This window comes from Martes martes, assembly GCF_963455335.1.
Source record: "Martes martes genome assembly, chromosome: X".
Classification (NCBI taxonomy): Eukaryota; Metazoa; Chordata; class Mammalia; order Carnivora; family Mustelidae; genus Martes; species Martes martes.
The window spans coordinates 101,365,560-101,437,648 of NC_137897.1; positions in this window are offsets into that span (position 1 = coordinate 101,365,560).

The following is a 72,089-nucleotide window of genomic DNA, read 5'->3' on the forward strand; positions in this document are numbered from 1 at the left end:
CTTCAGTGTTTGCTCTTAAGGCCTTCAACTAATTGAATGAACCCACACATATTATCAAGTATAATCTCTTTCACTTAAAGTCAACTAATTGCAGATGTTAACCACACCTAACAAATAGCTTCACAATAATACTTGGATTAGTGTTTGAGTAAATAACATTGGATAATATAGTTCAACCAAGCTGACATATGAAATTAACTGTCACAGAGACCATTCTAGGTCACTGGTTCTTAGCCTTGGCTTCACATTAGAATCAACTGAGGTTTTTTTCCTTTTAAACACTAAAGCCAAGCCTCACTTCTAAGAGGCTCCATAATTTTTAATAGTTCCCCACATGACTCCAGTGATCAGTGTAGTCAGGGTGGTCTCTGATACAGAGACCAATCCTCCTAATTTTAAAGATAAAGAAACTAGATCCAAAAAAAAAAAAAAAAGATTTCCCAGCATCCTTTAATACTCAGGGGCTAGATCTGCTAGATCTGGGATTCTTAAATTGTAACCCAGTATGTTGCTAATACCTACATTTTCATCTTCATCCCCTGACCGGGTGAATTTACAAATGGGTTCCATAATATAATATCTAGAATTTTGCTTGAAAATAATTTGGCGTTGAGGTGAGGAAGAATAGGTAGGGTGTTCCAGATAAAACAAGAGTGATCATGAGGTGTTGATTTTCAGAGGCAGATAAGGAATACATGGGGGTTCTGGTACTACTCCCAGTACGTTTGTATTAGTCTGAAATTGTCATTAATACTTTTTAAATCAAAAACAAAAAAATGAGATTCTAACTCTAAATCAAAGTATCAACTATAATTAACTGGCTTCCACTGGATCTGAAGAAGCTTTCCCTACTTTACAACCCTATAGCTAGAAGCATATAAGAATAGTCTGCCAGTCATGGTCACTTCCCTATAATAGTAATGAGTACTGATTCCTGAAATGTAAACAGTTTCTGAAATAATAAAAAAAAATTATCTCATGTTACTAACAAATGGAACACTGCCTGTTAAAGAGCCATAAATATTGGAAATTCAACTGCATAATACAGGCCTGACCTTAGTGAATTGCAAAACGCTGAGACTGAGGTGTCCAATATTAAGCATAAAAAGATTATTCTGCTATTGTTGGGGAGATTATTCTATAGATGTCACTTAGGCAGGATTTGTAAATAGTGTTCAAGTGTTCTGTAAACTTGCTGATTTTTTGCCTAGTTATTCTATCCTTTATTAAGAGTAGAATACTGAAGTCTCTGAAAATTTCTATTGAATTGTCTATTTCTCACTTTAATTCTTTCGGGTTTTGCTAGATGTATTTTGGAGCTCTGTTGTTAGGGGCATATATGTTTATAACTGCTAATGTCTTCCTGACAGATTGACCTTTTTATTGTCATCACATGCTCCTCTATCTCTAGTAATATTTTTTTTTTCTTTTCAGCGTAACAGAATTCATTGTTTTCACATCACACCCAGTGCTCCATGCAATACATGCCCTCCTTAATACCCACCACCTGGCTCCCCCAACCTCCCACCCCCCACCCCTTCAAAACCCTCAGATTGTTTTTCAGAGTCCATAGTCTCTCATCGTTCACCTCCCCTTCCAATTTCCCTCAACTCCCTTCTCCTCTCCATCTACCCTTGTCCTCCATATTATTTGTTATGCTCCACAAATAAGTGAAACCATATGATAATTGACTCTCTCTGTTTGACTTATTTCACTCAGCATAATCTCTTCCAGTCCCATCCATGTTGCTACAAAAGTTGGGTATTCACCCTTTCTGATGGAGGCATAATACTCCATAGTGTATATGGACCACATCTTCCTTATCCATTCATCCGTTGAAGGGCATCTTGGTTCTTTCCAGTTTGGCGACCATGGCCATTGCTGCTATAAACATTGGGGTATGGATGGCCCTTCTTTTCACTACATCTATATCTTTGGGGTAAATACCCAGTAGTGCAATTGCAGGGTCCTAGGGAAGCTCTATTTTTAATTTTTTGAGGAATCTCCACACTGTTCTCCAAAGTGGCTGCACCAACTTGCATTCCCACCAACAGTGTAAGAGGGTTCCCCTTTCTACACATCCTCTCCAACACATGTTGTTTCCTGTCTTGCTAATTTTGGCCATTCTAACTGGTGTAAGGTGGTATCTCAATCTAGTAATATTTTTTGTTTTAAACTCTATTTTCTGGTATAAGTAATGCCATCCCAGCCCTTTTATAATTTCTGTATTACTTTTTCCATTCTTTTATTTTCAACTTACGTGTGTCTTTGAATCTAAAGTATATCTCTTACAGACAGCATATAGATGGATCTTGTTGTTGTTGTTTTTTTAATCCAGTTTAACTGTCTTTGCCTTTTGGTTGAAATGTTTAATTCGTTTACATGCATTGTAATTAGACATAGGGTAGGATTCATGTCTACCATTTTGTTATTTGTTTTCTATTCGTTGTATCTTTTTTGTTTCTCTCTTACTCCCTCACTGCCTCTGTTTTAAGTGAATGTTTTATAATATACCATTCTTATCCTATAATGATTTCTAATTATATCTTTAGCTACTTTATTTGTGGTTGTCCTAGGGTTTATAATATACATCTTAGCATAGCAGAATCTACTTACATATTTATACTAACTTAATTCCAGTGAAATATAGAAAATTTGGTCCAATATAGCTCCCTTCTTTCTCCCCTCCTTTGTGCCATTACTGATGTATGTATTACATCTATATATGTTATAAACACAAAAATGCAGTGTAATGACTATTGAGTTATAAATCTTTACCTTTTAAAAGACTTAAAAGAATAAAGGAGAAAGAATACAATGTAAAAGTCTTTTATATTAACCTTGACATTTATCATTTCTGGCACTCTTCATTTCTTCCTATGAATTTGAGTCAATATCTGGTGTCATTTGCTTTCTCCAAGATAGATCTATTCCCTCTCCTCTCCTTTGTGGCATTATATATGTTGCATCTTTATATGTTATAACCTCAACAATTTTATAGTCTTTTATGTAATTATCTTCTAAATCAGTTAAGAGAAAACAGAGAACATATGCAGTTTTATACTTATGTACTTTGTTTCTTTGCATGTATTTTGAGTTTCACTTCTTTTCGCTTTTGGTCTCACTCCTTTTCAGTCTGAGGAATTTCCTTTAATATTTTTTGTAAGACCAATTTTCTAGCAACAGTCTTTTGTTTTTGTTTATATGGGAATCTCTTCATTCTGCCTTCATTTTTGAAAGATATTTTACTGGATATAGAGTTCTTCATTGACAATTATATTTCCTCTGAGTGCTTTGAAAATGTCATCCTACTGCTGTCTGTCCTATACTATTTCTGGTAAGATGTTGACCATTAATCTTATTTTGGTTGCCTTGTACATGGTATGTAATTTTTCTCTTGTTTTCAACATTTTTCTCTGTCTTTTTGGTTTTCAGCAGTTTAAATATGATGCTTCTGGCTGTGGCTCTCCTTATGTTTATCCTATTTGGGATTCAGTGATCAATTTTTTATTTCTTCACATTTTTTTTCTATCTTTCTTTCTCTCCTTCCTTTCTGGGACATATATATGCTGGTACATTTAATGGTGTCCCACAGGTTTCTGAGGCTCTGTTCATTTTTCTTTGTCATTTTTTTATCCTGTTCCTCAAACTTCCTGATCTCCATTAATCTATCCCCAAAGTGACTAATTTTTTATTCTAACCACTTCAAATATGCTATTGAGCCCCTCTAGCAAATTTTTCACTTTTGTTGCTAGATTTTACAATTCTAGAGTTTTTATTTAGTTCTTCATTATAATTTCTCTCTTGATTGATATTCTCTATTTGATGAATCATTATAATCATGTTTTTTTCTTAATTCTTTAAATATGGTTCCCTTTAATTCTTTTTTTTAAGATTTTATTTATTTATTTGACAGAGAGAGAGCTCACAAGTAGGCAGGGAGGCAGGCAGAGAGAGAGGAGGAAGCAGGCTCCCCGATGAACAGAAAGCCTGCTGCAGGGCTCTATCCCAGGACCCTGGGATCATGACCCGAGCCGAAGGCAGAGGCTTTAACCCACTGAGCTACCCAGGTGCCCCTCCCTTTAATTCTTTGAACATATTTATAATAGCTGTTTTCAGGTATCTGTCTGCTCAGTTGAACATTTGGGGCCCCTAAAGACAATTTTTATTGACTGCTTTTTCCCTGTGTATGAGTCACACTTTCCTATTTCTTTCATGTCTCATAAATTTTTGTTGAAAGAAATAACTTTTTTTAATTAGATATTATAGCAACTCTGAATTCTAATACTGCCCGAGATGGTCATTGTTGCTGGTTGGTTTTTTTGTTTGTTTCTTGATGTGCCTAGACTAATTCCTTGGAAAATTTCCCCTGCAGTATATGGCCTCTGATGTTTCTGCTGTTTTTCAGTTTCTTTTTTAAACCTGCCTTCCTAAGGGTTGTTATTAGATAAGCATAACTTAGTGAGCAGCCAATAACTGGTCAGAGGTTGTGCTTAAATACTTTTAACCAGTAATGTCAATTGTTGATGGATTTATGTTTAGCTTGGGGAGCACTTTCAAAATTCAAGCAGTTTGCAAGCCTACTTCTACAAGGCCTCACTTTTTTTTTAAATATTTTATTTATTTGACAGACAGAAATCACAAGTAGGCAGAGAGGCAGGCAGAGAGAGAGGAGGAAGCAGGCTCCCCGCAGAGCAGAGAGCCCAATGCGGGGCTGGATCCCAGGACACTGGGATCATGACCTGAGCCGAAGGCAGAGGCTTTAACCCACTGAGCCACCCAGGCACCCCAGGCCTCACATTTTTTAATTGTGATGTGTTAGTCACCATACAGTACATCATTAGTTTTTGATGTAGTGTTCCATAATTCATTGTTTGCATATAACACCCAGTGCTCCATGCAATCCATGCCCTCCTTAATCCCCATCACCAGGCTCACCCATCCCCCACCACCCTCCCTTCTAAAACTCTCCATTTGTTTCCCAAGGCCTTACATTTATCCAGGGATGAGTATCTTGCCAGGGACCCTTCTGGTCTCTCTGAAGTGGGCACAGCTTTGCATATGTGCACACAGCCTTGCAGACCACCAGAGGTAAGTGGGATTTTAGCAAGGACCCCTTTGGTTGTCTATTTGCTAAATCTTCCTGTTAAATTTCTGGCTGATGTTTTGCTGATTTTCCCCAAACAATATGATTTCTAAGGCTAACCACAACCTTCCCAATTCTTTGCCACTGGTATTGATATTGTCTTTGACAGTACCCCTGGACATGGATTTTTCCACACTATGCTCCAAAGTCAACTCCAAAAAAAGTCAGCTCCCTCTGACAGCATTCACTGTCTTTCCTGCCTTCTCAGGTAGAACTTCCCTTCCATGGAGCTGGAAGACGGTGGTAAGTCCAAGTTAAAACATCACAGATTCGCACTGTTCTTACCAAGATTCAGTGGATTTTCTTGAATAAATGCCTTTCAATGGGTATGGCTTTGGTCAATTTCCAGACTATTTTCATGGTTGTATAGACAACCTTGTTCAGCCTTTCATTCAAGGAACAGAATCATGAAGACAGATTAATCTAATTTAATCTTCAGAGAACTGGAGTAAATAGAACTCCATGGAATGCAGACCATATTCCTTAGAGGCCCATGGCATTTGACTATCTAGACTATGTTTCCCAGTGTGTGATCCCTGGACCAGTAGCATTATATACAGCCATGATGGCTTGTTAAAAACGCAGGCTCCTTGCTTCCACCTCAAATTCCATTGTCTGCATACTATAGATTGAGGAATAAAGACCTAAAGCATTAAGTCTTCAGGAGTCATGTTTAAAAATTCATGTTTTTTAAAAGTTTCATAAAAATTAGTCATTATTACTTCATCACAGACTGTATCACACTAATCATTCACAGATCAGGACCCCATACCTCTTAGCTTTTCTAGTCTTAACAAAAGCCCTGCTGGCCCAAAAGCAAGCTCACATGTAATTTTTGAAGAGGTTTTTAAAGAGGGAGATTTGACACCAAATTGCAACTACTGTTTACCTGTCGTCTTAGATTATGGGACAAGAAAAGGCTAGCTCTTATGAGGAATGCCACATGCCTCACTGCTAGAGAGGGCAGCCTCAGAGCATTGCAAGAAGGAAGGAGGAGGGATACAAAACTCTTGAATATGGAGGTTGTACTTGAGAACAGTCATGAAAACGTAGAGGAAAGGAAGGAGCAGGAGAGGCAAGACCTGAAGGGAAATGTAGAATCTCTGATTACAAATGGTATTTCAAAATTTAAATAGTAATAATAATGTTTCCTCATGTGTACGGCCTTTCCCAATTTTCAAAATTCCTTAACTTCCATTTTTTTTTGTTTCTTCTTCTCAAACATCCTGTGAGTTGGGCAGGGCAAAAGTCAGTGTCCTCGGTCTCTCTTATACTACCTTACAGTTTTGTTGTCAGTTCTCTCTATATATTTATGATGCCAGACTTCATGGGTTTAAATCTCTCCTCTGCCACTTAGTAGCTGTGTAACCTTGAACAAGTTACTTAGCTTCACTGTGCCTCAGTTTCTTTACCTAAAAAAATAATAATATAATAGTTATACATACTACATAATGTTTCTCTGAGTATAAAATAAGTTAATATTTTTTAAAGATTTTATTTATTTATTTGACAGACAGAAATCACAAGTAGGCAGAGAGGCAGGCAGAGAGAGAGGGGGAAGCATGCTCCCTGTTGAGCAGAGAAAGCCTGATGCGGGACTCAATCCCAGGACCCTGAGATCATGACCTGAGCCAAAAGCAGAGGCTTTAACCCACTGAGCCACCCAGGCGCCCCATAAGTTAATATTTTTAAAGTGCTTGAAAGAGGGCCTGGCACATAGTATCCACTATATACTTTTGTTAAATATACAAATTGCAAGCTGGGTAACACTGTGTGACGTTAGGCCTCAATGTCCTCATCTGGAAAATGGGGGTGATGGTATGTGTCCTACAAAATTGTGGTTAAATTTACTCTCATACTTTCACAGTGGAAGTGCAAATTGTAGTCAGCCTTTTGGAAAACAATTTGTCTCTATGCATACAAATCTTTAATTTTTAAAATTGAACAACTAAAGTTAAATAAATTTCTATAACTCTAGAAGTAACACAAAATTTGGTGGTGGAGGATTATTTTCCCATAAGTATAGTCATTGTGAATGAACTTATAATAACAGAAAGATGGAAGCAACAACAGAGTAAATCATAGTATATAATGAGTAAATTATAGTATATTCACTTGGTGCAATATTTTATGGGCAATAAAAATGATAGTAATAAATGTGGTACTAGTATATAGAAAAATGTTTATGCTATGACCAATAGTAAATTATATGTGTTGTTTGATTATAATTATGTTAGAAAATTATATTTCTGTTTTTTAAAAGATTATTAAAATTATAAGTGATTGAGATGACAAAATTGAAGTTTTATACTCTTGGGGTGCCTGTGTGGCTCAGTTGAGTGTCTGACTCTTCGTTTCAACCAGGTCATGATCTCAGGGTCATGAGATTGAGCCCCATGTAGGGCTCCATACTCAGCTGGGAGTACGCTGGAGATTCTTTTTCCTTCTCCCTCTAACCCTCTTCCTGCTCATGCTATCTCTTTAAATAAATCTTTGAAAAAAAATAAAGTTTGACTCTGTTTTCTAAACTATTTTTCTATTTTTAAAATGTATGTTTAAATAATACTAATCCCTACCCTGTCTACATAGCAGGCTTAGTGTGATTAAATGAGACCCTGACCTTTGTAAACTCTAATATAACAATTTAATGTAAGGTGTTATTATTTCATAGAGAGTTATATACAATCTGTACAGACCCACATATGTGCTAAATGGCACTTCCATGCAGTTCTTCCCACATTTTCACATGAGGACACACATAGAAAAAGAAAATGGCCCTGCCCATCTGAGGGTAAGGGGACCAGTATCTCTGCACATCAAATGGAAATCTCTGCTCTGTTAGCCCTACATTTTATGTTTTTATTATTAACATATAATGTATTATTTGTTTCAGGGGTACAGGTCTGTACACTTTCTTTACAAGAGGCAAAGAAATGTGGAATCCAAAAATCCAATACTTTGTGACCTTGGACATTTCACTTCACCTCTCATTTACTAATAGAGAGAGCAATATTCTTTTCTTTCCCTGCCCCAGAAGGCAAAGAGAGAATCAAGTAAGATGATGGTTGTGAAAGTGCTTTGATTGGAAATACAGAAGATAAAGACATGTGATAGACGCTATTATTCTTTCACATTTAAACCCCAGGAAGGCTCTTCAATGCTGGGGATACTAGAAGCCAGTGTGTCTTCAAATGATACACATATGCTACCCATTTATTCTGCAAGTGCTTACTGAGTGTTCCTTTCTTGCAAAATACTGTGCTAGGTGCTAATAACAAAAATTTTGTAAGGAAAAAAACCTGATTTTTTTCTCTGGACATAACAACAAGTAACCCCCAAAGCCAGTTTTAAACCCATTTCTTTTGTCAGTGACACTTTGTACTAGTAATCAAGTGAAAGCCAACCAGTGGTAGCCCCATGCCTGGGAACATCCACCAGTCAAGAGCAAATACACTCCAGTAACCACGTTACCATAGCTAAAGTTTGAAGTCCCTAAACACTTTTGCTTCTGGAATGCACCAATGCCTGAATTCCACATTTTCCAAAACCCTACATAAAGATAATCATCTTCTTTTCTCAGATAATCTACACCTTAAAAGTGAAGCTCTCCCTTGCTTAAACAAGCAATAAATTCCGCTTTCTGTTTCAGTCATTGTGTAGCATCCTTTAACAATCCTAAAAGATGTTATATAAATGAGACAAAGACAGCTTCTGTATATGAGTCCTATGTTGTTGACTTATTCATAACAGACTAGGATCTGTTAGCTCAAAAACCAATAAGTGCCAAACTCAAATCTTTACATTTCTAATTGTGGTTTTTTTTAAGATTTATTTAGGTATTTGAGAGAGAGAGAGAGAGAGAGAGTACATGTGTAAGCAGAGGGGCAGAGGCAGAGGGAAAGGGAGAGAGAGAATCTCAAGCAGATTCCCCTGAGCATAGAGTCCAAGGCAGGGCTTGATCCCTGAGATCACAAGCTGAGTCAAAACCAAGAGTCAGACACTTAACTGACCGAGCCACCCAAACACCACTTTACACACCGGGTTGTTTTAAATACAGCCCAAATAGGCAGATTTTTGCCATTTAGAGCCTACTGCTTCTATACCCACAAGTCACTGCTGCCCTTCAGAGCTCTCTAACCCAGAAGATCCCCATTATACTGTTGAGCAACATTACCTAGACATGTAAGCTCCCTCTCAATTCTCCTTTCCCTGGAAGTTTTTTGCTGTCCTTCCCTCCTTCCTTTCTGGGTAGTGGACCCTATATTGTAGCCTTTTAAAAGTTTCATGCCTTAAGGGACATTTTCACTACATTCAACCCATCCCCACCATGAAAACCTATCAACTTGGCAACCAAATAAATATTGTGTGTTACTGCCACCTTGTGGTCATATATTTTTTCCTTGATCATTCCCTATTTCTCCTCAAACTCACTACAAAGAGGAATGAGCCTGGCTTGACCTTCTTCTCTCCAGGAGTTCTCAGATTGATGAGGGGGTTAAGAAAAATCCATTCAGATAAGTGGCCAGTTGATGGATATAAACTGTAAGTGGTCAAATTTGGAAGGAGGGAAGAGGTCACTATGGGCAGCTTCCTGGAAAAATGTGGGAATTGAGCTGAATAGTAAGATGACTAGGCAGAGAAAAGGATATAGAAACAAAAAGATGAAACCAAGAGAAAACAAGTCAAACCCCTCAACGATAGTTTTTAAAATTCTAAATCTTTTTCTTAAGATCTAGTAGATGTGATGAGCATTGGGTGTTACATGCAACTGATGACTTACTGAACTCTACATCTGAAACTAATGAGGTACTATATGTTGGCTAATTGAATTTAAATAAAAAAGAATAAAGATCTAGTAGCATTAGGTATACTAACATAGGCCAAAAACTGAAAACTAGTTTCTACCAAGTGGATCTGTATCTAAGTAGCATTTCAAAGGTTTTTCCCCTTCCAGTGGTCACTAAGACCACGGCACATGAAAATGATTGCAAGCTAAGTAATGTGTGGGTCATAATGCAGGACGGCTTGATGACCCACCTGTCCCCAAGTCAAATAACTCCAGAAAGAAATAACCTTTATAAACACAGAGAAAAGATTACATCCCACCAGGGCTTTCCAAACACAAAAGAAATGCTCATAAATATTCTTTGATTTCTCTGGTAACAGCAGATGCTCACAGGAAAATAAAATCATCCTTACCCTGCTGTACTCAGTCTTCCAAAGGCATCCCACTGCCCTGATCAGGTTATCCTCCTTGAAACAAAGTAACTTTTAATAAAGTGGATCACTGGCAGGGAGAACCTGATATGATCACATACCTGTTATAATAGGATTTAATTCTGCTTCAGATGTGCTAGTTTTAATAAAAAAGGATTGAGCAAATCAAAAATAAATTACATTGAAAGGTCAGCCTTATTGCTTGTACAGTTATGTTAACTCCCCCACCGACACTTTTAGGGACTGTATTTATGAGACCTTTTGATTTGGGGAAGAGAGGTATAAAATACATCGACAATTCCTCCATTATTTGCAGCAGTATTTCATTTCCAAGTGTCAATTCCAAGCACTTAAGTATGGCATTCTTTAACAGGAGTAAATCTAAAAAGTATGAGTTGTTTACAGAATGCTGTTATTCAATATACTAATAAAACAAGCTTTTCTATCCAGTGGTAAGTTTGAAAAACCCTGTCAGAGTTTATGCAGCATATAATTCACTTTAGTGCATGTGGAGCATTTATTAAGAATGCATTGGCTCCTAATTTGAATGAATATATTCTGACACAGCATCTATTCTGCCAGAAGGGAAGGCTCCTTGATTTACTAACTAGGAATAGATGGACCAATGACCCACCCAAGATTATTTTCCTGATCTTTCTAGTGGGACACACAAATAGGAACACTGAATATGTTTCTTTGCTCAGCCTCAATTTAATAAATGCTACTATAAGCAATTCTAAATGTCCTTCCTTATTCCTAGGTCAGTTTCATGATCTGGCCATCACACATAACAGCATGTTGAGGGGGACTTCTATTATCGTCTCAAAATTGGTGACTATAGTCTAAAGCTGAGGGCAAGTAATAATAATAACAACAATAACCACTTGCATGACATTTATTACATACCAGGCACTATACCAAGTACTTTATAAATCTTAATCCAATCACTTCTCACAATAACCCTATAATGTAAACACCATTATTACCCCTATTTTAGATATGAGAAAACTGAAGCAGAGAAATTTTAAGTAAGCTGCTCAGTGACAGTTTGTAACTATAAGACCCAGGACTTGAACTCAGGGCCTCTAGCTCCAGACTTGAAGTGTCTTGTCACCTAGATTACCTCATGGTCTAAAGAGAGCCACCAACAGATGGGATCAGATATTTTCCCCAGGGCTAACTGGACATAGTGTCATCTACCATCCTCAACTACCCTCCACTTCCAATCTACTCCCCTGAGGCCTGGAGAGAAAGAGCAACTTATTAGAGTTTTCAGCCTGGTGGAAAAAAATAAAAGTTTCTTTTCTCCTTCCCATCAAAGTCAAGTAAAATAGGAAATAGTCTCCAAGAGAATCTCTCATAGATTTGGAGAGACTCTGTAAGAGTGGACTAGAATCTTGTTCTCAGGAGAATGCCTGAAGAGTGTAGACTCTGTATACTTACTCTCTTGTCTTTGGGTGGAACAAGGTGAAAATCCTTAAGGGAGTATAATATAGGTTCTCTACGGAAAGAGAGTGCTGGTGAATTGGAGGCTGGGGCCTGCTCTTTACCTGGAGATTTCTGAAGACAGGCAACTTGCTAGAGCAATACATTCCAACAGGATGTGAAATGATAGTAGCACAATGTAATCTGGAAGAGAGCAGAATGAAACTCCCACCACAGATCCTCAATGTCCTTGAAAGTCAAAGAAAAGGACCACAGCAATTCTGTGACTCCAGGTAAAAGAGCATGAAGTAGGAGAGCAGGAGGCTTAGTGCTATACAGGCAGATTCAGGGCCAATAGTCATGGCAACCCACCCAGCAAAGAGGTTAGGCACATGGACTTCTGGAAATGACTGCAAGAGACCAAGCTTCTCCTCTCTGAGAGAGTTCTCAGTAACAGGATGCTTCAGGAAAGCTAGCCATCACTCCCATGAAAGCTATATATACCACCTGGGCACACAGAGGATAACCACAGCAGCAGCAACTACCAGCAAGAGCTAGAAGCAAATCTAGCCAGCATGAGGCCAGAGGTATATCCCTACCCCTAACAGAGCTAGAAAACAATACAAGAGAAGGTAAATTACAAGGAGGGGAAAGAAAAAAGGAGAATTATACTTTGCCCCTGCATCTTCTCCTAGTTCTCTAATCCACTCATCTGGATAGCAATAGGGTAAGGAGCAAACTTTGAATCAGATATGAAATTGGAACTTTTTAATAGACTAAATTTGATCAGTTAAAAAGGACCAGAAAATTATGAATAAAAAGAACTAGACAAAGCAAAGCTGGAATTGATGTTCAGAACACATGAATGCTTTACATGTTAATACCCCTAGTAATTTCATATTCTTCAGTGAGCCAGTTATATCAGAATTTCAAATGGGGGATGGGAGTAGGTGCCTCTTCAGCAGGCTGCAGTAGTGTGAAAATTACTCTTCAGGCCCTTGACTTCAAAGATTATAGGTCTATATAAACATCCTGACCTTCCATGGTTCATTTTCAGCTTGTCATTCCTGGATTTATGAGCACCAGCTGTTGTCCAGACCACCAGCCTAGGACAGAATACAGTCACATAGAAAAAACAGTAACAAAATTCCCCTTCTCTGGCTTAGTTCCCACTTGCAAAATTGGAGGAATTCTAGCCCCACTGAAATTCCTCCTTCTGGCTCAAGTTAGCTACGGTGAGGGATAGAGGAGAAAGTATCCTTAGGGTGGTTTTTGGGTTTGGTTTTTGTTTTGGTTTTGGTTTTGGTTTGCAGCATCTGCCTTAGGCCTTACATCCACATGGTTCCTGGAGACCAGGTCCTGGAGGCAGGTCTCTGCATCTTACCACACTTTTACCATCCAAAGAATATACTACTATTGGCTGTCACAGCACGCCATCTCCATGATACTGTTAGTGTCATGACCACTACTGCAGCAGGCCTCTTCTGTATTGGCACTCTTAGTTTCATACAGAAATACCACACCAGAATGTGCTGGTACATTCCAGATACCACTTGGGAGCCCCTCTCCCTCAAACTCTGACATTTGTCCCAAAGGAATATGGCAACAGCCTATATGAATGTCAATCCACCACAATGCCCTTGATGATCTCTCTTCACACCCTAGCATTATCCCTAAACCAAGTTGTTATCCCTAAACCTAACTCAGTTACCAAGGTGAGCTCCAAATAATATTAGATATATATTGTGTAAGTGCTCTGTGACCAAGCACAGTGATAATTATATTACCACACTGTATTCTCAAAACTATTAGTTCCTGGTTAGGATTAATCTTATATGGAAAAGTAGAAATGAAAAGGAAGTAATAGCTATTTAAACAGCATGGGGCATAGTTTCCTCTCATGTTCAAGAAGGATTGGTATGATATCCCCACTATGTCAGAGATCTAGATTCCTATTCTGTTACTCCATCTTGATAATTTCAGCCTTGGATGGCTGCTAGGGTTTTAGCCATGATTGCTCCCATTCCATCCAGCAGAAAGTAGAAAAAGAATGGGAAAGGCATGCCCCTTCTTGTTAAAGAAATTTCCTACTAGTGGCACATACTGCCTATGCTTACAATCAATTGGCCAGAACATAGTCACATGGTTACACCCAGCTGCAAAAGTGGCTGGGAAATGTAGTTCTTAGTGGGTTTTTTTTTTTTTAAGAGGAGGGTGGGGAGAGTCAGAGAGAATCTTAAGCAGGCTCCACTGCCAACATGGAGCCCATTGTAGGCTCAATCTCAGCAGGCTTCACACCCAGCACAGAGCCTGATGTGGGACTCGATCTCACCATGCTGAGATCATGACCTGAGCCAAAACAAAGAGTCAGATGCTCAACCAAATGAGCCACCTATGTACCCCCATGTAGTTATTATTCTTGATGACTAGGTAGTCAGCTGAAGAATAGAGGTTCTATTGCTGATGAAGAAAGGAGAATATATTTGGGGGATAATGAGCAGTCACTACCACAGGGTGGTATATGATATGAGTATATTATATGAGTCTCCCACATATAATTGTACATTAGAAGATCTGAGACAGGGAGGAGCAAGATAGCAGAGGAGTAGAAGACCTAAATTTTATCAGGTCCCAGGAGTTCAGCTAGAGAGTTATCAAACCATTCTGAACACCTACAAACTCAACAGGAGATCAAAGAAAAGAAGAGCAGCAATTCTAGGAACAGAAAAGCAACCACTTTCTGGAAGGTAGGACATGCAGAGAAGTGAATCCAAGGTGATATACAGGAAGAGAGACTTCAGGGAGCGGGACCAGCTCCCAGAAAGTGGTGGAGCACCAGAGCACAAAATCAGAACATTTAAAAGTCTGCTTTGCTGAGGGACATCGCTCCAGAGACTAAACAGGGGCTGGAACCTTCACTGGGACAGTGGGGTCTCAGGTCCCTCAAGGTCACAGAAAAAACAGGGATGCCTGACTGTGGCAGAGCTCCCAGGCATCAGAGCAGGAAAGCCATCTTCAGAGACAGAGCCAAGGAGGGGACTCTCAGGTCAGTGTTGCCATAAATCATGATACCTGACAGAGTTGGGCCACTACTCTTCAAGCAGGGACCCCGCAAGTGGCAGATCCAGGGAGACTCACCTTCCCCTACCCTGGGGGGGTGTGGCACAGGTGTGCAGTGCAGGAATTTGCTGGGTTTGGAGACTCCAAATGGGGCTGGGCCATGTGTCAGAGATAGAAACGCTCAGTCACAGGCTGGGTGAGCATAGAGTGGAGCCAGAGACCAGGGAGACAGGAGTGATTTTCTCTCAGGGCTCAGTGAAGAGCAGGGCCTCAAGCTCGTGGCTACACCATGCTGGAGATTGGGAGGCCACCATCTTCATTACTGTCCCCCAAAGCTGTACAGAAAGGTTACAGGGGACAAAAGCTACAGAGAGCAAACCCAAGCAGATTACTTAACCTGGCCCCTGGGAAGGGCAGTGCAAGTCCGCCTCAGGCAAAGACATTTGAGAATCACTGCAGCAGGCCCCTGCCCAAGAAGATCAGGAAGAACATCTAACAAGTTCACTGATCAATGAGAACCGCAGAACTCCAGAGCTAGTGGAATACAGCACATAGAATTCATGGATTTTTTTTTTCCCTGTGATTCTTTAGCCTTTCAAAATTAAATTTCTTAAATTTTATTTTTTTCTTATTCTATTTAATTTTTCCTCTTCCTTATTTTAACCTTTTTAACTACTTTATCTTATCAGTACATTTTTTAAATTTTTTTATAATTTTCGTGTTATAGTCAGATTCTACACCTTCATTATATTTAACCTTACATTTCTATACATATAAGTTTATCTTTCTTTAAAATTTTGGTATACAGTTTCTTCTAACAGATCAAAATATAAGTTAAATATAGCATATGGCTTTGCTCTAGTATCCAGCCTGATCACATTCTCTTTTTTTTTCCTTTTTTAATCTTTTTTCAACTGACCTTATCTTATCAATTCCTTTTTCAGAATCTTTTTTAACTTTCATTTTTACAGTCATATTCCATCCCTTCATCATGTTTACCCTTACTTTTGTGTGTATACATACACAGACACAGACACAGACACACACACACACACACACACACACATATATATATATGAGTTTTTCTTTCTTTAAAATTTGGAGAGGCAGTTTCTTCTAACAGACAAAGTACACCCAAAATCAAGTGTGTGGCTCTGTTCTAACCAGTATATATATGCGTGTGTGTATGTATATATGTGTGTATGTATATATGTGTGTGTGTATATATATATATATATACACATATATATATATATATATATATATTCTCCCATTCATCTATTCTTATATGAATAAAATGACAAGGCAGAAAAACTCCCCTCAAAAAAAGAACAAGAGGCAGTACTGATAACTAGGGACCTAATCAATACAGACATTAGTAAGAGGTCAGAAACAGAGTTCAGAATGATGATTATCAAGATGTTAGTTGGGTTTGAAAAAAAGTATAGAAGATACAAGAGGATCCCTTTCTGGAGAAAGGAAAACACTTTCTGGAGAAATAAAAGAACTAAAATCTAACAAAGTGGAAATAAAAAAAAACTATTAAGGAGGTGCAGTAAAAAAAAATGGAGGTCCTTACTGCTAGAATAAATGAGGCAGAAGAGAGAATTAGTGATATTGAAGACCAAATGATGGAGAATAAATAAGGTGAAAAATAAGAGATAAACAACTACTGGGCCATGAAGGGAGAATTTGAGAGATAAGAGATACCATAACATGAAAAAATATTCGAATAATTGGGAGCCCAGAAGAAGAGAGAGAGGATCAGAAGGTATATTGGAGCAAATTATAGCAGAGAATTTCCCTAATTTGGTGAAGGGAACAAGCCTCAAAATCCAGGAGACACAAAGAACCCCCCTCAAAATCAATAAAAATAGGTCCACACCCTGTCATCTAATAGTAAAATTTACAAGCCTCAGTGACAGAGAGAAACTCCTAAAAGCAGCTTGGGACAAGAGTTCTCTAACATACAATGGTAGAAATATTAGATTGGCAGCAGATCTATCCACAGAGACCTGGCAGGCCAGAAAAAGGACTGGCATGATATATTTGGAACACTAAATGAGAAAAATATACAGCCAGGAATACTATATCCAGCTAGGCTGTCATTGAAAATAGAAGGAGAGATTAATAAAGCTTCCAGGACAAACAAAAATTAAAAGAACTTACAAATACCAAACTAGCCCTACAGGAAATATTGAAAGGGGTCCTCCAAGCAAAGAGACAGCCTAAAAGTAACATAGACCATAAAGGAACAGAGACAATATACAGTAACAGTCACCTTACGGGCAACACAATAGCACTAAATTCATCTTTCAGTAGTTACCCTGAATGTAAATGAGCTAAATGCCCCAATCAAAAGACACATGGTATCAGAATGGATTTTTAAAAAGACCCACTGATATGCCATCTGCAAGAGACTCATTTGAGACCCAAGGACACCTCCAGATTTAAGGTGAGGGGGTGGAAAACCATTTACCATGCTGATGAACATCAAAAGACAGCTGGGGGGGGGCAATCCTTTTAACAGATAAATTACATTTCAAGCCAAAGACTATAATAAGAGACGACGAAGGACATTACATCATACTTAAAGGGTCTAGCCAATAGGAAGATCTAACAATTTTAAATACTATGACCCTAACATGGGAGTAGCCAAATATATAAACCAATTAATAACAAAATTAAAGAAACACATCAACAATAATATAATAATAGTAGGGGACTTTAACAACCCCCTCATTGCAATAATAGTAGGGGACTTTAACACCACCCTCACTGAAATGGACAGATCATCTAAGCAAAAGATCAAGAAGGAAATAAAGGCTTTAAATGACACAGTGAACCAGATGGATATCACAGATATATTTAGAACATTCCATCCCAAAACAAAAGTTTACACATTCTTCTCTAGTGCACATGGAACATTCTCCAGAATAGATCATATCCTGGATCACAAATCAGGTCTCAACCAGTACCAAAAGATTGGGATAATTCCCTGAATATTTTCAGACCACAATGCTTTGAAACTGGAACTCAATGACAAAGAACTCAAATACATGGAGGCTAAAGAGCATCCTACTAAAGAATGAATGGGTCAACCAGGAAATTAAAGAAGAATTTTTAAAATCTCTGGAAACAAATGAAAATGAAAACACAACTGTTCAAAATCTGTGAGATTCAGCAAAGACGGTCCTGAGATGAAAGTATATAGCGATACAAGCCTTTCTCAAGAAACAAAAAAGGTCTCAAATACAAAACCTAACCCTACACCTAAAGGAGCTGGAGAAAGAAAGCAAAGAAAGCCTAAACCCAGCAGGAGAAGAGAAACAATAAAGATCAGAGCAGAAATCCATGAAATAGAAACCAAAAGGAGAGCAGAACAGATCAATGAAACTAGGAGCTGGTTCTTGGAAAGAATTAATAAGACTGATAAACCCCTGGCCAGACTTATCCAAAAGAAAAGAGAAAGGACTCTAATAAAATCATGAATGAAAGAGGAGAGATCACAACCAACACCAAAGAAATACAAACAATTATAAAAACATATTATGAGCAACTATGTGCCAGCAAATTAGACAATCTTGGGGAAAAAATGGATGCATTCCTAGAGTGGTATAAACTACCAAAACTTAACCAAAAAGAAATAGAAAACATGAACAGACCAATAACCAGTAAGGATATTGAAGCAGGAATCAAAAACCTCCCAACAAAAAAGAGCCCAGGGCCAGACGGCTTCCCAGGGGAATTCTACCAAACATTTAAAGTAGAACTAGTACCTATTCTCCTGAAACTGTTCCAGAAAATAAGAAATGGAAGGAAAACTTCCAAACTCATTTTATGAGGCCAGCATTACCTTGATCCCAAAACCAGACAAAGACCCCACCAAAAAGGAGAATTACAGACCAATATCCTTGATGAACACAGATGTGAAAATTCTCACCAAAATACTACCCAACAGGATCCAACAGTACATTAAAAGGATAATTCACCAAAACCAAGTGGGATTTATTCCTGGCCTGCAAGGTGGGTTCAACATCTGCAAATCAATCAATGTGATACATTACTGAAAGAAAGAACAAGAACCATATGATACTCTCAGTAGATGCTGAAAAAGCATTTGACAAAGTACAGCATCCTTTCCTGATCAAAATATTTCAAAGTGGAGGGATAGAGGGTACATAACTCAAAATCATCAAAGCCATCTATGAAAAACCCACAGTGAATAACATTCTCAGTGGAGAAAAAACTGAGAGCTTTCCCCTAAGGTCAGGAACACAGCAGGACTTTCCACTATCACCACTGCTATTCAACATAGTACTAGAAGTCCTAGCCTCAGCAATCAGACAACAAAAAGAAATAAAAGGCATCCAAATCAGTCAAGAAGAAGTCAAACTCTCACTCTTTGCAGATGGTATGATACTTTAGGTGGAAAACCCACAAGACTCCACTCCAAATCTGCTACAACTCATACAGGAAATCAGTAAAGTGTCAGGATATAAAATCAATGCACAGAAATCAGCTGTATTTGATATACCAACAGCAAGACAGAAGAAAGAGAAATTAAGGAGTTGATCCCATTTACAATTGCACCCAAAACCATAAGATACATAGGAATAAATCTAACCAAAGAGGCAAAGAATCTGTACTCAGGAAACTATAGAATACTCATGAAAGAAATTGAGGAAGACACAAAGAAATGGAAAAACGTTCCATGCTCATCAATTAGAAGAACAAATATTGTGAAAACATCTATGCTACCTAGAGCAATCTACACATTTAATGCAATCCCTATCAAAATACCATCAACTTTTTTCAAAGAAATGTAGAAAATAATCCTAAAATTTATATGGAACAAAAAGACACCCTGAATAGTCAGAGGAATGTTGAAAAAGAAAAGCAAAGCTGGTGGCATCACAATTCCGGACTTCAAGTTCTATTACAAAGCTGTAATCATCAAGACAATATGGTACTGGCACAAAAACAGACATATAGATCAATGGAACAGTATAGAGAGCCCTCAACTCTATGGTCAACTAATCCTTGACAAAGCAGGAAAGAATGTCCAATGGAAAAATGATAGTCTCTTCAAAAAATGGTGTTGGGGGGGCGCCTGGGTGGCTCAGTGTGTTAAGCCTCTGCCTTTGGCTCAAGTCATGATCTCAGGGTCCTGGGATCGAGCCCCACATCAGGCTCTCTGCTCAGTGGGGGCCCTGCCTCCCCCCTCTCTCTCTGCCTGCCTCTCTGCCTACTTGTGATCTCTGTCTCTCAAATAAATAAATAAAATCTTTCAAAAAATGATGTTGGGAAAATTGGACAGCCACATGCAGAAGAATGAAACTGGACCATTTCCTTACACCATGCATAAAAATAGACTCCAAATGGATGAAAGACCTAAATGTAAAACAGGAATCCATCAAAATCCTTGAAGAGATCACAGGCAACAACCTCTTCGACCTCAGCCACAGCAACTTCTTCCTAGACATACCACCAAAGAGAAGGGAAGCAAGGGCCAAAATGAACTATTGGGACTTCACCAAGATAAAAACTTCTGCACAGCAAAGGAAACAGTCAACAAACCAAAAGACAAGTGACAGAATGGGAGAAGAAATTTGCAAATGACATATCAGATAAAGGCTAGCATCCAAAATCTATCAAGAATTTATCAAACTTAACACCCAAAGAACAAATAATGCACTCAAGAAATGGGCAGAAGACATGAACAGACATTTCTGCAAAGAAGACATCCAAATGGCCAACAGACACTTGAAAAATTGCACAACATGGCTGGCTATCAGGGAACTACAAAACAAAACCACAGTGAGATACCACCTTACACCAGTCAGAATGGCTAAAATTACCAAATCAGAAAGTGACAGGTGTTGGCAAGGATGTGCAGAAAGGAGAACCCTCCTACACTGTTGGTGGGAATGCAAGCTGGTGCAGCCACTCTGTAAAACATTGTAGAAGTTCCTCAGAAAGTTGAAAATAGAGCTACCCTATGACCCAGCAAATCACACTACTGGGTATTTACCATAAAGATACAAATGTAGTGACCTGAAGGGACACGTGCACCTGAATGTTTATAGCAGCAATGTCCACAATAGCCAAACTATGGAAAGAACCTAGATGTGCAACAACAAATGAATGGATAAAGATGTGAGATTATATATATGTGTGTGTGTGTGTGTGTGTGTGTGTGTGTGTGTGTGTATGATATATATATATATATATATATATATATATATATATATATGAAATCTTGGGGTGCCTAGGTGGCTCAGTGGGTTAATCCTCCGCCTTCAGCTCAGGTCATGATCTCAGGGTCCTGGGATCAAGCCCTGCATCAGGCTCTCTGCTCGGCAGGGAGCCTGCTTCCCTTTCTCTCTCTCTGCCTGTCTCACTGCCTACTTGTGATCTCTGTCTGTCAAATAAATAAAATCTTTGGAAAAAAATGAAATCTTGCCATTTGCAATGACAAGGGTGGAACTAGAGGGTATTGTGTTGAGCGAAATAAGTCAATCAGGGAAAGACAACTATCATATGATCTCTGATATGAGGAATTTGAGAGGCAGTGTTGGTGTTAGTGGGGGGATGGGAGGGAAAAATGAAACAAGATGGGACCAGGAGGGAGACAAACCATAAGAGACTTAATCTCAGGAAACAAACTGAGGGCTGCTGGAAGGGTGTGGGGAGTGATAGGATGGCTGGGTGACGGAATTCGGGGAGGGTATGTGCTATGGTGAGTGCTATGAGTTGTGTAAGACTGATGATTCACAAATCTGTACTCCTGAAACAAATAATACATTATATGTTAATTTAAAAATAAGTAAAATAATAAAATAAAATAAAAAGAAGATCTGAGATAAAGATGGGAGATGAAATTCTAGCCAGTGCCCACTAGCCAAACCAGTGTTCCCTAGCTCAAGTTCTCTATTAGACCAAAAGATGGAGTGCCTTTTTGTATTCGGATGAACCATATAAAATTATCGTTTTTATAGACCACAATGATGGAATACAAGTAATTTTATATGGTTCAACCTAATAATTACAACATTACCTTTACTCAGCCTATTGGGGAAGGAGTAGGTCCCTTTATTGCTCAATGACTAAATATTAAATGTTTAGCAACCAGCTCTCTGAGGGGGAAAAAAGCCCTTATTTGTAGTATTTGCTGTTTTCCATGGTGAAAATATTCCTACTATTGCCTATCTCAAACCTTCAACTTGACATCATCGAACACAGAGTTGGAAAAATATATGCAATAGCACACTGTTACATAGTATTCCCACACACAAATATGAGTAAATAGTCTCAAGAAGTTAGATAAGCAAAATGTAATAAAACAATCAGGAAGTGATGACTTTTGTGTATTTGTTTTTAATATAATTTTAATCTATACAATTTAATTTTTAATAATGACTCTGCTTAAAAATTAGCTTACAAAATTCCTGAAAAGTTAAGTTAGCTCTTGTGAGCCAGAATGAGCTGGCTCTAGTGTACCCTTGGCTAAAGGCCATAGTCCAATAATCCAGTCATTTGACCTGCCCAGCAAACTCCTTGCTTCCTTCTCTAAACTAATACCTACCTACCCACCTGTCCACTCCTCCAGATGTATATGAGTTAACTGAATATGTATAGCTTAGGCTACACCCTGAGATTTCTGTCCACCTATCAGCACTTGTTTAACTTAGTCTATTTGTCTTTTCAGCCTGTACTACCCCTTGGGGTAATAAAATTTATATGTACTCCCCACTGGGTGAAGTCTACATTTCCTTAGTTTATTTGTTACAAAATGATCTCATTAGTCTTCTAACTTCAGAAAGGGCCCCTACCTGTCCTTTCTAGGATCCAACATAGACAACAGTTCCATTTTCTTTCTCCCCATCCTCCCACTCCCACTCTTGATAACAAAAATCTCTATCCTGTAAACCATCCTTTCTCTACATTGAGAAAATCTAATATTTTGTCCTTGTGGTCAAATGTATCCACCCACCCAACCATCCAGAAAATTTAACCCCATAGTCTCCTTGGCTTGTCTCTCCACCTTCATTATGGTTTACAGATTAAACAATTTAAAGTCCACATAAGTCTCACATAAGTCATGAATGAAGTCCATACAAACCCCTTTTCAGGGACTACAAATTTTATAACTCCCTACCTCACATTTGACATTTCAGCAACACTGAGAAGCCTGGAGTTTCTTACACTCTCCCAGGTGTTCCTTCCTTGTGCTGCTTCTTTTATCTCTGCCCGAAATGCTCTCTCCTCCTTTCCCTACCCCACATAATCAAGTTCACCTGTCAAATGCTTGTTCATCTCTTTTCATCTCCTCCAGGAAGTCTTCCCCAATACCTCAAGACAGAATTCATTAATTTCTCCACTGCACAATGTCTTTATTATACATAATCCTGCTGTTGTGTGATAAATAGGGTTGCCAAATTTAGCAAATAAAAATGAAGGACACCCAATTAAATTTAAATTTCAGATGAATAATAATTTCTAGTATAAGTATGTCCCATGTGACATTAAGAACATATTTATATTAGAAATTATTTATTGTTTATCTGAAACTCATACTTAATTGAGCATCCTGCATTTCATCTAGCAACTCTAATGACACCACACTAGCATTTTTTTCTGGCAGCCCATCTATGGGTTCCTTGAGGGCAGGAATTTTGGCTTGTTCACCTATATATCCCTAGCACCATGCAGTCCTTAGCACATGGTAAGAGCTCACTAAATGTTTTTGAAACTACATTTAGGTACTATCTTATACCATTGAACTAGTTTACATATAACAGCTTATTGAATCTCACAAAAATCCTGTAAGGTTAAAAAAAACAGATATTATTGTCTTCATTACACCAGTGTTGAAACTGGGGGCCAGAGAGAAGTGACTTACCCAAGACTGCCATGTGACCACTATGGAGCCAGAACTTAGACCAGGTCCTTCTGAGTCCCTAGTTCTTTCCGCCAAACCACATTGCTGTTTTTCTGTATGCAGCCACAGATTTTATGCAACTTTGCAATTTTCAGAACTATTTCTAAGCTTTAAATAAATGATCATACTTGCTTTGGTTTTAAATGATATTATGCTTCCATTGGTATAGCAGTGACTTTAATAAAGCTTGTGCTTGAAGTTGAGCCTAGTGAATTTTTAATTAGGTATCAATCAAGTGGAGGAATGGTTATAAAGCATCATTTTCCAGTAAAGTCAGCAAAATAGTAAATGATTTTATTGGTAAACCATGAACTCTTTTTTACATATTTATTATTATTACGTCAATATGGGTTTTCTCTATCTGCGTATGTATAGCAGTTGACAATATCAGCTGCATTATTAGTTTGGTTTCCTTTGCTTGGCTAGCTTTTCAGTTGTGGTAAAGTGAAGTCTGCATTTCCTGTCTCAGCACTTTTGAAGAAGTGGCAGTTACAGTAAAACTTATATTAACTTACACCCAAGTAATGAGCCCTCTGTTAATTGAAATTTTTCTGCACTTAGTGTTCATGGGGAAAAAAAGGAGGCAATTATGTGAAGATGGACTGACAGACATTTTTCCCTTAGAAACAAGTGACACTGGTCTATTCAGTCCAATTTTCTGTACTACCTATTTCCATCTTGAGTTCTATACAGTAATGAGTGATCAGCCCCTTGGCCTTTATAAAGGGCCCAGCTTTCTACAAGGTGTTGTGGGGTTCAAAAGAGGCAGAAAGAAAATAATATTCATTAAATGACTACTATAAACATCTCTGGGAAGATTTTCAAGAAATTGGTGGTTGTGGTTGTCTCCTGGGAGGGAAAGTGAGTGACTGACTGGGGGGCAGGGGTGAATATGAGGCTTATTTTGCACTATATTCCCTTGTGTACATTTTGAAATTTTTATCATGTACCTCTATTACCTAATCAAAGAAATTAAGCATTGTTTTAAATGGCTACCATATTCTTTACATGATCTAATAAATTCTAAGTGACATTTTTTAAGGATTTTATTTAGATCTTTATTTAGATTTATTTAGATTAGAGAGATAGATCACAAGTAGGCAGAGGGAGAGCAGGAAGCAGGCTCCCCGCCGAGCAGAGAGCCCAATGTGGGACTCGATCCCAGGACCCTGAGACCATGACCTGAGCCACAGGCAGCAGCTTAACCACTGAGCCACCCAGGCGCCCCATCTAAGTGACCTTTTAAGATAAGAATTATTATCTCTGTCTTTATAGAGAGAAAACTGGGGGCTCAGAAAATTTAGTTTACTTGCCTCAGCTCACACTAGTTAAGTGAGTGAACAAGAATCTGAACAAGGGTCCTCCTTATTCCAAAGCTATGCTAACTATGCTGCTCCTCAGAGAAAATGAAAGCCCAATATTTGTCCTCAATGACAATTTTGTTAGAGAAATAAGACATAAAACTCTGAAGAGTTAATTACCATATTCACCAATCCTAAGAAACACATTTTAAGTGTTCTAAAATAACGATGTGTCTTCTCATGAGTGGCATGTTGTAGTATATTTGGTGGTATTTTATTTTTCTTAATGATTCATAAGATAAAGGTGTGTTTTTCCACCAATAGCATCTTGGAGTCAATGAAATATGGTTCCAAAATAATGCTGAAAATCAGAAAGTCTGAACAGGCACCCCAAGCAGTAAGTGATATAGTTCTGAGGAAAGAGTGCCCTCTTCTGTAAGAGTTGCTAGGAAAGGCTTTGCACTGGTTAGAGCCAAGCTTCAGTGCTTGGTAGTGTATCTGTTACCTATTTCCACAATAATGCTATGCAATAAACCATCCCAAAACTCAGTAGTTCAAAACAATAATCATTTATTATTCTCTCAAGTGTATAGTTTAGCTGGGAAGTTCTGATCATCTAGGCTAGATTTTTTCATATGCTTACAGTCAACTGAAGTCAGGTGAATTGTCTTGGCTAACCTCATTCATGTCTAGAAATCAGCTGGCTATTGGTTGATCTAGTTCAGTCTCAACTTGAATGAGGGGTAGTTTTTCATACATCATCAGCAGGCTAGCCTAAGTGTGTTCTCATGGATAAGGCAAGGGAGCAAGAGCATAGATGCAAGAGTGAGCAGGAAGAAATGGAAGCCTCTGCTTCCATCATGTTTGTTAATATCCTGCTGGGCAAAGTATGTTATGGCTGAGCCCAGAGTCCAGAGATGAGACAGAACCTACTACCTACAATGGGAGAGATGAAGAATTAGGTCCATCAATGCAATCAATCTATTGCAAACAGCTTCATATATGCAGGTTAAAGAAAGGAAGGCTTTGGTTGCAAGCCAAAAGAGACTCCCCAGAAAAAGGGAATCAGCCAAATAGACTGTATGTGTGTGTTTGAGGGGGTTGTTCCATCAGCAAATACAGAACCAAGCTAGACTATAACTGTGAGTTTATTTATGGACAATGTTGACAATGACAACACAAAATCATTATTTAAAATAAGGAGAGTCAATTATCCCATAAATTCAGCCTCCCCCACCTCTACACCCAGAATCTTCTGAGTGTCACCCATGTAACCTTAAGCCTCTACCAAATACAGTTGAGAAACTGCTTCATGGCATCCTGGGCCCCAGAAGCAGAACTAACCTGCCTTTGTTCAGCTTCTTAAGGGAAGTATAATGAATTCAGTTTGGAGTACAAGCACTCTAGGCCTGGAAAAATCTCCCTTCAGCTCAGCCATCTTATGAAGCCAAGGTGTTTTCCTCACTGACCAAGGCAAATTTTTCATGTCCAACTCCTTCCAAGGTCAGAGAGAGATCCCTGCTTCAGGAAATAAACTTTAGTAAGGGCATGCAGGGGCGCCTGGGTGGCTCAGTGGGTTAAGCCTCTGCCTTCGGCTCAGGTCATGATCTCAGGATCCTGGGATCGAGCCCTGCATCAGGCTCTCTGTTCAGTGGGCAGCCTGCTTCTCCCTCTCTCTTTGCCTGCCTGTCTGCCTACTTGTGATTTCTCTCTCTGTCAAATAAATAAATAAAATCTTTAAAAAAAAAAAAAAAGAAAAGGCATGCAAACAACTTCCACTAGGATTCCAACTTGCACCCTAATAATGTTTGTAGAGCTTTCTTCTCTGTGATATTGGTGGTTAATTCACCACCTTTGAGCTCTGAATCACACTGAGGATATCCAAAGCACTGAGAATTTTCTTTTGAAAACAAAAAGAAAATCAATTTCAGCCAACTCAGTGTTGCCATTTTATGAAGTTAAGGTGCTCAATGTAAATTAATTTTTTGAATGTATTCCTTTGATCAATGCCTTTCCTCTCTTGAGACCCACGATCCATTCTCAAATCCAGATCAGTTTCCTATGTTTTCACAAACCCTGGCCAAAACTCATCAATTATTGATTGGAATCACACAAAGCCAAAAGCAAACCAATCATTCCTGGAATGGTAGGCTTTATACCATGCAGATAAATCCCAAACACAACTGCAAAGAGCTCAAAGCTTATGTGAACCTGCAATGTTACAAGTCAACTCTTTAAAAAGAATCCAAACATGTTCATTCTTTGCCTCTCTTCGTATGAAAATGTATCTAGATTTTCACTGAAGATCCACGGACCAGAATAAGGGGAGTTGTTCCTGATTGGTTGCTTGTCCAGAAAATAACCATAAGTTCTTTATGATCTGTGATTATATTGCTTCTAAGAAGTACAAATTAGGCAGAATAAACTTACGCTGAGCCTTCAGGCAAAACTAGCCTGATTTTCTAGCCAGAGGACCCTTGCAACTCCTGTCCCCAGTCAAAAGATTACTCTATGAACTTGTCTAAAGTCAAGTCTAAAATTCTTACTATTTGTCACTGCCAGAGTACCCAAAGGCCTTTCCTCTCTTGAGACCCACGATCCATTCTCAAACCCAGATCAGTTTCCTATGTTTTCACAAACCCTGGCCAAAACTCACTGAACACTTATTTATGTGCCAGGCACTCACCTGGGCACTTCACATGTATTACCCCACTGAATCTTTATAAAACTCTATGAAACAGTAGTACCCCAGTCCTAACTCTAAGATGCCAATGATTTTAAAATTCACTATCAATTTAACAAATCCCATATGAATCATATACACTAATTGTAAGATACATATCAAATACAGAGATGTTAAAATGTTAGAATCAGGGAAATAGGTAATATCCCCCTTTTACATATGAGGAAACTGAAGTCCAGAGGAGTTAAATAACCTGTCCAAGTTTACAAAGCTAATAAGTAGTGACTGGGGTTCAAACCCAGATCACGGATTCCAGTGCCTATAGAAGCATGATCTCTTTAATTCCTTTGACATAAGTCCATTGCCACAAATGGCTTGCTTCTCCTCCCCTTCACAAACACCACCTTTCATTCTATTCCATAGAGTTCTGTTCATCCCTAGAACCCAGCTATAAGGGTAACAAAAACTACCCAGTTTCTTCCTTGCAAAATACCTCAAACAACCAGAAACTAACAATCATACCAGGAAATACTTAACAATAATATCATCTGGTAAATAAAAGTGCAGAATTATGGATTTCAAGATGAAACACCTAATATAAGCTTCGGTCTCTCCATCCAGCAGCAGAACTACTGAAATATAGAGGACTCCTTGAAAGACATAAAGCAGGTGGAATAGTACTGAAGAGAGAAACTACATCTTACAATATAGGCAGTAAAATTCTGCTCTAGTAGATGAGAGCAGTCAAAAGGATGCTTCATGCCTTCAGGTGGTAGAAATAGGAAGAGTTTAAGGATAACTATGAAATGATTGAACAACATCATCTGCTCTGTACATCCTTCCCACCTTCTCCCTCTACATACCAGGCAGTAGTGATAGTAGCAACAGTGTTTGCCTCCAAGTAGGAGCAATGAGTCTGGGAGCTTAAATCAAAGAGACAGCAATGCTTTAGGTGTAAGATTGCCAGACAGGTTACAGGACACCCAGTTAATTTGAACTTTAAATAAGCAATGAATTTTTTTCTGTAACTGTCTCCCACATATTGCATGGAGCATACTATACTAAAAAAGCATTCATCATTTATCTGAAAACAAAATTTAACTAAAATCAAAATATGTAAAAATTCTAATATTTAATGGCTTTAACGTGCAATATGTGGGACATATTTACACCAAAAAATTCACTGCTTATCTGAAATCAAATTTAACCAGAAAATCTTTTATTAACTAAATCTGGCAACCCTATTCAAGAGGCTAGCAACCCCTAGAGAACACCCACATCTAAAAGAATAATCACCCATGTACTTAGCCAGCAATATGTCCTACTGTCCCTACTGTCCCTTAATATAGGCAACCCTATTCAAGAGGCTAGCAACCCCTAGAGAACACCCACATCTAAAAGAATAATCACCCATGTACTTAGCCAGCAATATGTCCTACTGTCACAACAAACAGTAGCAACTTCCATCTAGTCCCTCAAACAGATTGCACAGAGGCAAGAACTGTCAAACATTTAAGGAAAACTCATACCACTGAAAAGAAACAACAAACTCATACCACTAAAAAGAAACAACAAACTCAATAAATGAAAAAATTTAAGTTAGAGGAAACAAAATTAAAAGAGAAATTAGAATAAAAACTTCACATAAAACTTCTATTTATTCCCTCAGAGAGTCATGGAAGGATATCACTTCCATAAAACAAGAATAAAATATTTTGAATAAGAAATGAAGACTATTTTTAAAGCTAATTAGAGATCTTGAAAATTAGAATAAAAATATTGAAATAAATAGCTCAAAAGAATAAATAGCATATTAGATTTTCATCAAAAGCAAATAAGCAAGCTACAAAATTGAACTGAGATATTATCCAAGAGAACCCAAAGAATTAAGGTGATAGAAACTGTGAAAGCACAAAGACAGAGAGGACAGACCCAGAAGTTTTAACGTCAGTCTAAGAGTAGTTTCAAAACAAGAGAACAGAGAAGAGGCAATCTTTGAATAAATTATTGGCAAATTTTTCCCATATTGAGGAATTATAATGAGTCTTTGATTGAAAAAGTCCATCAAGGGATGCCTGGGTGGCTCAGTTGGTTAAGCATAAGTGGGTCCTGGGATCGGGTCCCACATTGGGCTCCTTGCTTAGTGGAGAGACTGCTTCTTCTGCCAGCTTCTCCCTCTGCCTCCTTCTCCCCCTGCTTGTGCTCTCTCTCTCTCTGACAAATAAATGAATAAAATCTTTTTTAAAAAGGCCCATCAAGTGTCAAGCAGGATAAATTACACACACACACACACACACACACACACACACACCCTTAGACACATTGCAGTACAATTTCAGAAACCAAGTTTAAAGTGCTAAAAACTACCAATGAACAGAAAGAGGAATCTGATTATCAGAAAGTAATGACAATCAGTTTGAAATCAGACTTCCATCTGCAACACAGAATGCAAGAAAACAAGAAGTGCTTTGTATTGCCAGTGGAAAATCCTTCTGAACCTAGAATTCTATCAGTCAAGAGTAAGGTAGAATAAAGACATTTTCAGCCATGAAAAGATTCAGAAATTTTACCAACCACAAACACACACTGAAAGAATTACTTGTGGATGAATTACAGAAAGAAAATTAAATCCAGGAGGAAGTAGTGAGACTCAAACCTAAATTTATCAATATAAGAATTAGGGATAGAAAGCAGAGGGTGGTAAAAGCATGCTAAGGTTATTAACTTTTCAGGAAGACGAATTAGATACTTACTAATTCTAGTGTTAAAAATTACATCTTTATGTGTATGTTAAAATTTTAAGGGTGCTTAATAAAACATAGAAATAAAGTGTATAATTTTCCGACTTGAAAGAGGGGAGGGGAATAAAAAAAGCTCAATCCACTCAACAGAAAGCACAAGGAGAGTACCTAGCAGGCTCAGTTGATGGAGCATGCAACTTTTGATCTTTGGGGTGTCAGTTCAAGTCCCATGGCAGGTGCAGATTACTTAAAAGATAAAATCTTTAGAAAGGAAAAAATCAAGTGGCTGCATGATAGATTTATAATAGGAAATAAGAAACGAATAACTATACACATCAGTAATCACCATAAATGTAAATGAATTAAACTTACCTATTTAAAGGCAATAAAGTGGGGCCTGGGTAGTACAGTTGGTTAAGCCTCCAACACTTGGTTTTGGCTCAGGTCATGACCTCAGGGTGGTGAGGTCAAGTCCCACATAGGGCTCTGTGTTCAGCACAGAGTCTGTTTAGAGTTTCTTTTCCTCTCCCTCTGCCCTTCACTACCTGTGTATGCTCTCTATCTATCTCTCAAATAAATAAATAAATCTTTTTAAAAATAACAAAATTGGGGTGGCTGGGTGGCTCAGTCAGTTAAATATCTGCCTTTGGCTCAGGTCATGGGTCCTAAAATCGAGTCCTGCATTGGGCTTCTTGCTCAGTGGGGAACCTGCTTCTCCCTCTGCCTGCTGCTCCCCTTGCTTGTGCATGTGGTCTCTCTCTCTGTGACAAATAAATTTTTAAAAAGAAAATATAATAAATACAGTAAAAATGATCTAACTAGATTTTATGTGCAAGAGACACACTTAAAACAAAATGACTTATGTAGATTGAAAATAAAGATCTAGAAAAAGATAATACCAGACAAATGATAACAAAAGGAAAACCAGTGTGAAATATCAAGAGCGAACAGAACATAAATTCAAGGCAAAAATAATTCAGAGACCAAGAGAGAAACGCCATTTTGATAAAAAGAAAGAGAACACTCTACCAAGAAGATAAAAGTTATGAACCTTCCTGCACTATGTACAGAGGATCAAAACACAGAAACATAAATGGATAATGTACAATAAGACATCATACTTATTATAAATCACAACCACAATAAGAGAATTCAATACACTTCTCTAAGAAATTGAGATCAAATAGACAAAAATTAATAATAAAATTTTAGTAACAATACATAGAACTTTGTAGTCAAAAGAGAATACACCTTCTTTTAAACATACACAATTATTTACTACAAAATGATTATTTATTAAAACATAGGAAGATAACAAATTCCAAAAACATAATGTCTTCATTGCATTCATTGTTCTCAATGCAACAAAATTAGTAATCAACTACTTGGTTGACTATCTAAAAAAGATAGTTTTTTTAAATCCTTATACCTGGAAAAATTTAAAGAACATAATTCTAAATGAGTCTTAGACTAAAGTACAAGTAAAGAAGATGTGGTCCATATACACAATGGAATATTACTCAGCCATCAAAAAGGATGAAAGCCAACTTTTGCATGGATGGAACCTAGGGATATTATGCTGAGTGAAATAAGTCAAGCAGAGAAAGTCAATTATCATATGGTTTCACTTACTTGTGGAACATAAGGAATAACATGGAGGACATTAGGAGAAGGAAAACAAAAGTGAAAGGGGGGGTGATGAGAGGGGGAGACAAACCATGAGAGACTGAGAAACTGAGGGTTTAAGAGGGTGTGGAGGGATAGGTTAGCCTGGTGATGGGTATTAAGGAGGACAGGTATTGCATGGACCACTGGGTATTATATGTAAACAATGAATCTTGAAACACTACACCAAAAACTAATGACGTATTGTATGGGGACTAACATAACACAATTAAAAAAAAAGAAAATCCAAAAAAATAAAATAAAATAGGAATTATAAGCTAAAATAGAACTAAACTCAAAATTTTAGGACTGGGTGCACAACTTGATTAATCATCATGGAAACACAAATAATAACAGCAATATAATACCATTACCCAATTACTGGAATGGCTAAAATGAAAAAAAAATGTTGGTGAGGGTGAAAAAAATGAAAATCTCATACACCACTGAGTGTAAATACCTCAGGAAACTGGTATGAAACAGTTGAACACATACATGACCTGTGTTCCAGGAATTCTACTCTTATGTATATACCCAGCAGAAATTCATGCTTATGTTTACCTAAATATATGTATAAGACAGTTCAAAGCAGAATTATCTGATATTGCTAAAAAACAGGAAACAATCCAAACATCCATCACTAATAGAATGGATAAATTGTTGTATATTTACACAATGAAATACTACACAGCAAAGAAAATGAACCATTACCCACAACAACATGGATGAATCTTATGATGTTAAGTGAAAAAATTCAGACTCAAGTGTATATACTATATTGTTCCATTCACATAAAGTTCAAAAGCAGGCAATAATAAATCTGTACACCATTATAAATTAGAATAGTGATTACTCTTGAAGGTGGGGGTTGGTAATGGCTGAAATGGGCACAAGAGGGCTTCTGAGATGCTGGTCATAGGTTCTGTTTCCTGACCAGGGTGTTAATTACACAGGTGTGTTCAGTTTGAGAAAATTCATTGAGATGTACACTTTTGATTTGTTTACTTTGTTATATATATATGTTATACCTCAATAAAAATTACCAAAAAAACTTAAGGATGTGGCCAAATAGTACTCAAAATAAATTTAGTCTTCTCTGTACATATTAGAAATAAAGATTGAAGATAAATGAACTAAGCTATCAACTCAATACAATAGAAAGAAAACAGTAAATCTACTGAAGGTAAAATGAAAAAATTATACAGATAAAAATATACATTGATAAATATAAAACAAAACTCAAAAAACTAAATTAAAAAATGAATACTCTGAAGTAATTAAGTATAAATAATATATAGACTATATATATTAAAAATATTATAAATAGTATAAACTAAAATTTAGAAAATATGATCATTTTAAAAAAGAGACACAGCAAAATAAGCAATATCAGGAACACAAAAGGGCCATAACTAGAAATAAAGTAGAGACTTTAACAATTACAGGAGAATACCAGGGACAATCTAATAAAAATCAATGTGAAACCTTAAAAATATTAAAAGGACACATTCAAGGAAAATACAAATTACCAAAATCAGCCCAAGAGTAACAAGGAATGTTGAATAGACGAAAAAACACTGAAGAAATTTTATTAGTAACCAAAATTTTCTAATACCCCCAAAAAAACTCCCAGTGGTTTTACTGACGTATTCTATCAAAGCTTCAAGAAAGTAATATTTACACGTAAATGAAAAGGAAAAGTTCCAGAAGTATATAACAACTGATAATAATGGTTTTTTCCAGAAAAAGCAGGTAGAAATTTTGTGTAACAAAGATATAATAAATAATATCTTTATTTTTATAGAATGTATTCATATATTACTTGTATAATTTATAATTTCTTAAGAATTACTTTATAATTTAAACACCAAAAAAGTCTTGATTTGTACCTAAATTGAAGGCCTAACTGAAACGGACAATTTCCTATATAAATTACCAATACTGACTTAAAATCCACCACTTCCCAGCTATGTGAACTTGGTGACAAATTATTTAATATCTTGACCTTTAATTTCTTCAAATAAATGGTGAATAATAGTACTATACTGATAGATGTTATAAAAATTAAATTAGAGGCACCTGGGTGGCTCAGTCATTTAAGCATCTGCCTTTGGCTCAGATCGTGATCTTGGGGTCCTGGGACCAAGCCCTGGGTTGGGTTCCCTGTTCAGCAAGGAGTCTGCTTCTCCCTCTCCCTCTTCCCCCTCCACCACCCACCCCTACTCATGCTCTCTCTCTCTCTCACTAACCCTCTCAAGTAAATAAATAAAATCTTTAAAAGATAAAATTAAGTGAGTTAGACAATGAAAAGTATTTAGCAGAGTGCCTGGTACATAGTAAGTGTTCAACAACTATTCATTATCACCATTACTATTTATTAATAAAATAACAATATTGAGGCATTACAGAGGCTATAGAACATCACAGGGATCCATAGTCACCATGCTTAGTCTATAATTCCTGACTCCTTTCTGAGTCAATGGTGACTGGAAACCCCCTTAGGATTCTGCCATCTACTTTCATTCCCAACTATGGGACTTACTCTCCTTCCTCACCCACAACTCTGACCTACTTCAGGGAAAGTCACATGGTGTCTCTCTTGTTTGCTTCTATTTTTTAAATTATTCTCGTAAAATATATATAAAATTCATCATTAGAACAATTTTCCATTAGAATCATTTTTAGGTACACAGCTCACTGGCATTAAGTACATTAACACTGTTATGCAACCATCTCCACCATGTAACTCCAGAACTTTTGTATCATCCCAAACTGAAACTCTGTACCCATTAAACAATAACGCTCCATTTTGGAGTCTTTTTCCTGAAATTCCTTCTTTCCTGCCTAAAGATACTAAGCCTTTGACTCCAAGGACACCCACTATCTCTGGAGTTCTGTAAACTGGGTGACGTCCTGGAACCCAAGTCTCCAGAATGATGATCTCCTGGCCTTTCTCCTCAGTCAGTACTTTCATTGAAAGGCTTCTTTTGAAATATAAATATATTTACAGAGATAATGGACCATTTTAAGTCACTGTCTGTCTTACCTAGCTATTCAGAATCTGTTATGGATTTAATTATATCCTCAAAAATTAATATGTTGAAGTCCTAAACACCCCTCCACCCCGCAGCCCTGCAGGTATCACAGACCATAACTTCATTTGGAAATAACACTGTTGTAGATGTCATTAGTTAGGTTAAGATGAGGTTATATGGAAGTCAGGTGGGGCCCTAATCCAATATGATTGGCATCCTTATAAGAACATCATGTGAAGAAACAGACATACACACAGGAGACTGCCATGTTAAGATTGAAATTTTGCTGCCAGAAGCCAAGGAACTGCCAGAAACTAAGAGGGAAGCTTGGAAGAGGATTTTTCACTAGCACCTTCAAAAAAAGCATGGCCCTGCTGACACCTTGTTTTCAGATTTCTGGCCTCCAGAACTAAAACAATTAATTTCTGTTTTTCCCAGCCACCCAGTTCATGGTACATTGTTACAACACTTCTTGGGAAATAATATAGTCCCCTACTCAAGAAAATAGGATTGGGAAGTTTTGAAAGGCAATGGGGGACTGGAGTATATTAGCTTTTTATTGCTCCAGGTAACAAATTACTGAGAGTACAATGCACTTCTGAGGAGAGTTGGCTCTCGGTAAAGTTAGGAACTATGGACAACAGAAGAGATTATAAGGGTCCTGGATTCCTAGAAGACTCAAAATGTCTATAAAAGCTAGCGTACTTATGACCATTTTCTTAGTGTTTCCAAAACTACCTTTTCTGAACCTATCTAATGACTTTCTGGGTGCCACATAATGCATAATTTCTCTCTTTCGGTATTATTTTTGTTCATCTAAACAAAATCTCTTGGGAGCAGATAGGAGAACATCAGAGGAGGCAGGCTTTCTCATTTCTAAGCTGCTAGTCTGGCATCATGAAGCACCTAGTCCTCAACTCATGTGTTGTTTAACTGGGCTGGAGGCTGATTTTTGTCTTTTAAAGGGCAGCAGGCTACCTTGGGTATTAGGTAGGAATTTTGAATACATGGCATCTGGAATGAATTGGAATACTCAATCTGCCCTTCTCTGGAGAGCTGGAGGCAGGACCCACTTCTTTGTCAACCACAAAGTGATTTCCTTACTGTAGACCACAGGCTCAGGAATCTAAGAAGATCTTTCAGTCAGCAGCTGTTGGAACTGAGGTCAGAAAGTCCTGACCAGAAAGATGCCCTGTAACCCTGCTGACCTGCCTGGCAGTTTAAAAGGCAAGATTCTTTCCCCAGGGCTTGAAATTGGCTTTCCCTCTTCATTAAAAATGAAATTCATAGAATTTAGAAGTTCATGAGGTTGAAACATCACTTGCTGAATTGGCCTTTAATGGTTTCTCACTTCTCATCTGTGTTTTCCTGTGTTCCAGCCTCCTGTCAGCATGTCCATAACATAAAGAAAATAGACCCTTCTCATCAAAATACCTTGAGGTTTAGAAATTACAAATACCTGAAAAAGAAGAGAGCCTGTGCCTTAGTTGGCTATATAAGTTAAAAATGTGTCGTCTCCTATTTTTAAATTATCTTTTGTTTTTTAATTTCCCCCAATGAATCTTTGCAGAAGTTAGGTAACCATAAATACAAGTCAAAAGTAAGGCCCTCCCCACAAGGTAACTGGCAAGATTTTCAGCCATAATCATCATGACCAAATAGCTAATCATCATGTATAATCATGCCCTTGACGTTTGCAAAGGTTTTCTGAGATCTAAAAGTGTATCCCTTCAGGAAGATATCAAATAACAAAGTAAAATGGGGAAATTATGGCAAAGTTTAGCATTGTCACTATATCTTGTTAAGCTTTTTGAAAGGTAGTATATAAGCTCTGATGTATGGTGTGATTTATTTACTCATGTATTCTTTCAGCAGATATTTTTTAAGAACCTACTATATTTTAGGCACCATGCTACACACTGAGGATATAGTCATAGGCAAGATGGACCTTGCCTTCACTGCAATTAAAGCAGCAATTACAATAATATGTGATGCATTCTGTAAGAGGTGAACCTCTCAAGTTGCTGTGAGACTGTAATGAAGGGATATTTTTTCTGGACTTGGGAGTGGAGTTAGGAATACTTTCCACTGGTGGTGAAATTTCAGCTAAAACTGGAAGAATAAGTTAGACTGGCAGGATGTGGACAGATTTTAGTTCTAGTTCTAGTCGACTATAACTAAACAGGCCGAAACTGTGAGGCTATCATTGTAAAGGAGAAAGAAGTAGGGCAAAAAAAAATGTGATTGATCGAGTGGACAGATGCCAAGTCATAAAAGATTTTCTAAAATGTGTAATAAATTTAGACATTATCCTTTGGCAATGGGAAACCACAGAAGGCTTTTGAGCAGGGAAGTGACATGATCAGATTTATGCCTTAAAAGGTACACTCCAGCTATAATGTAGAGAACTGACTGGAGGATGGGGAAAGAATAGATGCCAGGAGACAATGAGAAATAATGGTGGCCTGGAAGGGAGTGGTAGTCTGGTGCAGCGAAGAAAATGCAGAACAATGGAGAGATTTGAGAGATACTTAGGAGATAAGATGAATAGGACTTGGTGATTGAAAATAAAAGAGGAGAAAAAAAAGGTGTTAAGGATGAGTCTTTGATCTAGGGCATAAGAAAGTGTGTGGTTGGCAATGCCATTCACAGGGATAAAGAATGCACAGGAGACTGTCCAAACTTGAAGGACTGTAGAGAGGGACAGATGAGTTTAGTTTCAGAAATTTTGAGTTTGTAGCACATGTAGTATATCCCAGTAGAGACACCTAATCAATAATAGAGGCAAAGCATGGGATGAAAATATAACTTGAGTGCTGCCATCATTTAGAATATACTTGAAGCTATCAAATAAGATTGCCTAGGCAGAGAATGCAGAGCAAAAATTAAAAAGGGCTGATGCTCAAGTCCTAAGATATCCAACATTTAAAATGATACTGAGAGGGAAAGACTAGGAAGTAAGAGGAAAATCAGAAGAGATGTATCATAGAAGAATAAGAAAGGAATGTGTTGAGCAAAAGGGAGTAGTCAACAATGTAGTATGCTGCTGAGGAGCCAGGTAAGATGTAGAATAAGTGTCCCCTGGATTTGATGACATGGAGATAATTTTCTGTTCTGTATCCCAGTTGTCTCACTCCTAAAATGTAGGAATTGGGTTCATCTTGGTCTTACCCAAATTCAACTAAAGTGCTTTGGCTTTTATATGCTTTATGTATTGGGCTTCTTTACATAAGATTCTATTTGAAGAAAAAAAACCTCTATGGATTAAAAAGAATCTAATGAAAACTATAGGAACTAGATACTGGACTAGGAATTCCAGCCCTAGCTGGAATACTAATGATATTAGCTATTAGCAATATTAGCCCTTCCAGCTCTGACATTCTGTGATTCTATCTACTCAAGATGCTCTCCAATCTATACTTATTTTGCTACTACTGTCTCCAAACGGTTCCTGATATAGATATTCAACCCTATTAGTTGGCCTCCTTATATTGTCAACTCCATGGTAGTTTCTTTGTATCCCTTTCATGCTTCTCTCCATTGTAATCTTTCCAAATTAACTTAAGAGCTCACCTCTCTAAAGCCTTCACTGACTCCAAGTCACACTGACAGTATGTAACTCTGCCTTTGTTTTAGCAACTATCACACACTATCTCTAACTTAATAGCTCTCTGTTTGAGACATGTTAGTCTTATCACTCCAGTGAGATTGTAAACTCCTCTAGAGCAGCAACAGTGTATTTGCTTGCCTATTGCCCCATGCCTGACACAGGCTACATGCTCAGCAAGTGCCTAATGTAAGCCATTTTTCTCCTAAAACAGGTAAGCTGCCTGTCTTTTTAGCTGTTAAGGCAGCAAGACCAAGCCCAACACTCTGACATCTGTGGAATGCTTATTACAAATGATTTTCATTCTATGGCATTTGCCATAGTTGATGGGGTGGGGCAGGGAGATGTCAATATTTTAGTTGCAGTAAAGCACACACATAAGCACACACACACAGGGGCGCCTGGGTGGCTCAGTGGGTTAAAGCCTCTGCCTTTGGCTCAGGTCATGATCCCAGGGTCCTGGGATCAAGCCCCACATGGGGCTCTCTGCCCAGCAGGGAGCCTGCTACCCCCTCTCTCTCTCTGCCTGCCTCTCTGCCTACTTGTGATCTCTGTCTGTCAAATAAATAAATAAAATCTTTAAACACACACACACACACACACACACACACACACACACACACACCAAAAACCACACAGGCAAATGCCACAGGAAAGAAAACAACAGCAGGCACTGCGCTCAAGAACCTAGGACCTTTGTTACAAACCTTCAAACCCCAGCACGGCCCTGGCCTTAAGAATAAATATTTCATGCTAAGAGGTACTCATTTCTAAAGAAGGTCATGTTTGAGGTCATAGCTAGTAGACTATACTGCTTTAATGGGGACAATATAAAAATCATACATTTTCTAAACAAGGGCTTTGGGAATGGCTTTGCTTTGGCTTGTGATGCATTTACCCTAGAAGGAAAGCAGGTAAACATGGTTGAGACTTTCATTAAGCTATAAAAATTGATGGAACCAATTATCTCCTTCTGAAACTCAGCCAATATAAGAGGAGAAGAGAAATGGCTTAGAAATGGAAATGAGGCACTGACAGAGGTATAAGTGGCATCCAGGCAGTCTGACTGTCATAGTGGCCTGTAAGGAACTGGGGGTCCTTCTGGGGGAAAATTTTTGACTGAAGTCAGTCAGCTTTTATGAAGCACCTCTTGTTCCTATAAGCCTTAGTGTTGTACCCTGTTGTAGATAATATTAAAATACAAGTTTGCTGCTCCTTGCTCTATAGAAATCTACAGTACAGTTGGTAGGAGCAAAGACAAAGATATCTGAAATAACAGAAGAACATTTATAAAGTGGTATGAGCTGAAACAAAATGTAAATTAGCTTCAAGTACCCAGGGAAATGAGGAGTCAGGAAATCACATGATGTGTGTATATCTCCATGTGTATGTGTACCCACTAGTATCTGTTAAGGAGGTGGTGGTGCAATGATTTGGCAAATTGAGCTTTATCCAGAGGAAATATATAAGCTAGAATGCTCTCTTTCAACTTGTCTTAACTGTCTTAACAATAGGGCAAGAATGCCCCATTGTTGAAAGAAATAGGGCATTCTTTGTAACCATATAAGCAATGGGTACAGAAGCAAAAATAAATAGCACATGCAGGGGCACCTAGGTGGCTCAGTTGGTTAAGCATCTGCCTTTAGCTCAGACCATGATCCCAGGGTCCTGGGATCAAGCCCCATGTCAGGTTCCCTGCTCAGCAGAGAGTCAGCTTCTCTCTCTCCCTTTGCCCCTCCCCCACTCATGTGGTCTCTCTCACTCTCTCCCCCCACCTCAAATAAATAAAATCTTTTTTAAAAATTGCAATGTAGGGGCACCTGGGTGGCTCAGTGGGTTAAGCCTCTGCCTTCAGCTCAGGTCATGATCTCAGGGTCCTGGGATTGAGCCCTGCACCTGGCTCTCTGCTCAGCAGGAAGTCTGCTTCCCCCTCTCTCTCTGCCTGCCTCTCTGCCTACTTGTGATCTCTGTCTGTCAAATAAATAAATAAAAATCTTTTTTTAATTGTGCATGTAAAGAAAAGAATAAAAAATATCTAGGTTAGAGGTGCCTGGATGGCTCAATCATTAAGCATCTGCCTTCAGCTCAGATCATCATCCCAGGATCCTGGGATCCCTGCATCTGGCTCCCTGTTAAGTGGGAAGCTTGCTTCACCTGTCTAATGTATATATACAGGTTATTTAGACAACTGGGTTTTTGTAAACAAGGCTGGGATTGTGGAGTTGAGCAACAGGCATGCAAAGGTCAGTAGTGGGAGAAAAGTTGGATAGATCAGTTAAGACAAGTTGAAAGAGAGCTTCAAAACCCACAGCTCAGGGCACCTGGGTGGTTCAGTCAGTTAAGCATCCAACTCTGAATTTCAGCTAAGTTCATGATTTCAGGGTTGTGAGATGGACCCTGTGTCAGGCTCCATGTTCACAAGGAGTCTGCTTGAAATTCTCTCTCTCCATCTCCCTCTCGCCCTGCCCCCCCATGCTCTCTCTCTTGCTCTAAAAGAAATAAATTTTTAAAAACAAAAACAAAAATCAAAACCCACAGTTAACATCATACTCAATGGCAAAAGACTGAAGTCTTTCCCTCTTAGGTCAGAACAAGATAAGGATGCTCACTTTCACCAATTCTATTCAACATTGTGCTGATGGTTCTAGCCCAAGCAATCAGGCAAGAAAAAAGAAATAAAATGCATTCAGATTGGAAAGGAAGAAGTAAAACTATCTTTATTTGCATAATATAGAATCTTAATATTTAGAAAACACACTAAGGAATCCACTAAAAATCTATTGTAACTAATAAACATGTTCATCAAGACTGCAGGATATAAGATCAATATACAAAAATCAATTGTATTTCTATACACTTGCAATGAACAATCAAAAAATGAAATTAAGAAAACAAGTATATTTCCAATAGCATCAAAAAGAATAAAATACTTAGGAAGAAATTTTAAAAGAAGTGAAAAACTGGGGTGCCTGGGTGGTGCAGTCAGTTAAGCATCTGACTCTTGGTTTCAGCTCAGGTCATGATCTCAGGGTTGCATGATTGAGCCCAGCATCAGGCTTTATGCTTGCTGTGGAGTCTGTTTGAGCTTCTTTCTCTCTTTCCTTCTTCCCCTGCTCCTCCCACTCATTCTTTCTCTCTCTTTCTCCCAAATAAATAAATAAATAAATAAATCTTTTTTAAAAAAATTAGAAATGAAAACTTATGCTCTGAAAAACTACAAAGTATTGTTGAAGGATATTAAAGATCTAAATAAATGGGAAAACATCCATGTTCACAGATTAGAAGACTTCATATTATAAAGATGGCAATATTCCCCAAACTAATCTGCAGATTCAACATAATCTCTATCAGAATCCCAGCTGACATTTTTGTAGAAATTGACAAGCTGATTCTAACATTAATATGGAGCTGCAAGTTTCCCAGGATAGCCAAAACAACCTTGAAAAAGAAAAAAAGTAGGAGTACTCACACTTCCTGATTTCAAAACTTTACTAAAAACAACAGTAATCAGGACAGTATGGTAGTAGCACAGGATAGGCATATAGATCAGAAGAATAGAATCATGAGTTCAAAAATAAAATCATGTATCTAGTATCAACTGATTTTCAATAAGGGTGCCAAGACCATTTAGTTGGGAAAAATATTCCCTTCAATAAATGATGCTGGGACAGCTGGATAGTCATATGCAAAAAGAAAAAAAAAAACACACCTCACATCTTATACAAAATTAACTCAAAATGGATCAAAGACCTAAATGTAAGAGCTAAAACTATAAAACTCTCAGGATACATAGATGTAAGTCTTCATTACCTCAGATTCTACAAAGAATTCTTAGGACACCAAAAACATGACCAGCAACAACAAAAAAATAATGTGGATTTCATCAAAATTTAAAACTTTTGTGCTTCAAAGCATACCATGAAAACAAGTGGAAAAAAGAACAGAATGAATGCAAATATCTGTAAACTATATATTGAATAAAGACTTGTATCCAGACTATAAAAAGAACTTTTACAAATCACCAATAAAAAGACAAATAACTCAACTTAAGATATGGCCAAAAGATCTGAATAGACATTTCTCCAAAGAAGATACAAATGGCCACTAAGCACATGAAAAGATGCTCAACATCATTAGTCACTAGGGAAATACAAATTAAAATCACAACGGAACACTGAAAAAATAAAATTAAATTTAAAAATAAATAAATAAATAAATAAAACAATAAGATATCGTTTCATACCCACTAGGATGGATATCATAATAAAGATGAACAAGGGTGCATGGCTGGCTCAGTTGGTACAGCATGTGATTCTTCATCCCAGGGTTGGGAGTTTAAGCCAAATATTGGGTATAGAGTTTACTTAAAAATAAATCTCAAAAAAAAAAAAAGATGAATAGTACTAACTGTTTAGGAGGATGTGAATTAAGTGGAACCCTCATACATTTATGATGGAAATGTAAAATTGTGCAGCCACTATGGAACACCATTTGGCAATTCTTCAAATAGTTAAATATAGTAATCATATGATCCAGTAATTCATAATTATATACCCAAGAGGAACCTAAACATATGTCCACACAAAACTTTCAAACAAATGTTCATAGTAGCACTATCCATATAGCCCAAAAATGGAAATACAAATGTCTATCAACTGATGAAAGGATATCCAAATTAGTATATCCATATAATGGAATATTATTCAGCCATAAAAAAGGACAAAGTATTGATATATGCTATAACATGAATCAAACTTGAAAACATTTTTCCAAATGAAATAACAGTTATATTGGACATACTGTATGATTCTGTTTATATGAAATGTCCAGAAAAAGCATATTATAGATTACTAATTGCTTAGGATTGGGGTGGGGAGAAAGGGTAAATAGAGAGTGGCTACTAATGGATATGAAGTTTCTTTTAGGGGGAACGGAAATTCTAAAATTAAATTGTGATGATGGTTACACAACCCTGTGAATATACTAATAACAAGTGATTGTACAATTTAAATGGGTGAATTGTATGATATGTAAATTATATATGAATAAAACTGATATCATGAGTTGAATTGTATCTCCCAAAAAAATATGTAAAAATCCTAACCCCCAGTACTGGTAAATAGGACCTTATTTATAAATTTAATCAAGATTTAATCAAGTTAAGATGAAGTCACTACATTGGTCCCTAATTCAACATGACTGGTGTCCTTATGAAAAGAAGAAAATTTTAACAAAGACACACAGGGAAAATGCCATGTACAACAGAAGCAGAGATTGGAGTAATGCATCTGCCAGCCAAGGAACACCAAGGATTGATACCCACCACAAGAAGACAGGAAGAAGCAAGGGATGATTCCAGCCAGAATCTCAGAGGGACCATGGCTCACTGATACCTTGATTTCAGGCTTCTAGCCTCCAGAGATGTGAAACAATAAATTTCTATAGTTTTAAGTCACCCAGTTCTTGGAATTTTGTTATGATAACCATAGCAAAACAATACAGCTATTAAAAATAAATAAAACAACCCAAAGTGTTTCAACTTGTAGGAGATTTCAAAAATAATTAAGAGACCTAAATTTCTTGTCCCAATTCTCTCCTGACTCACTGGATGACATAAGGCAAGTCACTAGCTCTCTCTGAGCCTAGATTTTACCATTTATAAAATAATGCAGGAATTGGGTTACATAATCACTGATGTCCTCTCAAAGATGACATTCCCACTGTTAATAGAACTAATTAACTTTACAGTTCTGAAATGTCAGCATGGGGCCCAAATTCAAATAACACTAATAAAAACTAGGGAAATATTTTGTAAACAAATCAACTTTGTCCATCTTGAAGCTCTTTTGTTCATCTTGAAATCTTGCTGGAACTAAAATCACCCCCATTTCTTAACTCCTACAGGAACATGAAATCATTCTCCAAGCCTTGTAGGGACTATGAACTGAGACATAACATAGTTTCTAAGACACAATACAGTTGTGAATTTCACTCCATTTGTTCTCTTACACTTTATAAATGCAGAACATCCTTTCTAGCATTGTATTAATATAAAACTTATGTGATGCCAACAACTAAGCCTCATTTAACCAAAGAAAGAGCATTGTCCTAGTTCTTGTTCTGGCTTGTACTCAAAGATACTTTATGTAGTTTGTAAACCATTGGTTTTGATATACATTAAAGAAATCTCATGCTGACATGCCCTTCATTATTAAAAATGTACAGGATACTTACATAACACAGAATGTGTTCAAAATGGTTTCCCAATCCCCTTTCTATGTTTTAAAGATTTGGAACATAAAAAGCTTTCCTTTATGCTTCCTTTATGCTTTTTTAATACTCTTTTTATCTCTCCTGTGGTCCTTTCTCTTTGCAAGAAAAGTCACTTGACCCTCTTGACACTGGCAAACTCTTTTGTAGCTCAAGAAATGGAGTATGTATCAGTTGCTGAATTGCGCCCCAGCCATAAAGGTGTCTTTTCTTCAATACATAGCCTCATGTGAAGTTTAAATTACCTTCCCAGATCACCACAAACCACAAAAGCAGAATGCTTTTTCACAGGCTGAATATTCAGGAAGCAGTTTTTTATTTAGTTTCAAAATAATGAACTCTTCTAAAGGTCAGTCATTGGCTTTTTGGCACCTCATTATGGTTTCTATTTAATAGCCTGCCTTTGCACTTAAGGTTTTCTAACTTACTACTGCTAATATGTATCAAAACTTTTTACCCTGTAGGTTTAAATAAAATGGCATTTTTAATTTCATGCTAGAGTAGTTAGTTTTAAATTTATTCAGTCACTCATTCATTCAGCAAGTATTTGTTGAGTATTGTGCAAAGGAAAAGAGATACAATTGTTACAAATTAAACCACATTTCAATATAATACATGAGTTGTTATTTAGAAGAAATTCAGAGGGGAACCTTCTGTCAAGTAAGTAATCATTTGGTAAAGAGATGCCTCTAACTTAATGTATGTTGCATTGAGCTTATTTAAAATAAGGACCCTATTAGTTGAACATAGATGGAGCATTAATATTCCTAAGGGGGCAAGAAATGTGATCTTGAGCCCACATAAGACAGAAAACTGGAATTGAGACTCCTATTTAAAATTAGGATCCTCAAAATCGACCCATTCTTTGTAAAAGAGATTGGAACAATTTAACCCATCATCTCAGGGAAACATCATCAAGGATAGTTACGGGCTCCTGGGAGCTACAGATTGAAAATAAATTCCTCCATCAGAAGTAACATTCTGAGTATGTGGCACATTTTTGCATGGGTGTGCCCCATTAACATTATTCACATAGAATACGGCAATAAATTAACATAAAATTTGGTCCAGACCTGGTAAGACTCTTAAGGTTCTTATGGAATTGAAACCAATTACTTAGAAATACCTCCACACCCCATGGTATGAAACACCCAAGAAAAGACAACCTTGAGTTTATAATAAAAACATACAGACTAGGGGCGCCTGGGTGGCTCAGTGGGTTAAGCGGCTGCCTTCAGCTCAAGTCATGCTTTCAGGGTCCTGAGATCAAGCCCCACATCAGGCTCTCTGCTGTGCTTCCTGCTGAATGAGGAATCAGCTTCTCACTCTTCCTCTGCTGCTCCCCCTGTACTTGTGCTCTCTTGCTTGAACACCCTCTCAAATAAGTAAAAATCTTTAAAAAACAAACAAACATGTTTGTATATGTATTGAAAGCTTTTTAAAAAAACAATGGGGCATAGTACTTGTTTCTGCCTATAGGTCTGATAGCTCAAGTTAACTACTTTCTGAAAATGAAAGAATTTGGGAATTAAAGATAGCAGGGCTGAAATAATGACAATGAAAATAATAGCTACTTTATATTATTTATCAACTTATACATCCCTATTTAAACCTTAAGTTACACGTGTTGATTATTGACTCTCATTTTGTGAGGTCAAATCACTGTGTTCATCTTACTGGATCAGTTTTTGCATCATCTAACACAATTTTTCAGAGCACATCATTTCAACTTCCAAATAGTAGAAGAAATATACAACGGAATATTATTCAGCCATAAAAAATAATGAAATCTTGCTGTTTGCTAGACAAGGACAGAGCTAGAGAGTATAAGTAAGCCAGAGAAAGGCAAATACCATATGATTTCACATATATGTGGAATTTAAGAAACAAAACAAATGAGCAAAGGGGAAAAAAGAAAGAGATGTAAATCAAGAAACAGACCCTTAACGAGAGAGAATAAACTGATGGTTACCAGAGGGGAGGTTGCTGGGGAGGGGAGGGGAGAGGAGATGGGTGAAACAGATGACGGGGATTAAGGAGGACACTTGTTGTGGTGAGCACATGGTGTTGTATGAGAGTGCTGAATGACTATATTGTACACCTGAAACTAACATAGCACTTTATGTTAACTCGAATTAAAATTAAAACTTAAAAAATTTTGGGGTGTCTGGGTGGCTCAGTGGGTTAAGCCTCTGCCTTCAGCTCAGGTCATGATCTCGGGGTCCTGGAATCAAGCCCTGCATCAGGCTCTCTGCTCAGTGGGGAGCTTGCTCCCTCTCTCATTCTCTCTCTGCCTGCCTCTCTGCTACTTCTGATCTCTGTCTCTCAAATAAATAATAAAATCTCTAAAAAAAACTTTAAAATTTCTTTAAAAATTTAAGGTACAGCATGTTAAAAATACTATGAAATTGAAAGAAAAGGCCATAAGTAGAAGAATAATATAAAAGGAAAAAATGTCATATGTAAAAGCAAACATATAGTAAAGGTACCAGACTAATCACTTAAAACACATAAAATGTTATATATAAACTCAATGGTAACCACAAACCAAAAGCCTATAACAAATACACAAAAAATAGAGAAAGCAATCCAAACATAACACTAAAGAAAGCCAACAAAACACAACAGAAGAAAAGAAGAAGAAAGGAACAGAGAACTACAAAAACAACCAGAAAACTATTAACAAAATGGTAAAAAGTACATATCTATCAATAATTACTTTAGGGGCACCTGGGTGGCTCAGTGGTTTAAGCCTGTGCCTTTGGCTCAGGTCATGATCACAGGGTCCTGAGATCAAGCCCCGCATCAGGCTCTCTGCTCAGCAGGGAGCCTGCTTCCCTCTCTCTCTCTCTGCCTGCCTCTCTGCCTACTTGTGATCTCTCTCTCTGTCAAATAAATAAATAAAATCTTTAAAAAATAATTACTTGGAATGTAAACAAACTAACTGCTCCAATCAAAAGACATAGTGTGACTGAGTTGATTAAAAAAACAAGACCCATCTATATGTTGCCTGTAAGAGACTCACTTTAAAACATACATACTGAAAGTAATGGAATGGAAAAACAAATACGATCCAAATGGAAGTTAAAAAAAAAAAAACAAGCTGAGGCAGCAATACTTAGACAAAAGAGACTTCAAAACAAAGATTGTGGCAAGAGACAAAGGGCACTACATAGTGATAAAGGGATCAACCCAACAAGAGGACAAAACAATTTTAAATATCTACACACCCAACATAAGAGCACCTAAATACACAAATCAAATATTAACACACATAAAGGGAGAAATTGACAGTAATACAATAATAATAAAGAACTTTAACACCCCACTTACTTCAATGGATAGATCAGACAGAAAATTGAGAAAAAAAATCAGTGGCTTTGAATGACACATGAGGCCAGATGGACCCAACAGAGACTATTCCATCTAAAAACAGCAGAATACACATTCCTTTTAAGTACACATGGAATACTTTCCAGGATAGATTACACATCAGGCTACAAAACAAGTCTCAATAAATTTAAGAAGACTGAAATCATATGAAATATCTTTTCCGGGGGAGGAGTCAAGATGAGAGAGAAGTATCAGGCTGAGATGACATCAGGTAGCAGGAGATCACCTAGATAGTTTATCAAACCATTCCGAACACCTACAATTCCAACAGGAGATCAAAGAGAAGAAGAGCAGCAATTCTAGAAACAGAAAATCGACCTTTTCTGCAAGGTAGGACATGTGAAGAAATGAGTCCAAAGCGACGGGAAGATAGACCTCTGGGGGAGGGGCTGGATCCCAACAAGCGGCAGAGCAATGGAGCACAAAATCAGAACTTTTAAAAATCTGCTCCCCTGAGGGACATCAGAGTCTAAGCTGGGGTGAAGCACATGCGGGGACAGCAGGGTCTCAGGGCCCACTCCAGAGGCTAAGTGGGGGTGGACCCCTTGCGGGGACAGTGTGGTCTCAGGTCCCGTGGGGTCACAGAAGGATCAGGGGTGTCCCAGTGTCACAGACCTCGCAGGTATTAGAGCAGGGTAGCCGGCTACAGAGACAGAGCCAAGGAGTGAGCTCTCAACTCAAGGTTACCTTAAACTGTGATCCATGGCACAGTCAGGCCACTGCTCTGTGAACAGAGACCCCACAAGATCCAGGAAGACCCCCCTGGAAGAGCGCAGGTATCTGCTGGGTTGGGAGACTCCAGGTGGGGCTGTTTGCCAGAGAGAGAGATGCTTGGTCACAGGCTGGGTGAGCTCGGAGTGCAGACGGAGGCCAGGGAGAAGGGAGTGATTGAGCGCCTTTCTCTGAGGGTGCACTGAGGAGTGGGGCCCCAAGCTCTTGGTTCCTCCAGGCCAGAGATTGGGAGGCCGCCATTTTCATTCCCGTCCTGCAGGGCTCAACAGAAAGCATTCAGGGAACAAAAGCTCCCCAAAGCGAACCCGAGCGGATTATTTAGCCTGGGCCCCGGTAAGGGCAGTGCAATTCCGCCTCAGGCAAAGATACTTGAGAATCACTACAACAGGCCCCTCCCCCAGTAGATCAGCAAGAAATCCAGCCAAGACCAAGTTCACTTACCAAGGAGAACAGCAGAATTCCAGAGGAGGAGAAAGCAAAGCATGGAATTCATGGCTTTCTCCCCCTGATTCTTTAGTCTTTCAAAGTTAATTAAAATTTTTTTAACTTTATTATTTTCTTAAGCTAAAATATTTTAACTTTTACACTTTCCTCTTTTAAAGTTTTTTAACTAGTTTATCTTAATACCTTTCGTTAAAAAAATCTTTTTTGAAACTTCATTATTAAGTCATATTTTATCCTTCATTGGATCTAACTTTATTTTTTGTATACACATAGGGTTTTTTCTTCTAAAAAAATTTGGGATACAACTTCTTCTAATAGGTCAAAATATACCCTAAAACTAGCGTAGGACTTTGTTCTAGTCTCCAGCCTCAGAAAATTGCCTCCACTTTCTTTTTCTTTATTATCCTAACCAATTTATCTCATCAATTCATTTTTTAGAATTTTTTTAAACTTTCATCTTTATAGTCATATTGCATCCCTTCATTGTGTTTACCCTTATTTTTGGGAGTGTGAGTGTGTATATATATAATTTTTTTCATTCTTTAAAATTTTGGGAGGTAGTTTCTTCTAAGAGACCAAAATACTCCCAGAATTAAGTGGGTGACTCTGTTCTATTCACCAGTCTAATACATATATTTTATATTTTATATTTTTTCTTTATTTCTGATTTTTTTAATTCTTTTTACAACTTCTTTTTACCCCCTTTCATCCCCTCCACAATTTGGGTCTCTTCTGATTTGGTTAAAGCACATTTTCCTGGGGTCCTTGCCACCCTTTTAGTGTTTTATTTGCTCCTTCATATATTCTTATCTGGATAAAATGACAAGGCTGAAAAACTCAACACACACAAAAAAAAGAACAAGAGGCAGTATCAAAGGCTAGGGACCTAATCAATACGGACATTGGTAATATATCAGATCTAGAGTTCAGAATGACAATTCTCAAGGTGCTAGCTGAGCTTAGAAAAGGCATGGAAGATATTAGAGAAACCCTGTCTGGAGAAATAAAACCTCTTTCTGGAGAAATAAAAGAACTAAAATCTAACCAAGATGAATCAAAAAAAGCTATTAATGACGTGCAATAAAAAATGGAGGCTCTTACTGCTAGAATAAATGAGGCAGAAGAGAGAATTAGTGATATAGAAGAAGAAATGACAGAGAATAAAGAAGCTAAGCACAAGAGAGACAAACAACTACTGGACCACAAGGGGAGAATTCAAGAGATAAGTGATACCATAAGACGAAACAACATTAGAATAATTGGGATTCCAGAAGAAGAAGAAAGAGAGAGGGGAGCAGAAGATATATCAGAGAGAATTATCATAGAGAATTTCCCTAATGTTGCAAAGGGGACAAGCATCAAAATCCAGGAGGTGTAGAGAACCCCCCTCAAAATCAACAAGAATAGGTTCACACCCCATCATTTAATAGTAAAATTTACAAGTCTTAGTGACAAAGAGAAAATCCTGAAAGCAGCCTGGGACAAGACGTCTGTAACATACAATAGTAGAAATATTAGATTGGCAGCAGACTTATCCACAGAGACCTGGGCAGCCAGAAAGAACTGGCATGATATATTCAGAGCACGAAATGAGAAAAACATGCAGCCAAGAATACTACATCCAGCTAGGCTATCACTGAAAATAGAAAAAGGGATTAAAAAGCTTCCAGGACAAACAAAAACTAAAGGAATTTGTAAGCATCAAACCCGCCCTACAGGAAATATTGAAAGGGGTCCTCTAAGCAAAGAGAAAGCCTAAAAGTAGTAGAAAAGAAAGGAAGAGAAACAACATACAGAAAACAGTCAGCTTACAGGCAATACAAAGGCACTAAATTCATATATTTCAATAGTTACCCTGAATGTAAATGGGCTAAATACTCCAATCAAAAGACAGAGGGTATCAGAATGGATAAAAAAACAAAACCCATCAATATGCTGTCTACAAGAAACTCATTTTAGACCCAAAGACACCTCCAGATTGAAAGTGAGGGGGTGGAAAACAATTTACCATGCTAATGGACATCAAAAGAAAGCTGGGGTGGCAATCGGTATATCAGATCAATTAGATTTTAAGCCAAAGACTATAATAAGAGATGAGGAAGGACACAATATCATATTCAAAGTGTCTCTCCAACAAGATCTAACAATTTAAAATACCAATGCCCCTAACATAGGAGCAGCCAAATATATAAGCCAATTAATAACAAAATCAAAGAAACACATTGACAGTAATACAAAAATAGTAGGGGACTTTAACACCACCCTCACTGAAATGGACAGATCATCCAAGCAAAAGATCAACAAGGAAATAAAGGCCTTAAATCACACACTGGACCAGAGGGACATCACAGATATATTTAGAACATTTCATTCCAAAGCAACAGAATAAACATTCTTCTCTAGTGCACATGGAACATTCTCCAGAATAGACCACACCCTGGGTAATAAATCAGGTCTCAACTGGTATCAAAAGATTGGGATCATTCCCGCATATTTTCAGACCACAATGCTCTGAAGCTAGAGCTCAATCACAAGAGGAAATTTGGAAAGAACCCAAATACATGGAGGCTAAAGAGCATCCTTCTGAAGAATGAATGGGTCAACCAGGAAATTAAAGAAGAATTGAAAAAGTTCATGGAAACAAATGATAATGAAAACACAACGGTTCAAAATCTGTGGGACACAGCAAAGGCAGTCCTGAGAGGAAAATATATAGTGATACAAGCCTTTCTCAAGAAACAAGAAAGGTCTCAAATACACAACCTATCCCTACACCTAAAGGAGCTGGAGAAAGCATAGCAAAGAAAGCCTAAACCCAAGCAGGAGAAGAGAAATCATAAAGATCAGATCAGAAATCAATGAAATAGAAACCAAAAAAACAGTAGAACAAATCAACGAAACTAGGAGCTGCTTCTTGGAAAGAATTAATAAGACTGATAAACCCCTGGCCAGACTTATCCAAAAGAAAAGAGAAAGGACCCAAGTAAATAAAATCATGAATGAAAGAGGAGAGATCACAACCAACACCAAAGAAATACAAACAATTATAAGAACATATTATGAGCAAATATATGCCAGCAAATTTGACAATCTGGAATAAATGGATGCATTCCTAGAGACTTATAAACTACCACAACTGAACCAGGAAGAAATAGAAAACCTGAGCAGACCCATAACCAGTAAGGAGATTGAAGCAGTCCTCAAAAATCTCCCAACAAACAAGAGCCCAGGGCCAGATAGCTTCCCAGGGGAATTCTACCAAACATTTAAAGAAGAATTAATACCTATTCTCCCGAACCTGTTCCAGAAAACAGAAATGGAAGGAAAACGTCCAAACTCTATTATGAGGCCAGCATTACCTTGATCCCAAAACCAAAGACCCCACCAAAAAGGAGAATTACAGACCAATATCCTTAATGAACAGAGACGTGAAAATTCTCACCAAAATACTAGCCAATAGGATCCAACAGTACATTAAAAGGATTATTCACCATGACCAAGTGGGGTTTATTCCAGGGCTGCAAGGTGGGTTCAACATCTGCAAATCAATGGGATACATAATACATCAATAAAAGAAAGAACAAGAACCATATGATACTCTCAATAGATGCTGAAAAAGCATTTGACAAAGTACAGCATCCTTTCCTGATCAAAACTCTTCAAAGTGTAGGGATAGAGGGTACATACCTCAATATCATCAAAGCCACCTATGAAAAACCCACAGCGAATATTATTCTCAATAGGGAAAAACTGAGAGCTTTTCCCCTAAGGTCAGGAACATGGCAGGGATGTCCATTATCAGCACTGCTGTTCAACATAGTACTAGAAGTCCTAGGCTCAGCAATCAGACAACAACAACAAAAAAAATTAAAGGCATCCAAATCGGCAAGGAAGAAGTCAAACTCTCACTCTTTCCAGATGATGTGATACTATATGTGGAAAACCCAAAAGACTCCACTCCAAATCTGCTCCGAACATGTACAGGAATTCAGAAAAGTGTCAGGATATAAAATCAATGCACAGAAATCAGCTGCATTCCTTTACACCAACAACAAGACAGAAGAAAGAGAAATTAAGGAGTCGATCCCATTTACAATTGCACCCAAAACCATAAGATACTTAGGAATAAACTTAACCAAAGAGGCAAAGACTCTCTACTCAGAAAACTATAAAGTACTCATGAAAGAAACTGAGGAAGACACAAAGAAATGGAAAAACGTTCCATGCTCATGGATTGGCAGAACAAATATTGTGAAAATGTCTATGCTACCTAAAGCAATCTACACATTCAATGCAATCCCTATCAAAATACCATCCTTTTTTTTTTTCAAAGAAATGGAACAAATAATCCTAAAATTTATATGGAACCAGAAAAGACCTCGAGTAGCCAGAGGAATATTGAAAAAGAAAGCCAAAGTTGGTAGCATCACAATTCCAGACTTAAGCTCTATTACAAAGCTGTAATCATCAAGACAGTATGGCACTGGCACAAAAACAGACACAGAGATCAATGGAACAGATTAGAGAGCCCAGAAATAGACCCTCACCTCTATGGTCAACTAATCTTCGAAGAAGCAGGAAAGAATGTCCAATGGAAAAAAGAGAGTCTCTTCAACAAATGGTGTTGGGAAAATTGGACAGCCACATGCATAAGAATGAAACTGGACCATTTCCTTACACCATGCACAAAAATAGACTCCAAATGGATGAAAGACCTCAATGTGAAACAGGAATCCTTCAAAATCCTTGAGGAGAACACAGGCAGCAACCTCTTCGACCTCAGCTGCAGCAACTTCTTCCTAGGAACATCGCCAAAGGCAAGGGAAGCAAGGGCAAAAATGAACTGTTATGACTTCATCAAGATAAAAAGCTTTTGCACAGCAAAGGAAACAGTCAACAAAACCAAAAGACAACTGACAGAATGGGAGAAGATATTTGCAAATGACATATCAGATAAAGGGCTAGCATCCAAAATCTATAAAGAACTTAGCAAACTCAACACCCAAAGAACAAACAATCCAATCAAGAAAGGGGCAGAGGACATGAACAGACATTTCTGCAAAGAAGACATCCAGATGGCCAACAGACACATGAAAAAGTGCTCCACATCACTCGGCATCAGGGAAATACAAATCAAAACCTCAATGAGATACTACCTCACACCAATCAGAATGGCTAAAATTAACAAGTCAGGAAATGACAGATGCTGGCAAGGATGTGGAGAAAGGGGAACACTCCCACACTGTTGGTAGGAATGCAAAATGGTGCAGCCTCTCCGGAAAACAGCATGGAGGTTCCTCAAAAAGTTGAAAATAGAGCTACCCTATGACCCAGCAATCGCACTACTGGGTATTTACCCTAAAGATAGAAATGTAGTGATCCGAAGGGGCACATGCACCCGAATGTTTACAGCAGCAATATCCACAACAGCCAAACTATGGAAAGAACCTAGATATCCATCAACAGATGAATGGATAAAGAAGATGTGGTATATATACACAATGGAATACTATGCAGCTATCAAAAGAAATGAAATCTTGCCATTTGCGACATGGATGGAACTAGAGGGTATTATGCTTAGCAAAATAAGTCAATCAGAGAAAGACAATTATCATATGATCTCCGTGATATGAGGAAGTTGAGAGGCAACGTGGGGGGTTTGGGGGATAGGAAAAGAATAAATGAAACAAGATGGGGAATCCCGTGTGGCTCAGTCAGTTAAGCATCTTCCTTCAGCTCAGGTCATGATCCCAGGGTCCTGGGATTGAATCCCTCATTGGACTCCTTGCTTGGTGGGGAGCCTGCCTCTCCCACTGCCTGCTGTTCCCTCTGCTTGTGCTCTCTCTTTCTGACAAATAAATAAATAAAATCTTTAAGAAAAAAAAAGAAACAAGATGGAATTGGGAGGGAGACAAACCATAAGAGACTCTTAATCTCATAAAACAAACTGAGGGTTGCCGGGGGGAGGGGGGGAGGGAGAGGGTGGTGGGGTTATGGACATTGGGGAAGGTATGTGCTATGAAGTGTGCAAACCTGGCGATTCACAAACCTGTAGCCCTGAGGCTAATAATATATTATATATTAATAAAAATTTTTAAAAAAAGAAACATCTTTTCCAACCATAATGATCTGAAAACAGAAATCAATTACAAGGATAAAAAACTGGAAAAAACAAACTCATGGAGGCTAAACAACATGCTACTGAAGATCAAATGGGTCAATGAAGAAATCAAAAAGGAAATTAAAGGAGTACGTGGATACAAACAAAAATGAAAACACAATGGTCCAAATCTTTAGGAGGCAGCAAAAGCAGCTCTAAGAGAGAAATTAATAGCAATAGAGGCCTACCCCAAGAAACAAGAAAAATCTAACCTTACATCTAAAGGTATAAGAAAAACAAAGCCCAAGGCTAGTAAAAGGAAGGAAATAGTAAATAGAGTAGCAAAATAAATGAAATAGAGATTAAAAAAATAAAAAGGATTAATGAAACCAGGAGCTTGTTCTTTGTTAAGATAAACAATATTGATAAACCTTTTTTAAAAGATTTACTTATTTACTTTAGAGAGCATGCGCCTGTGAGTGGGGTATAAGGGGCAGAGGGAGAGGGGGAGAATCTCAAGCAGTCTGCCTGCTGAGTGCAGAGCCCAATGCTATGATCCCAAGATCATGACCTGAACTAAAATCAAGAGCTGGACACTTAACTGACTGAGCCAATCCAGGTGCCCCAATAAACCTTTAGCCAGAGTCACCAGGAGAAAAAGAGAGAGGACTCAAATTAGCAAAATCAGAAATGAAGGAGGAGACATAACAATCAACACTATGAAATAGAATTATAAGAGAATGCTATGAAAAATTACATGTCAACAAATAGGACAACCTAGAAGAAATGGACGACTTTCTGTAAACATATAATCTTCCAAAACTGAAACAAGAGTAAATAGCAAACTTGAACAGAAAAATTATAGTAGTGAAATACAACTGGTAATCAAAAAACTCCCAAAAATCAAATATCCAGGACCACATGGTTTCATAGGTAATTTCTACCAAACATTTAAAGAAGAGTTACGAATTCAGTAAAGTTGCAGGATACAAAATTAATATACAGAAATCTTCAGCATTTCATACACTAATAATGAAGTGGAAGAGAAATTAAGAAAATAATTCCATTTATAATTGCATCAAAAAAGGATAAAATACCTAGGAATAAACTTAACCAAGTGGTGAAAACCCTATACTTCAAAAAGTATAAGACATTGTCAAAAGAAAATGAATACAACAACAAAAGAAATTGAAGACATCATAAATGGAAAGACATACCATGCTTGTGGACTGAAAGCATTAATATTGTTAAAATGTCCACACTACACAAATCAATCTACAAATTCAATACACTCCCTATCAAACTACCAATAGCATTTTTCACAAAACTAGAACAAATAATCCTAAAATTTGTTTGGAACCACAAAAGACCTCAAATAGCCAAAGCAACCTTGAGAAGAAAGAACAAGTCTGGAGGTATCCTAATTCCAGATTTCAAGATATATTACAAAGTGGTAGTAATCAAAACAATACGGTACTGGCACAAAACTATATACATAGACCAATGGAAGAGGATAGAGAGCCCAAAATTAAATCCACACTTATATGGTCAATTAATCTACAACAAATGGGGCAATAATGGATAAAAGAGTTTTTCAATAAAAAACTGTGGAATTTAAGAAGTTAAACAAATGTCATGCCTGGGTGGCTCAGTCAGCTAAGCATCTGCCTTAGGCTCAGGTCACGATCCCAGGGTCCTTGAATCAAGCCCCTCATCAGGTTCCCTGCTCAGCAGAGAGCCTGCTTCTCCCTCTACTTCTGCTGCTTCCCTTGCTCATACACTCGTGCTCTTGATCTCTGGCAAACGAATAAAATCTTAAAATAAATAAACAAACAAACAAAAGACCCAAACAGGGGTGCCTGGGTGGCTCAGCAGGTTAAACCTCTGCCTTCGGCTCAGGTCATGACCTCAGGGTCCTGGGATCAAGACCCACATTGGGCTCTCTGCTCATTGGGGAGCCTGCTTCCCCCTCTCTCTGCCTCTGCTCTGCCTACTTGTAATCTCTCTCTCTCTGTCAAATAAATAAATAAATAAATCTTTTAAGAAAACAGACTCTTAAATACAAAGGACAAACTGGTGGTTACCAGAGGGGATATTGGTGGGGAGATGGGCAAAATAGACAAAGGGAATTAAGAGGTACAAACTTCCGTTTAGAAAATAACTAAGTCACAGAAATGGAAAGTACAACACAGGGAATATAGTTGATAATATTGTAATAACATTGTATGGTGACAGATGATGACTGCACTTATGGTGAGCACTGAGTAATGTATAGAATTGTTGAACCAATATATTATATATCTAAAAGTAATATAATATCATATGTCAATTAGTAGTAAGAATTTTTTCTCCTTAAATAAATAATAAAAATTACTTATATGATAATAAAAATTACTATACATATATTACTTATATGACGTTCTGTATTTAAGTTCCCAGGCAACAAGTATGTATAGGCATAACATGCATAACAGTCCATTTTTTCCTACTAATAATTTAACACAGTGATTAAAATATAGTCTCTGGAGTTTAACAAGCTAAAATCTATTGAGGACTTACTAAGTGCCAAACCTATTCTTCACAGTAATGCTGTGAAGTAAAGTGTGACTTAGCACCATTTTTTAGATGATGAAAACCAAGGCCCTGAGAATCTGAATTATCTACAGCTAAAGAGGATCTGATGGTAAAGCCCAAGTGTCTCTACTCTAGCTGCTCCTATCAAGAGGATTATCTACCCAGAGACATGTTATGAAATTAGCTACATGAAATCTGGTAGAAGGGGAATGTTGTCCACAATCCTTGTCAATGCTGTCAGAGCAAAATGTTGTTTTCAGTTCAACCAATGATTTCAAGTAATTTTGACAACAAGAATTCCAGAGAATTCAGATGTCTTTCCCTGAGCTTTTCAGATTGCTTAAACGTGCAAACTACCCAAAGCAATTGACAGATTCGTTGCAATTTCTATAAAACTTCCAATGACATTTTTTACAGAAATAGAAAAAACAAACCCAAAATTCATATGGAACTACAAACGACCTCAAATAGCCAAAGGAAGTTTGAGAAATAAAAGCAATTTTAAATAGCATCTTCAGAGAGACTCTGATATTACATCCCTAACACAAGGACAAAATGCTATGACAAAGGACCAGAGAAAAAGTTTGTGTATACTTAAAATGTTATTTCCAGGTGTGCCTGGGTGGTGCAGTCAGTTAAGCATCTGATTCTTGGTTTCAGCTGAGGTCATGATCTTAGAGGTGATGGGGTCGAGCCCCGCATCTGGCTCTACACTGAGCATGAAGTCTACTTAGAGTTTCTCTCTCCCTCTTCCTCTGACACTCCCTCTTATGCTCTCTCACTCTCTCTCTCCTCTAAAAATAAATCAATCTTTAAAAATTAAATAAAAATAAAGTGTTACTTTCATAATAAAATTTACTGACAAGTTTGAGCATAAAGCTGAGGAAATTTTCCAGAAAATAGAAGAGACAAAGAGGAAATATGAGCAAGAAGATTAGAGACATAGAGAATCAACACAGAAATTCCAAATTTGATTAAGAGGAATTTCATAAAAGTGAACTGAGAAAGGAGAAGGAAAGAAAATTACTAGAACAATAAAATACAAGATAATTTAATGGAGCTTTGTGAAGAACAGAGTTTCTATGTCAAATGGTCCCCCCTCCCCTCAGTGTTGGGTGCAATGAACAAAAAACACTCCAAAATAGGCCACACCATTGTGAAATTTCAGAATGCCAAAAATCAAGAGAAGTTGCTAAATGCATCCAAAGATTACAAAACTGGTCATCTACAAAGGTACAAGAATCACACTCATATTATATTTTTCATTGGCCACATCAGATGCTCAAGAAGACAACTGAGCCATACCTCCAAATTCTGAACAAATTCTCAAATGAGAATTCTGTATCTACAAAGTTATCTATCAAGTATAAGAATAGAATGAAAATATTTTCAGGTATGTAAAATTCAGAGTTTATCGTTCACACATTCTTTCTTAGGAAGTTACTTGAGGATCTATTCCAGCAAGAAAAAGTAGTAAGCCAAAAAAAAAAAAAAAAGACACTGAGATCCAAGAACCAGTGGCTCCACCCAAGAACTTCAGTTAAGAGAAGTCCTAGGATGATTGCTGTTCTTTAGAACTGGGGAGCAATCAAGTCAGATTGCAGCAAGGTAAAGGGCTCCAGAAGTGAGATATCCATGGAATCAAGAGATGTTGTACTATCTTTAAAAAACAGAAACAACCTAAGGAGAGGATTAAGGCAAGAAGTGCCTGGGGATTAGGAAAGCAACCAAGCTAGCAATAAGTAATACAATGCCCACAGACCATTCTGGAAAGAAGTACTTAAGGATACAATACATTCAGGCAAGAAATATACAAAATAAACTTATAAATAGACATTCTTTTTAAAATGGACTGGTGGTCCAGGCATTAAATCAATATAAATATAAAACTAAAATCAAGCAACTATGGAAACTGAGGTTATGGGGCCTTCCCACCTTAGGTAATATGGTGAGTAGCAACACTACATTTATTGGACTCCCCTAGAGATGGCAGGGGCCTGGGGCAGGCAATGAAATATAAATGGTATTTAGGGCTTCTAAAAGAGTCTTTTTTGGGGCAGCTTGCTGACTTAGTCATTAGACCATGAGACTCTTGATCTCAGGGTCATGAGTTTAAGACCCACAATGGGCATACAGATTACTTTAAAAAATTAAGACTATGAAATAAAGCACATTTTGTTTAAAAGGGTCTTTTTTACCTTCTTCCACCTTCTTCCTGCTTCTTGCTTGGAGTATAAACACAAGGACTAGAACACCAGAAGCCACCTTATGACCTTGAAAATGAAAATCACATACTAAACATGGTAAAGGAAGAAGATAGAGGAAACTAAGTTCCTAATGAGTTCATGGAGCCCTGCCCATGTCATGACCCTTACCTCCAATCTTCCTTTAGATGTGAGACTAAATCTTTATGTGTTTAAGTCACTATAGTCAGGTCTCTAGTAACTGGCAGTCAAACACAATTTCTAATCAATTACTAGAACATGAAATAAATGTATAAACTTGACATTGCGATAAATTTTATTATATAAAGCATAAATTACGTAAGGGGAGAAGAAAAAATAGAGAGTCAATCAATACTATTAAAATTAAAATAAGGTGGGAAAAGTAACAACCTCTTGATGTTTTTTAACACCAATTTTTTTCCCTCAACCATACAGGGATCTATTAGAAACCGATATGCCTTGTGGGGAATAAATATTTTTCGGAAGTGTATAGTTTCTTCATTTTCTTTGTATTGCATTAATTTCTAGTAATAGTACATTGAGTAATTTTGATAAAAATATGTATAATAGGATACAAATTTTTTTTAAAAAATTGATTCTATACATCTATCACCTATCTATCTGCAATGAGATATTTAGAATGCTGTTAACTTCACATTAGTGGTGTTTGTATCAGGGTGGTAAGAATTCAGGTGGTTGTAGCCCTCAACTTTTTACTTTGAACTGCTTAAATTTTTAAAAAAATTTTTAAATTTAAAAATTTTTTTTAAAAAATGAACATATATCATTTTTAGAAGAACAATAAAGTCATTTTGAAATGAGATTAGGCTCAAAAGTCTCCAAAAATCTCCAAGCTCTATAAGTCTATGATGTAATATTCTGTGATACATAGATTCATAATTCAATGATAAAAGTCTCCAGATTTTTTTTTTAAAAGTCTCACTGAATCTTCTAACCTCCTTTGATCGCTGATTTTTGTCTAGGCACAAGCCAAATAGAAAAGAACTAAGGGACCTCAAATAATTAACCTTAGAAGACAGTGTGTTCTCATCAACTAAAAACAATTTTTTGAATATAAATGAAATTTTTAAAACAGGAAGCTTGCAGAGCACTTGGCTGGCTCAGTCAGAAAAGCATGTGACTCTTGATTTCAGGTCATGAGTTCGAGCCTCATGTGGAATGTACAGATTACTTAAATAAATCTTTTTCAAGAAACTAAGAAAATAAAATGAAGCATGCTATCTAATCCCAGAACAATGAAGAAACATTAACTTACACAAAAAGTTATTCTAATATTTAACTGTAATTAAGGTAAACTGTTTAGAGAGGTTGTAAATACAGCTTCCATTGGCATCCTTTCTTCAAACAAGGAGTGCAAACATATGATCTGGTAGGAATATTCACTATTCCCCTTATCTCCCAGCTCCTGCATATATCTCTGTCTTTATACACATCCTATAGCTTCCTCTTTCATCTGTAATTTGGACAAATGCCATTTGCCTGGCAAAACTCAGTCCTTCCCACCACTTTAAGCCTATAGCTCTTGGCTACACTATATACTATACTCTGTTGTAACAGTTCTCAGGGCCATAGTATATAACGGTCCAGTCTGTGCACTGCATAAAGGCACACAGAGTGGAGAGTAACTGGGAGCTGAAGTCCATCCTGAGTTCAGCTGCCAAGCTAGGCTGTACCTGCCCAGAGGAAATCTTTCTTATTAAATTTGCACAAAGGAAACTTAGAGGTTCACATTAACTCTTAAAACTGTTGGGTTGAAATCAGAGTTTATTCATCTATTGTTCTTCCTAGATGGTGAACTCATCAAAGACCCTTCACAGAGTAGGAATTTAACGTTTGCTTAATGGAACCTGAATAAATATAAGATATAAACAGTTCCCCTTACTCTCTTAACATCACAGTGAAAACAAGTGTCAGGCATTTTCTCTTCCTTTATTTAAGTTGAAAAACATGTTTTTTAAAACTTCTATGGAAAAAAAGGAAGAATATAAAACTAAAATTTCATAAGTAGTAATTGTATTTTAGGAACTTCACATATATTTCATTTGATGTTCTCAATAACCCTACCAATTGAGGCTTATTCAGAGTGATAGCCAAAATATTTAACAACCGGTACTGTATGGGCATCCATCCGTCAGAGTGGACATTGGCCCGATCAGAACAGAGTCCAGCAATAAACAGCTGCTCCGCTCATGCTGGCTAAGTATCAGCTGAATGTCAGCCCTGAGTAGATCATCCCCACCTTACCGATGGACAAATTAATGCTCAGAGAGGTTACCCCCACATAACTTGTAAGTGGTAAGTGGAGAAACTAGCACTAGACCTTGGATGATTCTGAGTCCCAAAACCAGTGCTCTTTTCACTATACAATGATGCTTCTCCCTGGTCTCCAAAGCCCAGCAGGAGTGTGGAAGTTGAGTCTGAGTTTCCTGAGTTCTAATCAAATGTCTATTCACTAGACTACTTACTTCCCCCAAAAGGAATAACCATTGTTTATGACTCTAGAGTAATCACCCTCATTCCACAAGTCACATACAAAAAATAGTCATGTTGCTGTAGAGTCACGCTTCATATCATAATAAATCTGAGTGAGACATTTTTATTACTTTATATATTGAAGGGGTCAGCAAAAGGAGACAATTCTTGAATAATGTTCCTGACTCCCTCTGAATTACTAAAAGTCTGCATTCTTTGAATTTGAACTACATAATGCAGTTTCTTTCAGCAAACACACAAATAAACCAAGTGTAATTTTGTTCTGTGAAAGTTCAGGGCAATACTTTGCATCCTACACATTTTAGTATCAGTCAAATTCTAGCTTAAGACTTCGTATGTTCTATGAACATATGTTCATTTCTGAATTCTGTTATTGACTCAGTCCTTAGATCAGCACCGCATAGCATGATGGCCAGACACTATACATCATGCCAAATCCCTACCAGGAATGAAAACAGTCAACAATGCTTGGTTTACTTTTAGGTTGTTTTCCATCACAGCCCTGTAGGAGATTCTAATAAATTTGTTTCTACTGTGAAATCAGTTCTTCTCTGTAAAGGAAAGGGGATTTCCCCCCCATAGGTCAGTTTTACTAGAATATAATACTAACTTACAGGCAACCAACTCATTCTGATTTGTGACCAAAATTAATTTTTCTGGCAATAGAAGAGTGAACCTAGGGAAAGATTATCACTTTAAAAATGCTTTTTTAAAGACCTGATTTCTTCTTTTTTACATAATAAATCATGAATGTTTTTAAAAATGCAAAACTTATAGAAAGACACATTGAAATTGCTTTAAAATAAATCAACTGAACTACAAAATGTTTTACAACTACTTACACAAGTACACAGAGAAAATACTGTACATATGCCTTCTGCAATATGGATTTTGAATCCTCTTTCCTTGCAAGTCACAGGAGTAGCATTCAAAATATTTAATAATCACTGTGGCACTAGGCCAATCAAAATGAAAGCCAACCCTAACCCTGGGACAGAAGCCTGGAGTCCTCTGCTATGCCACAAATTAACTCTTTAGTTGCTGGGTAGTAAGAAGATCTTGGGATTCTGAAAGAGAGGTCAAGTCAGCAGGGGTGGGAGAAACACTGAAGAGGCTCAGAAAAAAACTACTTATCACTAGGAGGTATTCAGTATTTTTTTTTGGTATTCAGTATTTTAATAACCAGTACAGCTATACTAGCTAGCAAATAATTACCATTAGTATACTTTAATGTACATTATATTTTAATATTTTATTAAATATTACTATATTATTCAAAAATAACCAGTATGGTAGGTAGCATCTGAAAACTAATCCTGCCAGTCAATATTCTATACTTAAAATATCCATTAGTGCCTGCCACAACCCAAGCCCCTGGCCTAACTACCCTATGCTTAAACCCTGCTGCCCAGTCTACCATGTTATATACCATATGACTCAGACATTCAATGGGACTCTGTATGGACTCACAATCCAAGGGCTGAAAAACCAGAGGCCAGCCAGCAATGCTTTTTGACCTAACACAAAAAGATAACATGGCCAACCAATCAGATTCTCAGTCTTAGGATTTTGAGTTAGAAAACACAAAAAGACTGATACAAGCAGGAGTAAGTCCTTTCCTGGCAGGAAACGAGAATGGGAAAGATGATGACAAAGTTATCACTACATACACAAAAGAAGGGAGCAACTAGGGTTGGACACAAGTGGCAGCAGTTAATCGCAGAAGGGAGTATGTGCGTCACAATCAGCACATGAAGAACGGTGGTGATCCAGGTGCCAGGAGGGATAGAATACAGAGAGATCTCTGTTTTAGACTTACAGATGGAAGGCTTCCCACAGAATGGAAATCTCAGAAATAAACCCACAATTATAAGGTCAATTAATCATCAACAAAGCAAGAAAGAATATACAATGGGAAAAGTCTCTTCAATAAATGGTGCTGGGAAAACTGGACTGCAACATCCAAAAGAAAGAAACTGGACCACTGTCTTACACCATACACAAAAAGTAAATTCAAAATGGATGAAAGACCTAAATGTGAGACCTGAAACCATAAAAATCATAGAAGAGAACATAGGCAGTAATTTATGTGACATCAACCATAGCAACTTTTTTTCTAGATAGGTGCCCTGAGGCAGGAGAAACAAAATCAAAAATAAACAATTGAGACTACATCAAACTAAAAAGCTTCTGCACAGCAAAGAAAACAATTAACAAAACTAAAAGGCAGGAGAGAGGGAGGAGCAAGATGGCTGAGGAGCTTTGATGATATTTAGGAGTCCTAAATATCATCTGGTCCCAGGAGTTCAGCTAGATAGTTATCAAACCATTTTGAACAGCTACAAACTCAACAGGAGAGAGAAGTGAAGAAGAGCATCAAGTCTAGGAACAGAAAATCGACCACTTTCCAGGAAAGTAGGAGTTGCGGAGAAGTGAGTCCAAAGCAACATTTGGGAAGATAGACCATCGGGGGAAGGGCTGGCTCCTGGCAAGTGAGAGAGCAGTGGAGCACAAATTCAGAACTTTTAGAAGGCTGCTCCACTGAAGGATGTTGCTCCAGAAGCTAAGCAGGGGGTGGAGCCCTTGCATGGGCAGTGTTGTCTCAGGACCTGCGGGGTCACAGAAGGATCAGGGGTGTCTGAGTGTGCAGAGCTCCCAGATATCAGAGCAAGGAAGCTGGTTGCAGAGGCAGAGTCTAGCAGTGTGCTCTCAGCTCAGGATTACTTTAACTGTGATCTGAAGCACAGTCAGGCCACTGTTTTTCAAGCAGGTGTCCAACAAGCAGCAGATCTGAGGAGACTCACCCTCCTCTTCTGGGACAAGTGGCTCAAGAGCACACTGCAGGAATCTGCTGGATTTGGAGACTCCAAACAGGGCCATGCGCCAGACATAGAAACACTCGGTCAGAGGCCCAGTGAGCACGGAGCATGGCCAGAGACCAGGGAGACAGGAGGGATGGACTACTTTTCTCTGAGGGTGCACTGAGGAGTGGGACCCTGAGCTCTACGTTCCTACAGAAGCAGAGCTTGGAAGGCTGCCATTTTCATTGCTGTCCTCCAAATCTGTACAGAAAGCGTTCAGGGAACAAAAGCTACTGAGAGCAAACCCGAGCAGATTACTTAGCCCGGCCCCTGGCAAGGGCAAGGCAGTTCTGCCTTGAGCAAAGACATTTGAGAATCATTGCAACAGGCCCCTCACCCAGAAGATCAGCAAGAACATCCAGCCAAGACCAGGTTTACTGATCAAAGAGAACTGCAGAACTCCAGAGCTAGTGGAATGCAGCACATAGGATTCATGGCTTTTTTCCCATGCTCCTTTAGTCTTTCAAAGTTAAATCTTTTTAATTTCATCTTTTCTTATTCTATTTTTTAAAATTGTTCCTCTTTCTTATTTTAATGTTTTTAACTATTTTATCAATACCTTTTTAAAAATCTTTTTAAATTTTCATTGTTATACTCACATTTTATCCTTTCATTGTATTTAACACATAGATTTTTTTTTCTTTAAAAGTTTGGGATACAATTTCTTCTAAAAGATTAAAATGTACCCTAAATCTAGCACATGACTTTGTTCTGACTCCAGCCTGATCATATTCCTTCCTCCTTTTCTTTCTTTTCATTTCTCAACCAATTTCTTATCTTATCAATTCCTTTTTTAGAATCTTTTTTAATCTTCATTGTTACAGTCATATTCCAACACTTTATTGTGTTTACCCTTATTTGTGTGTGTGTGTATATATATATGTGTGTGTGTGTGTGTGTGTGTGTGTGTGTGTGTGTGTATAAAAGTTTTTCTTTCTTTAACGTTTTGGGAGGTAGCATCTTCTAAAAGACCAAAATACACCCAAAATCAAGTGTCTGTCTCTCCTCTATTCACCAGTTTAATACGGTTTTTTTTTTCTTTTCTTCCTCCTTTCATCTCCCCCCAGTTTGGGGTTTCTCCTGACTTGGTTAGTGTATATTTTTCTGGGGTTGTTGCTACCCTTTTAGTATGTTGTTCTCTCATTCATGTATTCTTATCCAGATAAAATGAGAGGGCTGAAAAACTCACCAGGCAGAAAAGAACAGGAGGCAGTATCGATGGCTAGGAAGCTAATCAATATGGATATTAGTAATATGTCAAAACTAGAATGATGACTATCAAGGAAATAGCTGGGCTCGAAAAAAGCATGGAAGATATTAGAGAATCCCTTTCTGGAGAAATAAAAGAACTAAAATCTAAACAGGTTGAAATGAAAAAACCTATTAATGAGATGCAATCAAAAATGGAGACTCTTTCAGCTAGGATAAATAAGGCAGAAGAGAGAATTAGTGATATAGAAAACCAAATGATGGAAAATAAAGAAGCTGAGCAACAGAGAGAGAAACAACTACTGGACCATGAGGGGAGATTTTAAGAATAAGTGATACCATAACACAAAACAATATTAGAATAATTGAGATACCAGAAGAAGAAAGAGGGTCATAAGGTATATTGGAGCAAATTATAGCAGAGAATTTCCCTAATTTGGTGACAGCAAGAAGCCTCAAAATCCAGGAGGCATGAGAACACCCCTCAAAATAAATTAAAATAGGTTAGGTCCACAACCCATCATCTAATAGTAAAACTTATAAGTCTCGTGACAGAAAATCCTAAAAGCAGCTCGGGACAAGAGGTCTCTAATATACAATAGTAGAAATATTAGATTGGCAACAGACCTATCCACAGAGACCTGGCAGACCAGAAAAGACTGGCATGATATATTCAGAACACTAAATGAGAAAACTATACAGCCAAGAATACTATATCCAAGTAGACTGTCATTGAAAATACAAGGAGAGATTAATAAAGCTTCCAGGACAAACAAAAATTAAAAGAATTTGCAAACACCAAACCAGCCCTACAGGAAATATTGAAAGGGGTCCTCCAAGCAAAGAGAGAGCCTAAAAGTAACATAGACCATAAAGGAACAGAGACAATATACAGTAACAGTCACCTTACAGGCAACACAATGGCACTAAATTCATCTTTCAGTAGTTACCCTGAATGTAAATAGGCTAAATTCCCCAATCAAAAGACATGGGGTATCAGAATGGATAAAAAAAAAGACCCATATATATGCTTTCTGTAAGAGACTCATTTGAGACCCAAGAACACCTCCAGATTTAAAGTGAGGGGGTGGAAAAAAAATTACCATGCTAGTGGACATCAAAAGAAAGCTGGGGTGGTAATCCTTATATCAGATAAATTATGTTTTAAGCTAAAGACTATAATAAGAGATGAAGAAGGACATTACATCATACTTAGGGTCTGTCAAACAAGAATATCTAACAATTTTAAATATCTATGCCCCTAACATGAGATCAGCCAGCTATATAAATCAACTAAGAGCAAAATCAAAAAAGCACATCAACATTAATAAATAATAGTAGGGGACTTTAATACACCCCCAACTGAAATGTACAGGTCATCTAAGCAAAAGACCAACAAGGAAATAAATGCTTTAAATGTCACACTGGACCAGATGGATATCACAGATACATTCACAACATTCCATCCCAAAATAAAAGAACAGATATTCCTCTCTAGTGCATATGGAACATTCTCCAGAATAGATCACATCCTGGGTCACAAATCAGGTCTCAACTTGAACCAAAAGATTGGGATCACTCCCTGAATATTTTCAGACCACAATGCTTTGAAACTAGAACTCGACCACAAGAGGAAAGTTGGAAAGAACTCAAATACATGGAGCCTTAAGAGCATCCTACTAAGAATGAATGGGTCAACCAGGAAATTAAAGAAGAATTGAAAAAAATTCTGGAAACAAATAAAAATGAAAACACAACTGTTCAAAATCTTTGGGATACAGCAAAGGCAGTCCTGAGAGGAAAGGATATAGCAATACAAGCCTTTCTCAAGAAACAAGAAAGGTCTCAAGTACATAACCTAACCCTACACCTAAAGGAGCTGGAGAAAGAACAGCAAAGAAAGCCTAAACCTAGCAGGAGAAGAGAAACAATAGAGATCAGATCAGAAATCAATGAAATAGAAACCAAAGAAAAACCAGTAGAACAAGGGCACCTAGGTGGCTCAGTGGGTTAAAGCCTCTGCCTTTGGCTCAGGTCATGATCCCAGGGTCCTGGGATTGAGCCCTGCATCAGGCTCTCTGCTCAGTGGGGAGCCTGCTTCCTCCTCTCTCTCTCTCTCTCTCTCTCTGCGTGCCTCTCTGCCTACTTGGGATCTCTGTCTGGGAAATAAATAAAATCTTAAAAAAAAACAGTAGAACAAATCAGCAAAACTAGGAGCTGGTTCTTTGAAAGAATTAATAAGATTGATAAACCCCTGGCCAGACTTATCAAAAAGAAAAGAGAAAGGACCCAAATTAATAAAATCATGAATGAAAGAGGAGAGAGCACAACCAACACCAAAGAAATACAAACAATTATAAGAACAAATTATGAGCAACCATACGACAGCAAATTTGACAATCTGGAATAAATGGATGCATTCCTAGAGACATATAAACTACCAAAACTGAGCCAGGAAGAAATATAAAACCTGAACAGAAGCACAACCAGTAAAAAGATTGGAGCAATCATCAAAAATCCACCCCCCCCCCCCGCAAAAAAAGAGCCCAGGGCCAGATAGTTTCCCAGGGGAATTCTACCAAACATTTAAAGAGGAATGAATACCTATTCTCCTGAAACTGTTTGAAAAAATAGAAATGGAAGGAAACTTCAAACTTCATTTTATGAGGCCAGCAATACCTTGATCCAAAAACCAGACAAAGACCCCACCAAAAAATAGAATTTCTGACCGATATCCTTGATGAACAGGGATGCAAAAATTCTCATCAAAATACTACCCAATAGGATCCAACAGTACATTAAAAGGACTATTCACAACCAAGTGGGATTTATTCCTGGGCTGCAAGGTTTTTTCAACATCCACAAATCAATCAATGTGATATAATATATTAATAAAAGAAAGAAGAAGATCCATATGATACTCTCAATAGATGCTAAAAAAGCATTTGACAAAGTACAGCACCCTTTCTTGATTAAAACTCTTAACAGTGTTGGGGCACCTGGGTGGCACTGTGGGTTAAGCCTCTGCCTTTGGCTTGGGTCATGATCTCAGGGTCCTGGGATCAAGACCCGCATCGGGCTCTGATCAGCAGGGAACCTGCTTCCCCCTCTCTCTCTGCCTGCCTCTGTGCCTATTTGTGATCTCACTCTTTCTGTCAAATAAATAAATAAAATATTTTTTAAAAATAAATAATTTAAAAATTAAAAAAAAATTTTTTAAACTCTTCACAGTGTAAGGATAGATAGACAGATAGATTGAGATACCTCAATATCATCAAAGCCACCTATGAAAAACCCACAGCAAATATCAGTCTCAATAGGAAAAAACTGAGAGCTCTTCCCCTAAGGTCAGGATCACGGCAGGGATGTCCACTATCACCACTACTATTCAACATAGTACTAGAAGTCCCAGTCTCAACAATCAGACAACAAAAAGAAATTAAAGGCATCCAAATCGGCAAGGAAGAAGTCAAACTCTCACTCTTTCCAGATGATGTGATACTATATGTGGAAAACCCAAAAGACTCCACTCCAAATCTGCTCCGAACATGTACAGGAATTCAGAAAAGTGTCAGGATATAAAATCAATGCACAGAAATCAGCTGCATTCCTTTACACCAACAGCAAAACAGAAGAAAGAGAAATTAAGGAGTCGATCCCATTTACAATTGCACCCAAAACCATAAGATACTTAGGAATAAACCTAACCAAAGAGGCAAAGACTCTCTACTCAGAAGACTATAAAGTACTCATGAAAGAAACTGAGGAAGACACAAAGAAATGGAAAAACGTTCCATGCTCATGGATTGGCAGAACAAATATTGTGAAAATGTCTATGCTACCTAAAGCAATCTACACATTCAATGCAATCCCTATCAAAATAACATCCATTTTTTTCAAAGAAATGGAACAAATAATCCTAAAATTTATATGGAACCAGAAAAGACCTCGAATAGCCTGAGGAATATTGAAAAAGAAAGCCAAAGTTGGTGGCATCACAATTCCAGACTTAAGCTCTATTACAAACCTGTAATCATCAGGACAGTATGGTACCAGCACAAAAACAGACACAGAGATCAATGGAACAGATTAGAGAGCCCAGAAATAGACCCTCACCTCTATGGTCAACTAATCTTCGAAGAAGCAGGAAAGAATGTCCAATGGAAAAGAGATAGTCTCTTCAAAAATTGGTGGTGGAATAATTGGACAGCCACATGCAGAAGAATGAAACTGGACCATTTCCTTACACCATGCACAAAAATAGACTCCAAATGGATGAAAGACCTCAATGTGAAACAGGAATCCTTCAAAATCCTTGAGGAGAACACAGGCAGAAACCTCTTCGACCTCAGCTGCAGCAATTTCTTCCTAGAAATATCGCCAAAAGCAAGGGAAGCAAGGGCAAAAATGAACCGTTATGACTTCATCAAGATAAAAAGCTTTTGCACAGCAAAGGAAACAGTCAACAAAACCAAAAGACAACTGACAGAATGGGAGAAGATATTTGCAAATGACATATCAGATAAAGGGCTAGTATCCAAAATCTATAAAGAACTTAGCAAACTCAACACTCACCTCACGCCAGTCCGAATGGCTAAAATTAACAAGTCAGGAAACGACAGATGCTGGCAAGGATGCGGAGAAAGGGGAACCCTCCTACACCATTGGTGGGAATGCAAGCTGGTGCAGCCACTTTGCAAAACAGTATGGAGGTTCCTCAAAAAGTTGAAAATAGAACTACCCTATGACCCTACAATCACACTATTGGGTATTTACCCTAAAGATACAAATGTAGTGATCCAAAAGGGCATGTACACCTGAAGTTTTATAGCGGCAATGTCCACAATACCCAAACTATGGAAAGAACCTAGATGCCCATCAATAGAGGAATGGATAAAGAAGATGTAGTATATAGATACAATGGAATACTATGCAGCCACCAA